At 31.3% G+C, this 72,089-nt stretch overlaps 2 protein-coding genes, 2 long non-coding RNA genes and 1 other non-coding gene across 38 annotated transcripts; 2 read left to right on the top strand and 3 right to left on the bottom strand.

Moving 5' to 3' along the window:
- Nucleotides 1-13,693: 13,693 nt before the first annotated feature.
- On the bottom strand, nucleotides 13,694-13,777 carry TRNAL-CAA. The gene has a single exon. It is a non-coding gene; the product is annotated as a tRNA-Leu (tRNA).
- Nucleotides 13,778-32,202: 18,425 nt separating this feature from the next.
- LOC114182350 lies at nucleotides 32,203-37,969 on the top strand. 13 transcript variants are annotated; one of them, XR_003604069.1, is made up of 6 exons: nucleotides 32,203-32,443; nucleotides 32,590-32,652; nucleotides 34,805-34,905; nucleotides 37,022-37,058; nucleotides 37,247-37,397; nucleotides 37,492-37,969. XR_003604069.1 is itself a non-coding variant. In XM_028069215.1 (6 exons), exons 3-6 carry the CDS (start codon nucleotides 34,848-34,850, stop codon nucleotides 37,583-37,585), a joined length of 348 nt encoding a protein of 115 aa, XP_027925016.1. In that variant the 5' UTR covers nucleotides 32,203-32,443; nucleotides 32,590-32,652; nucleotides 34,805-34,847; the 3' UTR covers nucleotides 37,586-37,969. The 13 variants fall into 13 exon arrangements, 3 of the variants coding, with proteins under 3 accessions (XP_027925016.1, XP_027925014.1, XP_027925017.1); XM_028069215.1 differs by having other exon boundaries at nucleotides 37,239-37,397; XM_028069213.1 differs by having other exon boundaries at nucleotides 37,001-37,058; nucleotides 37,239-37,397.
- A 922-nt stretch (nucleotides 37,970-38,891) lies between these two features.
- Nucleotides 38,892-43,622, top strand: LOC114182351. 3 transcript variants are annotated; one of them, XR_003604072.1, is made up of 10 exons: nucleotides 38,892-38,928; nucleotides 39,317-39,522; nucleotides 39,606-39,839; nucleotides 41,739-41,831; nucleotides 41,917-42,024; nucleotides 42,109-42,489; nucleotides 42,591-42,658; nucleotides 42,754-42,841; nucleotides 43,152-43,213; nucleotides 43,318-43,622. It is a non-coding gene; the product is annotated as an uncharacterized LOC114182351 (long non-coding RNA). The 3 variants fall into 3 exon arrangements; XR_003604071.1 differs by lacking the exon at nucleotides 38,892-38,928 and having other exon boundaries at nucleotides 39,282-39,522; XR_003604073.1 differs by lacking the exons at nucleotides 38,892-38,928; nucleotides 43,152-43,213 and having other exon boundaries at nucleotides 39,282-39,522.
- A 10,507-nt stretch (nucleotides 43,623-54,129) lies between these two features.
- Nucleotides 54,130-61,587, bottom strand: LOC114182621. 20 transcript variants are annotated; one of them, XR_003604137.1, is made up of 12 exons: nucleotides 59,879-61,584; nucleotides 58,674-58,761; nucleotides 58,050-58,138; nucleotides 57,139-57,223; nucleotides 56,775-56,972; nucleotides 56,210-56,383; nucleotides 56,015-56,105; nucleotides 55,779-55,941; nucleotides 54,956-55,066; nucleotides 54,763-54,862; nucleotides 54,353-54,507; nucleotides 54,130-54,255 (listed from the first exon to the last, which is right to left on the bottom strand). XR_003604137.1 is itself a non-coding variant. In XM_028069520.1 (8 exons), the coding sequence occupies exons 2-8, from the start codon at nucleotides 58,103-58,105 to the stop codon at nucleotides 54,438-54,440; spliced, it is 765 nt and encodes a 254-aa protein (XP_027925321.1). In that variant the 5' UTR covers nucleotides 58,106-58,138; nucleotides 58,674-61,585; the 3' UTR covers nucleotides 54,293-54,437. The 20 variants fall into 20 exon arrangements, 1 of the variants encoding a protein (XP_027925321.1); XR_003604136.1 differs by having other exon boundaries at nucleotides 57,139-58,138; nucleotides 59,206-61,584; XR_003604134.1 differs by lacking the exons at nucleotides 56,775-56,972; nucleotides 57,139-57,223 and having other exon boundaries at nucleotides 59,879-59,926; nucleotides 61,331-61,584.
- A 5,439-nt stretch (nucleotides 61,588-67,026) lies between these two features.
- Nucleotides 67,027-69,328, bottom strand: LOC114181470. Its single transcript, XR_003603822.1, has 6 exons — nucleotides 68,850-69,328; nucleotides 68,603-68,750; nucleotides 67,866-67,976; nucleotides 67,726-67,767; nucleotides 67,316-67,470; nucleotides 67,027-67,203 (listed from the first exon to the last, which is right to left on the bottom strand). It is a non-coding gene; the product is annotated as an uncharacterized LOC114181470 (long non-coding RNA).
- Nucleotides 69,329-72,089: the final 2,761 nt, after the last annotated feature.

The raw sequence follows: 72,089 nt of genomic DNA, 5'->3' as shown, positions 1-72,089 counted from the left end.
CATTAGGATATAATTTTGATGTTGTGTATGTATTAGAATTTTGGTTTAGGCCTTACTAGAAATCTAAGATATAGCCTAATTAGAATCTAGGGGATGCCTTAAAAAACCAGAATTTTAGGTTTGAGTTTGAGTTAATTTGAGGTTAAAGTTGTAGAGCACATAAATTTTTTGAAGGCAATAATTTCTTTATTCTTCATTTGGTGCATCAGAATTCATGAAGGCACTCATCCAAAGTTTATCCAAACATGACAGTTAAAGTTGGCCTGCACTTAGTATGAGGTGAATTGTGGCAAGTATTGAGTGCATGAAAGTGTTTATGTATCACGTAAGCTTGGCATTATTTTCCTTGAGAACCAATTCTTTTATATTTTAATTGCTAAAATCCACATGGTTTATTTGATAACTCTTTTTGACGTAGGATTTGGTAGTCCAACTATTGGGATGCCAAATAATTTTGTTCACTTTTTCTTATTTCCTTAAATATTACCAAGATAGATGAGTTACATGATTGCATTGTCATTTGGTCATTTATCACCATGAAGATTTCTTTTATGCCAAATACTAAGGCTCATCTCAGTTTCAATAATTTTTTTCTATATTTTTTGTTTCATCATCATACTTTTTACCAAAACTTAATTTTTTTTCCATGTAACTACTGGGAGAAGTTTGTATGTCACTGTTTAAATGTTTCAAATCTTGATCTTCTTTTATATAGTGTTTTTTTATTCCTTTCATAAAATAGTAGTACCAAACCTCATTATTCACAACATATTTCTAGGTTGGTGGTTGTATGCTAATTAATTTTCCATCATTGTAGATTTATTATGAGACAGTAGGCCTTTGATATCTTGTTTTTCAAAATTTTCTTAACTTTAGGGACACCTTATAAAGTACCCAAGCATGCTTCTGACAGGGATAAACATGTTGGTTCATCTGTAGCACAGGTAACTATACATTTGAAAATTATCTAAGATTGCCTTTTTACCCACTAATGATCAAGATGAAAGAATTATGTAACCTTTACTTTATGACAATTTTCACTTAGTTAAAAATTCTAACGAACTTTTCTGTTCTTTAAAGAGTGTCTGATTCTCATTACTTGGAAACACCGGTAGCAAAAACAATTTAACATCAGAGCTTGGAAAGACCTTGTTCATGGAAAGCTTTCTTTTAGAAAAGACTAGTTAGGCTTTCATGCAGAGAACAAAGTTCTCCCAAACACTTCAATCAAACATGGCTTTCAAAAATGACTTACTGATTGGTCTAACCATAGCAAGATTTATAAAATCACGAGATTTGTTTATTTCCTTTTCACATAGAATTTAAGCAGGTACTTGTAACAAGAGAATTGTTACCTTTAACTGTGGATACTGATTAAGAAATTAAAATACTGAAATGGTTTATACTAGACAACAATCAAGAGAAAATATACCATTGCATTCTTTTGATAAAACTCATTTTCAAATCCTCAAGAAATTCTATTGGTATTGGTTATGTAAGTGCTTTGCCCTCAGTAACCTTGGTAATTCCTTAAATGTTCTTTTGTCATATAGGTCACCTGTTTTTTGGATTTCAGGATTTCCAAGGTGTTGGAGCTCCTATATTTATCTAGACGTCTCATATTGGTGATTTGGGACTTACACTTACAAGAGCAGATCGTGTGATTGTTGTTGATCCTGCTTGAAATCCAATGTGTGTCTTGAAGGACTTCAAATTTTTTATAATTTTGTTGTATAATATACAAAAAGAAGTAGCATTATTGGTATTTTCTAATTTAGAAATTGTTATCCACTTAAGTGTTCTCTGCTATGTCGGTAAATAAATATTATTTGAACACCCTGAAGATGTTTGATAAATAGATTTTAAGTTTTTTAATTTTTTTTATTTTAAAAAAATTATGATAAATAACTGCCACTAAGGATTAAATATAATTTTTTTAAATTCACTTAGAGGCGGTTACAACTGCCACTAAATCTTTTAAACTTTTGAACTTATTGGCGGTTACAACTGCCACTAAGTATTAAATATTTTTTTTTTAAATTCACTTAAAGGTGGTTACAATCACCGCTAAATCTTTTAAATTTTTGAATTTACTGGCGGTTACAACTGCCGCTAAGTATTAAATATAATTTTTTTAAAATTTACTTAACGATGGTTAAAATCGACTTCAATATTTTTGCTGGCGGTTATTCCGGCGGTTATAATTAACCGACGTTATGATGCTTTGTGGCACCAAGTTCTGTGTCGGTTATTTAACTGACGGAAAAGAGAATAGTGACGGTCCAAACCGCCACTAAATTACATATCAAACTGACGTTAAAATTTAAAATTTTAGTAGTGGATCGCGTCAATGACAGCATTATAATTATTAGTATTATTGAAAGGTCTGTTAGCAACCTAATATTTACCTATTTGTAACTTGTGATAATAAATTTAAAATTTTAGTAGTAGATCGCGTCAATGACAGCATTATAATTATTAGTATTATTGAAAGGTCTGTTAGCAACCTAATATTTACCTATTTGTAACTTGTGATAATAATTTACAATGAGAAAAAGTTGAGATTACAAAAAAAATTAACCAAAAAGTGTTTTCAATTTTTTTATTAATAATATTGTTTTCGTATTAAATGTTTGTATTAGTATAAATATTTGAAATAAATTATAAGTATGCTCGTAAATTATTTTTAATTCACTTATTCAAGATAAATTACAATAACTTTAACCTTATTTTATTTCAGTAATAAAAATAATTCATGTATAAATATTTACATGATAAATAAATATTTAAAAAGTAATTTTGTGTAGATTCAATAAATTTCACAATAAATATATATAAGAAAAGAAAGTAATTAAAATAAATTGAGCTTTTACCAGATAAGTTAAACATGATTGTATATTTCAGTTATTTACGAAGGTAGCTGAGAAGATTTCTACAAAAACAATTGTACATGTTAGGAGTACAACTTATTCCACATTTATCAGTCAACTTTAGAAATGTTAATTTTTCTAGAGATATATAATTTTGGGAACTTAATAACATTTTATCTCTTCGTAGTAAATTATGTCGTTAACAAAAAAAAAATACCTTCATTTTTCTGTATAAATACTATTGTTTTGGTAATAAAAAGTTTTTCTTAAATTTACACTATAAACGGTGGCGGATCTTCAATCAAAATTTTGGGATGTCAAAATGTTGATTACTTTTTTTTGCTTTTTTTTTTCAAAATTGTCTTGGTCCTCTATTTTTTTCAGTCTCAATTTGATTCCGATTTTGTAAAAATTGATGTAATAATCATTTTGTTAAGCAAGGATTATTCATCAAAATTGATATTAAGATTATGTAAATTACACCAATAAAACAAACCATCTTTAATTTGATGAAAAAGATATGATTCAAAAAATTTAACGAAAAAGAACCAAATTTCATCTTTTTTTCAAAATTCATGACCAAATTTAGATTAACCAACTTGATATTTTTGAACGAAAATATAAACCAAAAGATTAATTCCAAAATTTTTAAATAAACTAGTAAAACATTGTATTTACTTTTTTTATGATAATAAAAAATAATAAAATTATAATTAATTGCTATTATTATAATTATAAAATTAAATACAAATATTTTTTATAATTTTACTATAATTAATTTTCATCAATAATGATTAAATTTTAGAAAATATTCAAATCTAAAAAATTGTTAAATTGAACAAATATTCACTTAAAAGATAATATTAATAAAATATTTATTTTTATTTTAACCCATATTTTAAAGGTAAAATTGAAAAGTAAATGTGTAAAAAAAAATGAGTTCCTTTATATAGCCACCACTGCGAAAACGAAACAGCACCAGTTCGTGTCAACCATTTGAGACGCAAGACAGCTTCATCTTCTCTGCAGTAGAGCCAGATCCACAAACACCACCGAACGCACCAACAGATCCACCATTGCAGTAGCGGAAGCATCACCTTCGCCGAAAAACACCACCGCACTTCCACGCCGGAGCAGCCCCGCTATCACGCACAGCCAAGGGAGGGAGAAGAGTGTGAGAGTGAAATAAGGAGGTGTGTTCCAGATATCGAGATACCTCATGTGCTTGAGTTCTGTCATTCGTCTCCTTTTAGTGGACATTATGGCACACAAAGAACAGGTAGGAAGGTGTTGGATTGTGGATTATATTGGCCTACTATCTTTAAAGATGCATAGAGGGTATATGAAAATTGTGAGCAGTGCCAAAGGGCAGCCAGATCCATTACAAGAAGGGATGAAATGCCTCAACAACCCATGCTATATTGTGAGGTATTTGATATTTGGGGTATTGATTTTATGGGTCCTTTTCCTCCTTCTTTTGGGTTTTCTTATAATTTGCTTGTTGTAGACTATGTCTCCAAATGGGTGGAAGCCATAGCTACAAGGACTAATGATTCTCTAGTTGTTATGAGTTTTGTCAGGTCTAACATTTTCTTTACGTTTGGGATACCACGAGCCATCATCAGTGACCAGGGGACTCATTTCTATAATAAGCTACTTGAGAACATGTTGAAGAAGTATGGGGTGACACATCGCATTGCTACACCATATCACCCCCAAACTAATGGGCATCTAGAGATCTCTAACAGGGAGATTAAAAAGATACTAGAGAAAGTAGTGAACCTAGTCGAAAGGATTGGGCCACAATATTGGATGATGCACTTTGGGCACACAGGAAAGCCTACAAAGCACCTATAGGTATGTCGCCTTTTAGGATGGTTTTTGGAAAGGCTTGTCATCTACCTGTGGAGATTGAACATCGAGCCTATTGGGTCGTGAAAGCATGCAACTTGGATTTGGAAGAAGCAGGAAATGAGCGAAAACTTCAGTTGCAAGAATTAGAGGAGATTAGGCTTGCAGCCTATGAAAACTTAAAGTTCTACAAAGAGAAAACCAAGAAGTTCCATGACCAAAAGCTTGTGGCTAGAAAGGATTCCAAGGTAGGCCAGAAGGTGTTACTATACAAATCCAAGCTTGGTCACATGAGTGGTAAGTTGCGCTCTACGTGGGAAGGACCATACATTGTTACAGAAGTATTTCCTTATTGAGCAGTGGAGATCAAGGAAGAATCCTCAGAAAGAACTTTTAAAGTTAATGGGCATCGTCTTCGGATATTCAATGAAAATCAAGATATGCTGAATAAGACGATGGATGAGATGAACTTGACTTCTCCCTCATACCTTCCACCTTGAGGAGGTAAGTACACTTCATACTTTTTCTTTGCATTTTATACATATTGAATACATTGAGCACAATGCATGAATAAAGTGTGGGGGTGTGGGGAGATTTTCCCCTTTTCTGATTTTGTTTTCTATTTGTTTTGTTTTTCCTTTAATAATTTTGTTTTCTGTTTGTTTTTATTAAAAAAAAAACAAAAAACAAAAAACAAAAAACAAAAAAAAAAGTTTTTGCTTTCAATAAAACATGTTGACATTGGATTTTTTTGGATTTGATTCACTAATTGGAACGATCATAATTCTGGGAAAATAAAAGTCATGTGCTATGAATGGATTGTTTATGTGATTTACTAATTGAGTTGATTTGAGAGTTTCTGGAATAAATCTTTTGTGAAAGAGTTTTTGACCTTGTGAGTTTTGAGCTTTATTGTAAGGATGAACTACCATGTGTCATTCCTATTTTTCTTGTGTGACTTGCTCATGTTTTGTTGGTAGTCAAATGTTTAGCTTGATTCTGTTGTTTTGCATCTTAGGTGAACATGCATGATTTGATATGACTGAGACATTTCTTGTTTTTAGCTACTTGGCCAAATAAGCTAACCATGACATTGATCCATTGGTAGCCCCTTGAGCTTAAACCTTTTTTTCTTGTTTTGAGCATATTGCTAAACCTTAAAAAGAAAAAGACCATGTTTTTCCTTACCTTAAGGAGAAAGAAGGAGCTAGTGGATTATGTTGAGATTGGTTGAGGAATAAAGTGTGGGGGTGAGTATTTCCCCCACAAAGTTATAAAAATGGAAAAAGGAAAATAATTGTTGATGATAGAGTGTTGAAATGAAAAATGATTGATGTATGAAAAAGAGCAACAAAGGATAAAAGAGAAAAAAAACAAAGAAAAAAAGTAAGGATTGTTTTTGAAACTATGCTCCATAACTCTTTCTTCCTTACTGTTTCAAAAACACACAAATCCTAAAGTTTATCTTACCTTTGCCTTGGCCTCATTATAACCTGTGAAAAGTCCTCATGATTTTTGAATGCATGTTTTTTTTGAAAGCTGTGAATATTAGAGTCTTGCTAAGCATGGAGAGTGTTTACTTGCATGGGTATTTTGAGTGAAAACACAAGCCAAAACACTCGAGTGAATTTTGGTGAGAAAATATACATTTAACTTGAGTGTTTCTCTTTCATATTTGATTATCTTGTAAACTCAAAAGAATAACTCGTGTGTGAAAAACATAATTTTATCCATTTGTATGTGCATGACAACATGATTTCTAGAAGATTGATCTGTTTCCATTTGTATTCATTTCTTTAATCCACTGAAAATATGGAATAAAAGACCTCAGAATAAAGTTTTGAAATTGTTCAATTTTGCCCATGAGTGCAGAAGGATAAGTGTTAGGGATGGCAACGGGGCGGGGCGGGGACGGGTTTCGCTATCCCATACCCATCCCCGCATAAAAAATTCATCCCCATCCCCATACCCAAACCCAACGGGTATCAAACTTTTTTCCCATCCCCATCCCCACCGGGTAACGGGTATAATCTCGTACCCATACCCGTACCCGTGTTCTAACTACTTCAATATTAATTTTTATAAAAGAAAAAAAATTACGGTAAAGAAAACATAATATTATGAAATATTCAATATTAGGAGGATTTTCTTCGATGCCAAATACCTTAAAATAAATTATAATTGTTTACATTTTATATTAGAATACCAAATAAAATTTCATGTGAACCAAAACATTTGTTAAATTTGCAAACTACAACATTGATGAACTTAGTTGATAAAATTAAAAAATATTTCAAAAAAATATAAAAGGAAAACAAATATTTAAATTAAAATATATTTTAAATGTTTGTTTACTTCAATTTTTTAAATTCTAATGAATATCTTTTTTATACACTAATAAAAGTTATAATATATCACTTGATCAAAATGACACAAAGAATAAATAATAAACATAATAATAAAAGGAAAACAAATATTCAAATTAAAATATATTTAAATGTTTGTTTACTTCAACTTTTTAAATTATAATGAATCTCTTTTTTATAAACTAATAAAAGTTATAATACATCACTTGATCAAAATGACACAAAGAACAAATAATAAACATAATAATAAAATTTTGACATAGATTTTGTATCTTTTGAACTTCAATATATGTTGGATAGTGACAAAAAAATATTCATAGCAATTACATTAAATTTTTATATTGTAGTAAATAAAAGTTATTTATACAATTAAAGTGGAAAAAATTACAGTATGATTAATAGTGAGTTATAAAATAACAAATAATTAGATAGAATATATCGAAATATTATTCTACATGATGAAAATAAACAATAAATAAAAATATTAAAAGACTAACAAATGTGTGTTTTAGAAATAATTTGAGAGACTATCGAAAGAAATCGCACAAAGGAAATCAAATGTATAATTAAGGTATGATAAAATGAAAAATACCTTACAGAACTAATTATTAAATTATGTTTGAAGTGGTTAAAATTAAATAGAAATATCATTAGTGACCAAAAAATTTGTCATTAAATTACATATAAATTAGTAATTAAATTGGTCACTAAATCAAGTACAGATTCGATCATTGAATCGGTCACTAATTTAGTCATTGATTCAGACAATAAATCAACTACTACCACCAATGACGAAAAATAGTGACTGATATGGGTTACTGACTAAATCAGTCACCATTTCATGTTTTTCTTGTAGTGAATTATCATATACTATTCCTAAATATCATTATATATATATATATATATATATATATATATATATATATAAAATTTTAACCACTTCAAACAGAATTTAAAGTGAAAAAATTACATTATGATTAATAATGAGTTATAAAATAAAAAATAATTAGATAGAATATATCGAAATATTATTCTACATGATGAAAATAAAAAAAATAAATAAAAATATTAAAAAACTAACAAATGTGTGTTTTAGAAATAATTTGAGAGACTATCGAAAAAAATCACACAAAGGAAATCAAATGTATAACTAAGGTATGATAAGACGAAAAATATCTTAGAGAATTAAGAAAACTTTTCAAATATTAACATATAATTAATGGTTGAAAAATAACGAAAATTATTTTAATGAAACAAAAGAGTTCTTCAAATTAAACAAAAATTAATAATAATAATAAGTAAAGAATTTTTTTTATATTATCTTAAATTGAGAGTATAAACATTCTCATGTGAAAGAAAAATTTATAATAAATAAAAATATTAAAAAATAATATAAATATTCAAATGTGAGCCATAATTTTTTTTTAATTAACATACATCATTTTAACATAATTACATAAAGGTTATGATAAGATAAAAAATATATTGGAGATGAGAATGAGTTTCATGACAAATGAAATAATTAAAAGAAATAAAAAATAGAAAAAAAAAATATATATATATAGGGGTTACTTGATTAATTGTGAATATTTTAATAATTTAAACGAGAATGGAGATATGGCGGGGACGGGTATTATGGCGGGTATATGTACATCCCCATACCCATCCCCATACCCAATTGAAAAAGTCGGGGATTCCCCACACCCATACCCATACCCAGTCAATGCGGGGATTCCCCGTCAAAACGGGGACGGGTTCGGGCAATACCCACAGGGACGGGTTTATTTACCATCTCTAATAAGTGTGGGTGTGTGATGAGTTCAAATTTTTGCCCTCATTTAATATTTAAATTTGGGGATTTAATTGAATTTTCTGTACTTAAAGATTGATTTAATTAGGATTTGTGATTATTGGATTTATTGAATAAGTTTGGTAAAAATGGCGTAAAAATTGATTTTAGTTGCATAAAATATTATTGGATATTCTAACGTTCGTTAATGTAGCTGAAATTTATTTTTGGTCATTAATAGTGTGGATTTGAAACAATCAAAGTTACAAAATAAGTCCAAAATCAGGAAATTCTGGAAAAGAATAAATCAAGAGCTAAATGCACCCCTAGATTTTATTTGCACACTCCTTCTAAAGTGGATCACCAAAAACCTGTTTTGCACCCCTAGTTTTCACTAAGTTGCACCCTTCCTACCACTTAAACTCCACTCAACCAGATCATGCCATGTGGCAATCCCCACCTTTTAAAATTAGCCAACCAGAACAAGCCACGTGTCATAATCCTTCACTCACCAAATTGACCAGTCAGATCTTGCCACGTCATCATCTCCTCCATCTCACACATGAAACCCTAACCCTAATTTTCCTCCTTTCCTTCCATCACCATGGCAGCCGCCACCCTAGCCGCCAAACTCGCCGCCAGCCACCACGATTCCACGCATCCAGCAGCAGCGAACCAGCGACCATCATCTCCGCACCTCGCATAATCTTCGAACATCCATGCCATCCATTGTAGCGGAAACCTCCGGCCACCACAGTTCCACCATCTTCCAACCTTGGGCCACCATGGAAGCTAGCTACACCTACGCCTCCATTGCAAATCTGTAGCAACAACAACGAACCTTCTCTCCACCACTGCTGCGGACATTCACGAATGTGAGGAGATAGAAACGCTGCAGCCCACACCATCGTCAACCTTCATCTCCAGCCATTGAATCACCATCTCCGTTCACAGCTGCAGTAGCTCCACACGCAAATGTAGCAGCAGTAACGCGAGCCACCACGACGCATCCTTCATCGCACCTAAGAGCCAGAACAGCAGCGAAAGCCATTGCCACCATTGCGAAGACGAAACAGCACCAGTTCGCGTCAACCATTGCAGACGCAAGACAACTTCATCTTCTCTGCAGCAGAGCCAGATCCGCACACACCATCGAAGGCACCAGCAGATTCTCGTGAACGCAAGCCATACTTGGAAATCGTGAACTAGCGACGCATCACCACAGATCCACCATTGTAGTAGCGGATGCATCACCTTCGCCGGAGAACACCATCGCACCACCATGCTGGAGTTGCCGCGTCGTCACGCACAGCCAAGGGAGGGAGAAGAGTGTGAGAGTGAAACCCTAATTCTCAAGAGAGAACACTCTACCACGTGTCAGGCTGTTATTGAACAGTCAAACTGGTCAACTAGTCAACATTGGTCAATTGGTCAAAGTCAGCAGTCAACTCTGCTCAAAACTGCAAAACTGGTTAAATAAGAGGGGCAAAATTGGAAATTGGACAGGAATTAAGTTGCTAATTAATTAAATAAAAATAAAAGATTTTAGCAACTGACAAATAAAGCCCAAAGTCTAGTTGAAGCCTATATAAAGAGACTTAAGGGAGCAGAAACAACTGACATCAGACACTTAGAACTCTTTGGTTTTGGCAGACACCATCATCCATCACATCTCTCATTCTCTCTTTTCTTTTATTTTCTTTCCTTCATCATATATTATCATGTATTCCATCAAAGCCATGGAGGGCTAAGCTTTAAAGGTTGATTCCACTGTAATTTCTTAACTCGATTTTGAGCTTAGATGAATTTATGTGTTTGTTATTTTGATTATTGTTGTGGTTTTTGTTTATCTATGTCCTTTGCTTCTTAATCGAATAGAAAATAATGATTTTAAATCTACATGCATGCTAATCATATGAGTTAAAAGGTTTTTAAATTAAATTGAGACTTTACTTTGATTTTATTTAGAAACTTTCATTTGATTAAATAAGTTTTTGCCAATAATTGAGACTTTACTTTGATTAGAGGTAATTACTTTAACTAAAATTAGTCAAGACTTTACTTTGATTAATTAAGTTTTCTATTCGGTGAAGAAACAAAGGAATAAACATGATTAGGCATAATAAAATTAATTGAGACTGTACTTTGATTGAATTTACTATGGACAATCTAACAATTCTCACTTTTAATTGAGACTGTACTTTGATTAAAAGTAAGGATGCCAGCAAATGAATTGAGTCTTTACATTGATTGATTTGTAAATCAAAAACAATAATTAATTTAACAATAATCTCTAGATAACCAATGAAGAATCTTATTTAGAAAAAGCAGTGGAATTGACCTATTTACTATTACTGTGTTTACAATCTTCCGTGTCATTTTCTTTGCATATCAAAACCCCTTATTTTTATAGTTGCTAGTTTTAATTGCATTTTTAAGAATCAAATATTTGAGATCAATTCCGTATTCGTTGTGAGACGACTCAGGGTTATCTTAACCCTAACTATTTTGTTCACTACTAACTTGGCAATACTGAAGTTGCTAAAGTTAAGTAGTGGTAATTTGATTGCCTAACGACAGGGATATCACTAACCTTTCTCTCTTGCATTTTCATTTTAAAGTTTCAAGAACTTGTGTTTTAATCATCTTTTTCATTTTCTTGCATGTTTTCATGACATCTATAGCATTGAGTATGTTTACATAATCATTCGGAACCTGTCTTGATCAATCTTGTGCATTGTTATTGGTTTAAAACTAGAATTTGCATTTCTGCATTTTCCCAGTATTTCAGTCGACTGTTTTCCTATTTCAATCAGTTGATTATACCAGAACATAATCTGTTTAGTAAAATCAATCGATTAACTCTGTTTTTGATCGATTGAAAGTGTACAGTTCAGTACTGTTTGCATCCTAACTTGGTGATCTAATTTATTTAATTAAAGGTGGTTTTTAGATTTCAAAGATAGCCTAAATTTTTAACTAGCCAATTCAACCCCCCATCTTCTTGGCATTTCAACCATTTCAAAACTAACATATATATATATATATATATATATATATATATATATATATGTGTGTGTGTGTGTGTGTGTGTGTGTGTGTATGTGTGTCATGATATATTAAATGTGAAGATACCAACAATATTCTAATTTGTTGAAGAGGCCAAATTAGAAATATTGAAATTTAAGTAAGTAATTGACAAAAGGTACATATAGGGTTATTGTCCCCATCTGTGAGCACAATACGTATTATTCATTGATGAAGGATTGACCCCAACCAAGGATGGAGGCACATTCTTAAGAAGACTAAGCATGTTTAGAAAGAAGTTCGCTAATCCTTCATCCCTTTCATTTGTGTTTGTTATTTTTGACTTAGTTGAATTAACTTTAGTTGACTTGTTGACCTTTGACTAGGTTTGACATGTTGACTATAGTTGACTTGACTTAAGGCAACATGCTAATCTATGTTTATTTGCTTTGTAGGTTAATTAGGAGTAAGAAAGCAATGCTAGGTGGTGCATGGTGATTGGGGAGCATAAATGATGTGGAGGAGAGAGTAAAGCAAAGACATAAAGCATAAAGTAAAAGGCACTCTTGTGTCTCAACCATTTGTGAAAGGGGTGCTCCTAGACATGTAAAAGGGTTGAACATTTTGAAGTAAAAACACTCTTGTGTCTCAACCATTTGTGAAAGTTTCCTCCCTTGGGAGTGGTTACTTTTAAGCCTTATCTTGCATAGCAAGTGGCGGCACACATCCACTCGTCTTCAACGTTGCCATGGCTTCTAGCCTAGCCTTGTAGTGGCGTGTTTCTCACATTTTTACCATTTCTTTCCTTTCCATTTTATGTTTGCTTCTTCCTTTAATTGTTCTTGGTTTTCTATGATTTATGTGCTTTCCATTTCCTTTTCATTTTGAATCAATCCATCATCTTCCTATTTTGAGCTTTGTGAAAGGAACTTTCACATCTAGATAGCTTGCTATCTTAATGTCCAATGGGGATTTCACTTAGCTTTCGTAATCAACTCACACCATATTCAATAATCTTAAAAAGGAACAACATAATCCTTCATCATTCATGTACCTTTCTCTTCTTCCCCATCAGAAGAGAAGTGAAGAGGATACCTTCAAGTACTTTACAATTAGAAATCAGATACCATCTTATTTGTTATTCCCTATGATGCACGAATACGATACATGTATTGGATACAACACATATCCGAAATGTCGATGCATTTATTTTGAAAATAATATGATACGGTAATATATGCAACTTGAAAAGTCTACAATTATTCTAAAAAAATATGATAAATATATGATTGTTATTGTGTTAATCCAAATTAAAATCATATATATCAAAGTTGTCAATATAAAAAGTTATAAATTATTGTCAACAAAAGTATTATTGTATTGATAAGGATACTTTATTAATATGCATCAGGGTAAAGTATCCTAAAGTATTGATAAGGATACGTGATTGAAATGGAAATATCGGTGCATCATAGTAATACGTATCAATTTACATGCAGACAAATATGTTTTCTCCATTGTGTTTATTTAATCCTTTGCATGCACACCATACTACATGAGAGTCAATGCATGATTGAGAATGAGGCTTCTTCTTCAACTAAGAGAAGAGTTTTAAGTAAATAATATTTTATAAATTAAAAAGAGTATAGAAAAGAAAACAAAATATTACAAGCAACAAAAGTTTAATAAACAAATAACAGAACTATATAATATTTTATAAATTAGAAAGAGTATAGAAAAGAAAACAAAATATTACAAGCAACAAAAATTTAATAAACAAATAACAAAATTGTCAAAAGTGGGATTTGAACCCACGCCCTCTTTCAAGGACCAGAACTTGAGTCTGACGCCTTAGACCACTCGGCCATCCTGACATTGCTAATTACTAGAATGACTTTCTGAAAATACATTTATACAGATTTAGTGAAGCCAGTGAGAAAGTACATGTTAATCAAAATAATTTATGAAATGACATTAAAGTCCACTTTGATTTATCCACATCTCTCTCAAAATTCTTTAAATTCTTGTAGCTTAAGTAAAACTAGCCTTGGATTTGTTTGCCTCAAAAAATTAGATTAACTATATTGAGATTTGAATATAAAAAAGGGTGAAGGTTTAATATCAAACACTATTATCTTTGAGACCAATGATGGTGCAATCAAAGTGATGCTAATGCTTAAATTCCTTCTACACTCTCTTGGGTTGGTTACATAAGGGATATGACTCCGTTTGAAGTAGAAGAAAATAGTCATTTAGCGCACCACACAGACTAATATTACAAGTTCCACCACCTTAACATTCACGTTAGGATTACAAGCTATCACGACCTAGCTTGGCAATCCTGTTGATACGTTAAAGGTTTGTAAGTCAATGAAGAAAAATATGTTGCTTTGCTACGTTTTTGGATAAGTTTAAGTCACGGGTTTGATTTTTTTGAGTAGGGTTGGACAAAATGTATTGAACTACACTGAACCATTAAAAATTGCACTGTACTAAAAAACAGTTCGTTTGAACTACACTTAACTGAAAAACAGTTCAAACAAACTAAACTGAACTATTTTTTTTCTGACAAACTGAACTGAACTGCATTGAAATGCAATGCACTATAATATGAACTGAATTGTTATGAACATATATGTTTTATGAACTGCATTATTCTTGAACTGAACTGCACTATTTTTTAACTTAACTACAATATTTTTTAATCATTTTTTAACCAAATTGCTTTGATTTTGAACCAAAATGTATTATTTTTCAATCGAATTGGACTAATTTTGAACCAAATGTACTATTTTTGAACTGAATTGTAATATTTTTGAACCAAATTGTACTAATTTTGAACCGAATTTTACTAATTTTAAACTAAATTGCACTATTTTTTGAACCGAATTGCACTGATTTTGAACCAACTGCACTATTTTTTAACCGAATTGTACTATTTTTGTACCGAATTACATTGATTTTGAACCAAACTGCTTAAGAAAATTACAAAATCCTAAAGAACATGAGCAAGATTTATATTTCAAAAATCATATTGAAGACAAACATAGTTATTCATTTCTCAACAAAACCAACATCGTATATATATCATACTTCAATACACCAAAATCAACATATTAATACCTGTTAATACAAAGGTTTATATCTTAATACATATGTTTATGTAACTAAAATTAATTATTAACTAAAACTTAGTAAAATATATTAGAAACTATTTTAATTATTTGTCCAAAGGGCAAGGAGTATAAAAGGATACATGTGTGTCCTAACGATTGCATATTGTATAGGATATAATTTGAAGGATTGAAAAAGTATCCAAAGTGTGACTTATCATGGTACAATGAGAAAATCAACAATGAAGATAAAGGTAGGTTAGAAAAGAATGGACCCGCTTTGAAAGTAGTATGGTACCTTTCAATCATGCCTAGACTTAAGCATTTGTTTGTGAATCCAAAAGACGCTAAAAACCTTCGATGGCATGTAGATTAGAGAAGATGTGACGGATTGATTCGTCATCCAGCTGATTCAATGCAATGAAAAAATATTGATCATGATTTTCCCTAATTCGATGAAGAATGTAAAAATATTCGTTTTGGTTTAGCTACCGATGGAATAAATCCATTTGGTAATTTAAGTACCAACCACAGCTACTGGCCTATTATATTATTTATTTACAACTTGTCTCCTAGACTTTGCATGAAGAGATAATATATGATGTTGTCTATGATGATATCTGGTCCAAGACAACATGGAAATGACATAAATGCTTATCTCATCCCATTAGTCGAAGACTTGAAGATGTTGTGGATGGATGGGGTTGAAACATTTGATGTTTTTGCTTCTAAGACTTTTATAATGCGTGCAATGTTATTTTGCACCATTAATGGCTTTCCAACTTACGATAATTTGTTAGGGTACAATGTCAAAGACCATAAAGCATGTCCTATATGTGAAGAAAATGCTTCAGGTCATCAATTGAAATACGGAAGGAAGAAAATATATACGCGCCATCGAAGATTTTTGCAATCAAATCATCCTTATCGAAGGTTAAAAACAACATTTAATGGACATGAAAAAAATGATGATGCATCAACTGCATTGAATGAAAAAGTTAATAAAATACATAATGTATTTGGGAAAACCCCCAAGAAATCATCTGCAACGAGCCCTTGGAAGAAAAAAAATCAATATTCTTTTATCTTCCATATTGGTCAAAGTTAGAGGTTAGACACTGCATAGATATAATGCATGTGGAGAAGAATGTGTGTGATAGATTTTCGGTTCACTATTTAACATTTAGGGAAAAACAAAAGATGGAGTAAATGCTCAGTTGGATTTGCTTGAAATGAATATCCACGAAGACTTGGCACCAAGGTAGGTTGGTAAGCGTACTTATTTGCCCCCCGCATTTTACATTGTGTCTAGACAATAAAAGATACAGTTTTGCCTTTGTCTAAAGAGTGTTAAGGTACCACAAGGACACTCTTCAAATATTAAGAGTTTAATATCAATGTAGGACTTGAAGCTTGTTGACCTGAAGTCTCACGATTGTCACATCTTAATGCAACACTTGTTAGTGGTGGCTATTCGTGGAATTTTACCCAAAAATGTTCGATAAACAATAACTCATTTGTGTTCACTTTTCTCTTTAATTTGTAGTAAAGTCATTGATCCTATAAACTTAGATGACCTTTAAAGCGAGATTGTTATCATCTTGTGTCAACTAGAGATATTTTTCCCTCCATCCTTTTTTGACGTTATGGTTCATTTTCTTGTTCATTTGGTAAGAGAAATCAAGTTATGTGGACAAGTATACCTAAGATGGATGTTTACTATTAACCGTTATATGAAGATTTTGAAAGGGTACGTGAAAAATCAATATCATGCAGAAACTTCAATGATATGATGGTATATTGCTGAAGAAAGTATCGAGTTTTGTTCAGATTACATGACAAAAGCAAATCCAATAGGAGTTCCTCCCAAATATGGTTGAACAAGTGTTCTATAAGTAACAACATCTAGGGTGTGAATGTGGTAACCAAAGATTGCGCAGAACTATTGCAAGAATATCTATACATATTAAACAACTGATGAGCTGATCCCTTACTTATCTACACCAAAGGCATTGTAAAGACAAAGCATCCGAGACAATAAGAGAAATGGCAGTTGATGGAGTATAACATAACATTCATGCTTGGGTTTAAATATGAGGTTTTGAAAGATTCACAATCTTCTAAGACTTTGATATGGGTAGAAAATGGATTGAAGTTTTGATGTTGTAAGTTGTACAAGTTATGAAATTAAGAATTGCACATTCAATACGGAGTCTTTGGATGAAAAAAACATAATGCAAAATAGTGGAGTGAGTCTTGATGTAACATCCCGACTGGATATTACGGATTTAAATAATAAAATAAAGAAATAATAAATAAACTTCATTTATTAAAATATCATTTCCCAAAAATGAGGAAAAATTTAAAACTCTCATTCATCATAGAATAAACTTTTAAACCATAGTTATAAACTTCATTACAATCATCAAAGTCTAGTGATATAAACTATCACAATTTATTTAAAATCATAAAACATAAAAACTCTGATAAAAGTTCTTCTCCAAAGACTAGCCATGCTCCGGCTCTATGCCTCACCAGATGCACCTGCAACATTATTTGCTCCCATGTATTGCATACACGATCATCGCCAAACACAAGTAGATAGGGTGAGCTTACAATTACACAAACATTTATCATTACCCATATATACACCAGATAAATCACACAAGTACACCAATGGAATTCCTATCCTTTGATTTCACATCACATGGCTACCACCATGTTACTCGTGTTCTACGTCTTCTGACAAATACCTCGAGATGTCTTGCTTCCACACCTACCAGCCACAACTGGTAGAGCACGTGTGGGAAACCATGTTACAGACCACTCTCCGTAACGCCAGGTGGAGTTCCTAATACGAATAACATTCGTAACGTCCCAAGACTACCAAACTTGTCAACTTAATACTAAGGAGGGCAATCTAACAGGACCCATCTGTACACGCCACAACGTGCACACACACTAGCAACACTCGTCAACCCGAGCCACAACTTAAGAGTTCCTCGTGTTCATCCGCCATCCCGAGCCACAACTCAAAAGTTCCTCGTGTTCATCCGCCATCCTGAGCCACAACTCAAGAGATGTCATTCTGAGCCACAACTCAAGGAATGTCACATGCTTAACCCTTATCCCCAGCCACAACTCAAGAGATACGTCCCGAGCCACAACTCAAGGAACACCAGCAAGTCGATCTTCGAGATATCATCAAAACCTTGTAGACCATGCACATCCAAAACAAGCAACACAATCTCTGCTGTAGCAGTATCACCAGGCACTGCTCACGAGTCGTCAAGAGCTACACGCTTCTAGATCGCTTAGCGGGGGACACGTGCCGCCAGGCGCCAAGTGCCTTGTAGCCCACTGTCCTGCAGTTATCGCCTGACGGATCAACCATTATCACCAAGCGCCACACCTCGTTGTTGCTCTCTAAAACTATACCTATCTCTTGGCGGTTCCAAATCTGCCGCTAGGTGCTGCACCAGTAATGCGTGGTTTACTGGTTTGGCACACTCTTAACCAAGTTCCACACTCCCCAATTCATCACCCTTAACCTTAAGCACAACTAGGTAATCTCCCAACTCACCATGGTTCATATTGCACTACTTTAGCTATTGTACCCACTACCTATAAAAATCATATCATTACTCTTTGGATTCCAACTTATATTCAGACTTATCGTAAGCTAGGACTACCAATAGCTGTATAATTCCAGCAACTTAAAATCCATACCCCTGTCATCTTGGCACTAATTGTACTTTGCCATAAGATTTTTGCCATAACTTCATTTCGTCTCAATTCCAAGCCAGTCCTCTCGTATGGATTAACCTAAAGTCAATTCCTTCCAAGTCATTTCCTAGTGACATTGTCCGGCCTAATTATTATATTCCAGCCTTTTTCTCTTATCTAACCACACTTTGCATCATTCCTCTCTAATAATCCATACATATAAAGCCACTAACTCAATCTACAAATTCCCAAATCTTCTCTCATGATCAATTTTATGCACAAATTTTCCCAACTCTATATTGCACCTCGCCACCACACAATACCTATCTGTACTGCAATGGCGCCTGGCGGCAGAACTCGTGCCACCAGGCGGTGCATACCTTTTTGGAAAAGAACCCAAAATCTCTGCACCTGCTACTCAAGGGTCAACATCATCCTCTTTTCACCAGTTCATCCAATCTTAATTCGATTAATGGCACACACTTATTAATTATCATGGAACTAATTATTTCTATTTCAATTCCCAATTACTCAAACCCTAATTTGGAATTACACCATAATCATCTCCATTCCCTCATCTTAGTCATAATTAAGACATATTTTAACGATTATTAACATCAGATGCTTAACCACCAGCTAAGATTCGTTTTTCCCCTTATAGCAACCAGTACGACGTCGGTGTTTGGGTAAACGTCAAAGGTCGAAAATATCGGACGTTAAAAGGCTTTTTAGTGTTAGTGACAGGTTCTAAATGATTATACAAACATGCTCAATGTTGCATATGTCACGAAAAACATGTAAGATCATGAAAAAGATTATTAAAGCAAAAGTTCTTTAACCTTTAAAATGAAAATGCAAGAGAGAAAGATTAGAGAAAGGAGGAGACCACGAGATTTTTGTACTGGTTTACTCAAACCTGAGCTACATCCAGTTTGTGAAGACAACCTGAGCTTGACTTTGCACTATTTCAAAAGATTTACAAAGTATCCACCCTTACACAATATGCAAAAACACCACAAAAGACTCTTGAATCACACAAGAATCACACCAGCACAACAAGAACCCTCTTGCAGACTTGGAAACCCACCAAGCACACACATAAAGCTTGAGAAAGATCAAACCTCAGTGGTAGGACAACTCAGCCTACCACAAACCACTTTCTCCAAGCTTCAAACCAAGCAAAAAGCTCCAAGAATTGATCCAAGATCAATCTTCAACTGCTGCAAACTGTATGATCATGACGGAGATAGTTTCCACAAGTTTCCAGAACAAATTCGCGCTCTAAAATGATCAACTTACCTCTCTTTCAAAAATCACAGCTTTTATAGTCAAATTGTTACGAAATTCAATAGGTTGATTTCCAAATCAATCGGTTGATTTCACTTGACTTAAGTGAAATTGGTCGATTAAAAACTAAATCAATTGATTGAATTTGTTGCAGTTTAAGACTACTACAGTCAACCGTTTAACCTATTGAAAACCCATTCAACAGACTGAAAGAAACATTTTAACCTGCTGAAAACACACACCTAAGACTAAATACATCTAATTAATGGTACAAGGTCTACAATATGAATTACAAACATCAAATACACTTTCTTAATGATGTAACAATGTGGAGAGCACACGTTCTAGCATTGATCAACATGAATATCATCAAATTTCCTTTCCTTCACCAATGTAGGCTTCATTCCAATGTTAATGGCTTCAAGATAGTTCAAAAGAGCTTTATTCAATCTTCATCAAATCTTCAAGAAGCAAATCACCTTGGCTTCTCATGTCAACAGGAGGGACAACCCAAAACCCTTTGGCAGTTCTAGAGGAGGCTCTAGCACTGGCAAGTGCTATGTATGTGATCAGACTAGACACTACGCATGTCACTATCCTAACAAGAAACTAGCTTGAGGTGCGTCAGCCAAGAAAACTGTTGGGGATTGGCCCAGAGCACCAGGGCGTGTGTTCGCCTTGACGACTACCAAGGCAACCCAGTCACGTAACCTGGTGCAGCATTCTTGTTTGTTGTCTGTTCATGGGTTGTTATGTTTTTTTATTGTGAAGGCGGTGAAGGAGGTAGAAGCTAGAGCTACTTGTTTCATGATTGTGGCTCAAAGAGAGAAGAAGAGTACAACTGAGCAGATTAGAAGCATACTAGTGGTGGATGAGTATGTAGATGTTTTTCCAGAGGAAATACCAGAACTACTGGCCAGGAGGGAGGTAGATTTCACTATTGATCTCATCCCTGGAGTTGGTCTAGTGTCCATGGCACCGTATCGGATGGCACCAGCAGAATTGGCTGAATTGAAGAAGCAGATAGAAGACCTACTTAAGAAGAAGTTCATCTGACCTAGTGTATCACCTTGGGGAGCACCTGTGCTCTTGGTAAAGAAGAAGGACGATAGTTCAAGGTTGTGTGTTGATTACTGTCAGTTGAGTAAACTAATCATGAAGAATAAGTACCCACTGTTGAGAATTGATGATCTGTTGGATCAGCTGAGGGGAGCTATAGTGTTCTCTAAAATAGACTTGAGGTCTGGATATCACCAAATCTTAGTTAAACCAGATCCATATCAGTGGTTAATGTATTACATCGATCTATAAAAAATTAAGTGTTCAACACCTAACCAACCACATCAAATAAATCCTGCAATCATTAACAATATTCTTATAATAAATAACCCATCAACCAGTTACAAAATTTTATGTTGTGAGGCGAAGAATAGTCATGTAAAGGGTTGAATTAACAAGCTGAGATGAGGGATATAGACCAGAACTTGCAACAATATACAATAGTTCTGTCAAAGAGTAGGGACATGTTACAAACAAATCACCGATGCACCACCAAATTTCATTTGTGCCAAGAGAGATTGGAAGAAATCACATTACAAAGTAACTACTGGAGCCAATAATCTTTTCCATAAAGGTAAACATTAAGGCTGTTTGTTCTGAGAAAATCATCTTAACTGTTGTTTCTTTGTAACACAGACACACAAAAATTCAGATATATACAGTTCGTTTCTTACTTTCACTTATACTATTTCTTATAAAAACAAATTTCATAAAAAAAAAAGAAAGGAAGTAAAAATACACAATATGTTCATAATTATTTGTGGAAACGGGAACTTAAAAGAACTTCTCAATTTGACATTTTTGTCAAGAGTATTTTTTTTTTTTTTTGGAAAACTAGAGCTCCATGTTTCAGAACTATAGCTACCTCAAAAGAACTTAATGCCAAGAGTATTTGCTCATGAAGCTAAAGAAAGAAAATCTAGTAAAAATAATTAAAAGAAATTTCCATATCCAAAACACACAGAGACAACATGATCAGGTGTTCGTTAAATGTGTGAACTAAGACAATCCTACTAGAGTAAGCAATGTTCTAATCTAAAAAAAATTGGTATTAACCAAAGAAGTTGCCATATATATATATATATAAAAGTTGCACTCAAAGACTTGATGTATACAAAGTGGGACTTCTAAATATTTCTCATATAATTTGTACTGTCAGCTTTTATAGAAGTCTTTTCATTTAATGTCGTCAAGAAGTGAAGTTTACAAGTAGACTTTACTTTATTGGAGAAACTCAATTAATTTTAACAGCTTTATTCCGTCATAAATATTTAAGAGTGAAATTTATTCAAACACCACCAAAATTTATAAGTGTTTATGATGAAAGCATTCATGCATAAGTTATTTCTATTATTGAAAATAAATTAAAAGTAAAGTATTACATTTGGGATGTAAGTTTAAGTATAATTTATCTTCATAATTTATTACGAGGAGATGATAACCTAAAAATAGTTTATTAACCTACTTATCAATTAATTTAAACATTTACAAAAATGCAAACAATATGTTGAAAAATAAAATGACAAAATGTAAATTTTTCATTTTCTGATGGGTGTCTATGTGCCATTCTGTGTTTAAGGTCCATAGCTTAGAAACTCTTTATCCTTTTTTATTTAATGAGTTAGGGGCAATAATAGATTACATGTATATGGTTTTCTAACTTACTGGTATTAGACCTGTGCGTACGCATGTGTCGTTTTTTTTTATCTTTTTCATAAGTTTAGATTTTAGTTATTTTTATATTATATATATATATATATATATATATATATATATATATATATATATATAATATGATAGATTGATTGTGTGGTTAAGAAAAAATAATATAGGTAGTATTAAATGAAAACATAAAGCTAATATTAAGGTAAAAGATGTAATTACTTAAGAATATTTAAAATGTATCACTTTGCAATTCATTTGAAACCATATCTAACTAGTTAAAGGAAGAATAAGATCACTAAGAATAGTAATTACATAAAAAAAAAAACGTATGTTTCTCTTGTTTCTATCAAAAATAAACTTCTAGCTTTATAATCCACTACAACAACATACAACAAGTTCATTTTCTTTTTCACATTTTAGCATTATCATCAACTTCATACTCTTGCTACAAGTGAATGTAGATCATGATAATGAAGTTCCCTTTTGTACAAGAACACAAACATCAGTTAAAAGCATGGGAGAAACCTTGTGATTTTTGAGTCTTTTAGCCCCGAAACAATAGTACAAAACAAACATTGTTATTGCTCTCACCTGTGGACCATCAATTATAGAATAGAAAACTACAATACCACTAACAAAAACAAATGTTTGGACGCATAGCCACACAAACAATTGAGTAGCTGTGACGTAATCGACAAATGTAAAGAACTAAAATGTAACATCCAAAGATAGCATTAAAAACTGCATATCAAGGTTATTAGAAAATATCACATTATAAATCTGTCTTAAATGATATCTAAGGATCCAATTTCAAATTCATAATACTTCTTAATTGATAGATAAAATGCTTGTTAAGGTGATAACTTTTCTCTAACATATTCAACAGACTCAAGCTAGCTTTGGTAACTATTTACCATCATGTTTATCGTCAAAATACAAAGAATGCAAGCTTTCCAATGCCATGTACAACATAAAAAACTACAAAAGCAATCCACTTACTCACCTTGAGTGAATATACTTATCAACTTCTTCCTTCTTCTCAGGACCATAGACAAACCATTTTTCTTCAAATGAAGAAGCAGTTTCATCTTGCATTTTCACATATCCATATTGCTTTCTTTTAGAAAAATTCCTAGAGTCCAAATCACAATGGTATCATCATTTCAAATGGATTTTGAGAGTTACCTTGCAAAAGAAAAATGCTTTCAAATGTCGCATAACTGAATGTTATTGGTATTATGTGAAAACATTAGACATCATAACATAATGATTAATTCACAAATATCATATCATACCTTTTGGAACTGCACCTTTTAACTTCAACACCTCATCATGAGCTTGAACCACTTCACTTTTTAGCTTTGCAAGTATAACATTATGCTTCTCCATTTGAAGTGGAGTCACCTTTAAGAACATTTCCAACCACTTTAAAACAAGATTACGAATACAAAGGGAAAAGAAAAAGATTGATAAAGCGGTGAAGCAATAAAACAAACGCAAAATACAAAGAAAGCTAATTTTCTCATATACGTGACACACTTACTTAGTGCATGCCAAACACTTCATCCCAAAGAAAATTCAGCAAAGTGAGCTTCCTAGAAAAATCTGAGTTGTGATATCCACTTGCGCCTTCTTCAAGCCAATTCAAAGGAAAATCCTTCATTATATGATCATATTCAACTATTAAATCTTTCAGAGTTTTCAGCCATGAATTACTTCCCTTGCTAGCAATCAAGGATAGAGACCTAAACCAAAGTCATACAACATAATTATCATTGTCTCAATCATTTTCTGAATCATTAAGTATTAGGGTATTCGTGAGATTCCTTGACATTACGATATAAGAGACATCACTACAAAAAAAAAAATTGCAATTAACGGGGGTTATTTAGCAAAGGTTAATATAACCTTAGCAATGGATTAACTTAACTGAGGTTTTTAAAATTTTCGTTAAATTCCAAAGGTTTAGTGTTAAAACTCTATAAAATAGTGTAGGTTTTCAAAACTTTCGTTAAATTACAAAGGTTTAACTTTAAACCTCTAAAAAATAGTATAGGTTTTAAAACCTCCCTTAAATTACAAAGGTTTAATGTTAAACCTTTAAAAAGTAGTATAGGTTTTTAACACCTTTGCTAAATTACAAAGATTTAGTTTTAAACCTCTAGAAAATAGTCTAGGTTTCTTTCAAACTCCAAGTTCAAACTCCATAAAATGTATACAATTATTACTTATAATATTTTTTGCCAATTTATTTCTATGAAAATATATGTAATGTTCCTTAAAAATTATTAAAAAAAATACATGTAGATTATTTTCTTTTAGAAAAAGCCTCCTACAATTAATTCACGTGAATTTTCTTATATAAAATTATTCTAAAGTAATTATACTTATTATGATTTATTTTTTAACAATTAAATTAAGTATTATTCACTACAAAAAAATATTTTTTATTGACGATTTGTAGCGGTTAAATAAACCGCTAAAAATATTTTTATTTATGATATTTTTCTTTAACCGTCACAATCCATCAATTATATTATTTTAAACTTAATTAGTGAGTGTTTTATTTTTCAAAGCTTTTTTTTCATCGTAATCTTCCTCACTCGTCGATCACCACTTCTCCTATCGCCAGCGAGATCAAGATCTTCACCACAACGGCGACACCACTCACCGCGCAGTCTCCCTCACCACTACATCTCCTAGTTCAGTCTCCTCACTGCTCATTCATGTGTTTCCGTGTTTTGTCTCTCTGGTAAGTGGTGCCTCTCACTTCATCATCTCATTCTAGGTTTTTTTTCCTCCATTTGCGATGCCTACTCTGTTCGCGGTTGTCAATTCTTGTATGATCACAGGTAGTATATTTCATTCTCTCACCTATGTAATTTAGGGTTAAGTTTATGTTGTTGTTAATTTCTTTGAATTTTGGAATAATACGAGAAAGGAAAGGTAAAATTTGCCTTCGTTGATGAAACAAAGGTGTACTATTCAATTCACATGAGCTTCAACATTCGTAACAACAACGAAGAAGAATGTGAGGCAACGAATAATGAGAAAAAACTCCAAGAGATGTAGGTAATTCTGATTTAGATTTCTAATTTGTTTCATTTTCTTAAGGAGCTACCTGTAATGATTCAAGTTACATACTTATGAAGTCAGTTAGAGTGTTGTTCACATTAATGGAAGTGATATCACATTTTTCTTTTCCCTCTGGAGTGAAATAAAAAGGTAAAGGTTTGCCCTGTTTTTCTTTTACAATTCACAAAAAATATGAATAAATTATCTGTGAGAAAAAGTAAGATTATGTACCATAGAGTAATAAGAATTGTAACAATTGAATTGTTATTTTTATCTCTTGTAATGGAAAATGGTTGAAGAACAATTTAAATAAGATTTGGTGTTACAATTGTATGATGCCTGAGGATCCTTACCTGCTTCATCTTATTCTAATGCTAGTGTTACAAGATTTGGTGTGGATCACGGTAGATGTGGACAAAGTCTAGTTCTACAGTGATGTTACCAGAGGTTGTTTCAACCACACCTAGGAAGGGTTTTTTTTTTTGCCCCCTTTTTGGTTAACATTATACGCCTTGTAAACCTAACTTTCACATTTAGCTTGTGTCTCTTTTAGATGTTCATGTTTCCAATTACCAACTCTTAAATGCCATTTAATTGTATTTTGAAGAATGCAACCAGAGGTAATATAAATATTATGTTAGATTTTACTAAATCTACTGTAACATTCATATTTACACCTTTCCAATGTTCTAAATTATTTTTTTGAAACACTTGTATTGAAATACAAATAACATCATTTGTATTGTAATGTATGCTTATTTTTTTCTCAATTTGTAACACAGACCATCTGAGGTGCAGAATGAATCACCTATTCTAAGTTGTGCTTTTTGCATTATGTTAGAATATGGTTTGAAGAGACACAAAATGTACTCTGAATCTAAAGTTGTTTAAAGATAATGTTGGATTGATTATTTACATAGTAAGATATTTTTTTGTTTTTGTTTTCAAGTAATAGGGCAAGTTCTTGGTAAAAGAGGTCTAATACCAGCTTGAAGAATATTTGAATGTAACAATGTTTTATTTGAATTTGCTATGATATCCTGTGCTTGTTTTGAAACAAACTTGCATTGAGTTTTTTCCAGAGAACTCAACAAGCCACCAAAACTATGATTAATCTTCATTTCTAACTATTACGGTGTTTCTAAAGTCTTAAAAAATCACACCATGATGAAAGAAGTCACAGACCCCCTCAAGTGTGAATCATGGATGTGGACATGTGAATCCTTGAAAGCTTGATGTTACTCTTTGTAGTTTACATTATAATGTAGTTATTATCTTAACACATCATGAGTGGATTTTTCATTTTTTTTATTTGAAGCTTGAAGTTTTTTCATTAGTCTTATAATTCATTTGTCCAATAAATTATAATTCATCTTATAATTATGTTCTTTCATATCAGTAATTTCACCTTCTCTTCATTACTCTATTATTTCAATGGTTTCTATAATTTATAGTGTTTCACATGCTACTTTGCAGTATTCTACGTCAAGAAATTGACTATATACATGAAGGTAAGAATGTAGATTGGCTCTGACGAGATTTTAGAAACATAAAGTGGATTCGATTACTTGTAAGTTTGAATACCTCATCTCATTATGCTACTAGTATGTGTTCATCCCTCATGTGATTTAAATTAAGTTCACTAAAGTCTTAATCATGTCATTACATTTTCATTGAGAAGCAAAGTAATTTTTATAAATGTTGGTTAATGAAATTCATTCTATGAACCTGACAGATTTCCAATTTAAGTCTAGCAGCCTTTTAAACTTGTTAAGGGAATCCCATGATGCATGTCTCAAAATGTTTCAATAGTAACAATATAAAAAGTAGGAGAAATTAGAGTTTTAGTTCTCTTTTAACAATATAACAGGAAGCATGTTTATGGATCTGTGGGAGTCATAGTAACTTAATGAGGAATAATAGGTTGTTCTGAGTAACTTTATTAAATGTGCCCTGTCAACCCTTTTATTCAACCACATCATGTAGATGACAAAATAAAGTTTTACATTTTCTTAGTACCATGTTAAAATTGAAGTTTATTTTCTCTAATAGTTTGTGAGGTTAGACGAGTTTATCAAACTCAATACAAGATTTTGAGAAACTCTAGACAAGTTTAGATACTCTATCATTTTGGTATTGTATTGTATTTTAGCATTCTAAACATGAGCAGGTTGAGACATTCACAAAAACTGGACAAGGGGAAAAGGTTGGTGATGCTGAACAACAGAGTATTAAATTTGAAAATTTAAATAGAAGCGCCAGTAACTAAAATTTACCAGAAGGTTCTACTATTTTCATAGGTAGGTTTTCTCACTTTTTATTTGATTTTCATTTTTAGTTGTGGTTTAATTGTATTTCTTTTTTGTGTAACTCTCTCGCAGACATATTCTAATCCTTTACACAACAATCCTTATTGTAATTTTATAGGTTAACTTTTTTGGTATCTTTTAACAATGTAAAAGTTAGTGAAAGGGGGAAGTAATGTTGTAATCTGTAGAAAGAATTGTAGTCATGTGGTGGTGAGAGTTGGAAAAGAAGGTGATGTTATATATTTTATTTGTGTCTAATCTAAACTTGGTGAAGATATTCCACCACCACCTTGTGTTAAAAGCATATCTAAGATTTCTATAAAGGGAGGAAAAGTGATTTGATGAGGAATGAAACCAAGATCAAAAGAGAGGATTCAGTTTGTTTGCTTCATCTTTTAAATAAGAAAGAGATTTGATAAAAAAAACATGATGAAGGAAAAGAACAAGATAACATGGGCTTGCTTGTAGGTTTTCCCATTGAAAAAATAAAGTCATGTTTGTCCCTTGAAAATTTTGGGGTGCCCCAAAAAAATGAAGGGAAATGAATACTTTAATGTGAAGTTTATAATTGGGCACAAAGATGTAGCATATTTTAATAGGGGACAACCCGGTTAGGATATTTGTGATGTGAGTAACTTTCTTGGTATTCTATTTTGTTAGGAATATTGTAGTTTAATTATTTTTATTTAGAGCGCAGAAAGAGGTGTGGGGTATATACATTGAATTTGGATCATTTATTGTTTTCTGGATACTTCTGCTTTTTGGCATCAATAGTTTTTGTTTGTCCCTTGTTTGTATCAATTAGAATATGGTAAAATGATTAGAATTTCATACGAATATTTCTACATAGAGAAATATAAAAACATAAATTTAAAACATTTAGTAATGTTTTAGTTCATTCTTTGAAAATGAAATAAGATTTTAAAAGTGATATATATCGGTATCTCATTATAAGTCAATTGACCCATCTTTCAAAATAGATGAAACTCTTGTAGTTGCTCCTTATAATCTCAAACCATCCAAGCCTGAATTTGAATGACAGAAGTTATTCAAGGAACACCATTTCCCTCAAAATTGTTATTTATTATCCACTATAAAATTGTTTTGATCCTTATTCTCCTTTGATCATGGGTGGAAAAATCAATACATTTTTCTATTCTTATATCATTAATTACATTTTTTCTTTATTAAATTTATTTTTGTTCTCATTAACAAACTATTCTTAATGGATTTGGATAAGTCTTGGATTGATTTGCCTCGAAATACACAACAATACATGGATGGATTGAATAAATTTTTGGACTTTGCATTTGCTAATAAGAGCGTTGAGGGTAAGATAATTTGTCCATGTTCGAAAATGCTAATGGGGAATTTGTGAATGATGGAGCAAGAGAGATTGGAGTAAGTATAAGTTGTCTAAAGACAAATACTGAATCAAATTGAATGTTACCTTCATTGATAACATTTTGTATTATTTGTAGGAAAAAATTAAAGCATGAGACAAATACATCTTCCCTTTCACAAGATATATCAATTGAAGATCCACTAGCTCATGTTCTAGGAAGTAAAGAACATTGTGGTCGTGTCCGAGGAATGGGATTGGGACCTTGCCCTTCTCGTGTGTTTGGATATACTAGGAATTTTCATTTTGGTACATTTTCATCTTGTCCTTCTTATTTAGAATTGCAAAATCAGGTTATTGATTTGGATTGTCATGTGTAACAATATGTTGTTGTTTGCTTTGGATTGTCATGCCAAGGTTGTAAATGTTGTTGTGTTGAATATTATTGGACACTATTAATGTTGTTGTTGTGTTGCTTTGGATTGTTTTCTATAAGTAGGAGTAAGAAATGTAGTATATTTTTTGTTCATAGATTGAGTGTTTTATAATGTTTATGTGTTTTTTACAATTTTAATAATAGATTGTGTTCTAATATAGGTCATTGCATTAAAGTCACAATTGGATGAACAAAATAAACGAAATGAAGAACGTGACAAAAGACTTGATGCAATCATGAACTTCTTTTCTCAAAATTATCAAGGTCAATTGCCTTTTGAGTTGACTATGTTCAATCCTGCACCGGTAATGTTTAAGACTACATAACTTCTTTTATTTTTCAGAGTTTACATTTGTAATTATGATTCACATTTATATTATAGGTTTCTAATCAAGGAAGTGTGCCAACTAATACAACAAGTTCTGGACATGAGGAAAATCATATGTGATAGTTGAAGAATATAATATAATGTGGAAGTTAATTGAATCATTTTATGTTTTGAGAACCAATGCAGTACTTCATGATAGTTTTTGCTGACTAATATTGTACTTGAATTTGAATTCGTATATTTGTTATACTTTGATATAAATTTAGTCATCTATAAATAATTTGTCAATTTGATGAGTTTATATCTATTTAGGTATAATTTCATTAAATATAGATTAAAAAAATATAATAAATGTAAATAATTATGATTGAAAAAATATATATGAATACATAAATGATAAATGAGTAAAAAAAATATAATAATAATAATTTAAAAATCTATGGTACTTTGTGGAGGTTTTGAAACCTATAGTATTTACGGAGGTTTTGAAGCCCAGGGTATTTTAGGGGGTTTTGAAACCCATGGTATTTTATGGGGGTTCTGAAACCTATGTTATTTTATGGAGGTTCTAAAACCCATAGTATTTTATGGAGGTTTCAAAATCCACGATAAGGTTTCAAAATTCATGATAATTAACCGGGGGTTTTAAACCCACAGAACTTAACTGAGGTTTTAAAACCTATGTTAAATACAAGAGGATAAAAAACCTTCGTTATTGATTGGTGCTTCCTGGGGTTCCTAAAAACCCCGGCTAACACATTTTCCAAGAATGGTTTAGTGGGGGAAATCGAAACCCTGGATAGAGAACTTAGTAAAAGTTTTAACCCTGGGTAATGTAAAAATAAACCTCCGTTAAAAATATTTTTTCTTGTAGTGCATGACTCCTTCCTACAAACATAACTTCTATGAGAATGAATCCATGGATAGAATACTCAAAAAACAAATAGAAAAAACTGAAAAAGAAATTGTTAAATTTTGATATGCTTGAAGATATTATAAACAGAATTATATTTTGTTAAAAGTCTTCATAAAATACCTAAAGAAAAAGATGAAAAAGAAGGATACCTCTGAAAAGTTGCTTGAACCAACAGAGCCGTGATAAAATTTCGTTCCAGTGAAAAGAGGTTGCAGTAGCAACAACATACTGAATATAACTTGAGATGAAGTGAACCATTCCTTCCTTCACAGTTCCTTCCACTACAAAAATTATTAGATTTAGTAACATTTTTCTATTACATCTATCTTAAATGTTATCTTATGAATAATTATAGTAATACTTTTTAGAAAATGATATCATAAGTAATTAAAAATGTTACTATAAATATTGTTACTATGATATTGTAACATTTTTAAATAAATGTTACTATAAATAAATAAATAATTTTCATTTTTTACCTTAATTGTAAAATTTTAAAATGATAACAATAAATTTATAATTAATTAATTTTATTATAATATTGAAATATTTAATATTTTAAAGTAATATTTTAATTTATTTAATAATAAATTTAAAAACCTTTTCAGATATTTAAATTCTATGTGGTTTCAGATCAATTTTAAATTAATATTTTAATTCATTTAAAGATAAATTTAAAATAATAGCTTTTACATCTCTATAGTATCATCACATGATTTATTAGTTTTAACAACATTTTTTTGTTACATTTCTTAAAAATGTTATCCTATGTACACCAAGTCATACTTTTTAAAAAACGTTACAAGTAACACTTTTAAATAAATATTACGATAAGTAATTAAGTTTTCACTTTTTTAAATTGTAACTTTATAAAATATTTTAAAATAATAACAATAAATTTATTAAATAATAAATTTTATTATAACATTAAAATAGTTAAAATTAATTTAAAAATTAACATTTTAGAGTAATATTTTAATTTATTTAAAAAATATTAAATTAACATATGACCAGTTCATTGTGTTTGAATCCCTGACAAGTAGTTATCAAAGAGTAACAATACATCCTAAGCCCTAACAATCCAAACTCTCGTATCTTTCTTTTCAAACCCTCCTTAGTGTTACCAAAACATCTCCTTAGTGTTGCTCGAAACATCCTTCAAAACATCCTCAACGATTTTTCTTCAAACTGTCCTTGGTAGTGCTCGAGTCATCTTCAACGATCTGGTCGTTGCTCGTCTTTCGCAACCTGCTTGAAGGCATTGACTTCCATTCCCATCTTCTGGTATTCAAAATCTTTTTCCCATACACCTCTTTTCATTTCGCAAAACCTAATGCATCTTCCAAATTTCTCATATTCTTTTCCTCTTATTTCAATATATCTATTTATTATTAACAAATTGTTGATTCACTATTTTAATTTCGCATAAGCACAAATCGATGAAGCATCACAAAAAGGAGGGATTTCTTTGCATTCTTGAAGATATTGTAAAGGTTAGTAAATCTCTACAATTGGTGAAGCGTTTTATGACTTTCTTTGTTGGTGGTTCAGACGTTGAGATATGCCATTGTGAGTACAGAACTATAGATTGCTATTTTGTTGCTTCCCTTTGAGCTTGTGCTTGTAGTCAATAGCATGAATTGGTCACCCTTATAGTTACAACCTTCAACAACTTGAAATTGTTAACCAGAGGTTGAACCATCATTCTTATACAGCATTAATAATATGATTTTCTTGAAATTTTTGTTTGAGGGATTGTCTGCTAAATCTTTTTATGTATAATTTTATTGTTTAGGAGTGTACATGCTTATGAATCATAGATTTGTTCCACCTTGTATTTTAGAACAATGGGTATATTACCATTGATATATACTTTTTTGTGCTTCGATTGCTTTCATTCTGGCGCATGTCAATAGTTAAATATGAAGACACTTTTTATACTTTGTTTGAGAGAAAAATTGTTTGATGCAAATTGGTTGAGAAGAACTATACACTTCAGTTCATGTCTTATGACCGTCAATAATTCCTCAAGGCTTCTTTGCATTTGGCGAATACCCACAAGGTCTAGTTAGAATTTCCATTCCTATACCCATCGACTTGGACCTACATAACGATGATGCTAATTTGGAATTAAATGTGGTTTAAGCTGACAGTATAGTGTTTCAGTTTCTTTTTTAAACTAATCCTCTGTGCAAGCAATACTGATAGTATTGGGTTTTTACGCTGCACACTAGAATGCATGATTTTGATGTTGTTTATAGAGTTTTCATATTTTCATTTGACTGTAGATTGCTATGTATCGTCAGTTTTTATAGTCATTTCATTTTTCTCTTTCAAATATGTTCTTGTGAAACAATTTTATTAGAACATGTGATTGATGTTTGTGAATCAATTGTGTGCATGTACAGTTCTATAGTGTATTCGGTCATCTTATAGGGAAGAGGAATGTAAATATCTGTTACGTTGGAGTTCAATGAAAATACGTACACGCTTTCAAAGTTCAGACAATTTCAAGAAGAGTGAAATTTGCTTTGTTAGTTTTGAAATATTATCTATTTAATACAATATTGTTAGTTTGGTCATGTATTCCTTTTGTTAGTTGGATTTTATTGATGCTGGATCAATGGATCAATGCTTACAGAACTTGGCATAAATGTATATCATGATTCCTTTTATGGGGTCTAAAATATGTGTATGAATCAGTGATCTCATGATTATTACTTATTTAAGCACAATTTCTTTCTGAAAATTCATGAAGTGAAGTTGGTTGCCTAAATTCTTTCTCTCTTTTTTTTCTGAGAGGTGCTAACAATACACTTTTCATCGTTGATCATATTTTTAAAAAATTATGAGTGAAATTCTTTAAAACAAAAATACAAATTGCAAAAATTTGTAATTCAGTAAATTTGTGAAATAGACAAGTTGTGTTTCAAGTATGTAATTTGTTGAATTGCATCAAATTAGATTGAAGATCAGAGAATAGATAATGTTCATTAGTGTATATGATATAGAGAGAGTCAAATCCATCAGGCTTGCTCTAACACTGCTAGACCCATGCATTGTTTTGCTGGAGACACAACCAAACAATGTTATTTCCCTATCTAATGAGACAAAAAAAGAGGTAAGCACAGTCGAATATGTTATTAACAATTTTATCATTTCAATTGATAGTTATACAGATATCTTTGTACCTACAATGGAATAGGATGGCAGACAGAGGCAGATCAATATATTTTAACCAAACTTTGTTGTTCTACGAGATTTCCATTTTTCGTATTGTAGTGCCACTCCTTTGTCTGCATCCAGCTGATTAGGAACTTAATTGATTCCCACACATCTTATACATTCCCACGATCTTGGTTTGCCTTGAATATTTTTTTAGAGGATCTCTTTATCTTTCATCAAGTTGAAAAGAATCTTTATCTGGTTCTTCAGTCTTTATGATGTTGTGACTAGTAACATGTATGATTTAAGTAATTAGTTTTTGTCAAAAATTATTGCAATTCACAGCGCTTATGTGTTCATTTCTTGGATTTTATTGCTTCATGGCATTTAAACTTGGACCACAAATATGATTTTTTGAGTGATATATTTTTTGGACCATAAAGTTGAAAAAGTTATCTAATTCAATTATGTCTTTTACAGCAATTATCTTAACAGTAGCTGAAACAATTATCAAGGAAAATTAATGAGAAAACCAAAGTCATGGACAAGAGTTGGATGTGTCAACCAAGATCTTCTAGCAGGTACTTAGATGGTTTAAACAAAATTCTCAACTTTGCATTTAGTAATGCAGCACAAGGTGATCAAATTTTATGTCCGTGCAAGAATTGTAATAATTGTTGTTGGAGTAACCGAGCAGAAGTGTATGAACACTTAATTTGTGATGGATTTGATAAAAGATATGATAACTGCATTTTTCATGGGGAAGGTGGATCTTCGAAAGTGGATAAAGGAAAGGCTAATATGCATGATAATTTGGATGAACTTCTAGAGGATACTTTCATGATGCCTGAGTGTGATTTTGATGACATCTTGGATGAAGATGAAGAGTTTGATGTAGAAATGGTGAGGATTTACAATTTAGTAGGAGATTCTCGTCAAAAAGCATACCCGGGTTGTAAAAAATTCTCAAAACTATCAATCATTTTTCGTTTACTCCATATTAAAAACCTTTATGGGTGGAGCGATGTATCATTTAGTGCGCTACTACTATTGCTCAAAGAATTTCTTCCTAAAAACTCTTCTTTGTCAGTAACATTCCAAGATTGCAAATAGTTAATCAAAGAGTTAGGTTGTAGTTATGAAAAAATCCATGCTTGTCCTAATGACTGTATCCTATTTTGGAAAGAGCATGAGAATGAAAATGCATGCCCCAACTGTGGCGCTTCTAAATATAAAGAGAGAGAGTGTCTAAATCTTAAGAAGAAAGTTTCTTGCAAAGTGTTGAGGTATTTTCCTCTTAAACCGAGGATCAAGAAGTTATATATGTCATCAAAAATTGTTGATTCAATGAAATGGCATGAGAAGGGTCGTCCTAATGATGGAAAATTAAGGCATCCTGCAGATTCACTTGCTTGGAAAACTTTTGATTCACTACATCCTGATTTTGCATTGGATCCACGAAATGTGAGGCTTGGGTTAGCAAGTGATGGATTTAATCCATATAAGACAATGAGTAGAAAATATAGTATTTGGCCAGTTGTTTTTAATGTCATACAACCTACCTCCATGGGCTTGCATGAAGCAACCTTATTTGATGTTATCTTTACTTATTTCAGGTCCTTCTTCCCCTAGTTGATGTCTATTTAAAACCTCTAGTTGATGAGATAAAGGAGTTATGGGAGAAAGGATTTGAAACCTATGATGCCTCTAGTAAGCAATATTTTATTGTTCGAACTGCATTACTTTGGACTCTAAGTGATTTCCCTGCCTATGTTATGCTATCAGGTTGGCGTACTAGTGGAAAGTTGGCGTGCCTTGTGCGTAACTATGATACATGGTCCAAGTACTTGTCGAAAAGTAAAAAGATGTGCTACATGGGTCATCGTAGATTTTTGGACTCTAATCATAAATGGCGGAAAAATAAGAAATGTTTTGATGGCTATGAAGAATTTAAAGTTGCTTCAGTTCCATTATTAGGTTCTACTTTATTGGAAAAAATTGGCGAAAGATAGAATTTATTTGGAAACCCTCAAAAGAGGAAAATAAATAATGTTGATCTATGGACAAAAAAAAGTATATTATTTGAGTTGGCATATTGGGATACTAATTTGCACCGTCACAATCTCGATGTAATGCACATCGAAAATAACATTTGTGAAAATGTAATTGTAACACTATTGAATGTAGATGGGAAATCAAAGGATCATATCAAAGCTTGCCTTGACTTGGTAAAGATGGGTATAAGGCAGGACATTCACCCAATAGAAATAGAACCAAATAAATATTAGTTACCACCTACACGATTTACTTTTTCATCAAAAGAAAAGGATATCTTTTGTGGCATTTTGAAAGGAGTGAAGCTTCCAGAAAATTATGGGTCTAATATTTCTAATTGTGTTCAACTTGAGCAGCAAAAACTTTTTGGGCTTAAAAGTCATGATTTTCATATTCTGATGCAAGACTTACTTAAAATAGCAGTACGAAGAGTTTTACCAAAAGAAGTCACAAGAGTTTTAATTAAGTTAAGCTCATTCTTCAAGATTTTATGCTCCAAAGTTATCAATGTTGAATTATTTGAATGTTTGGATGTTGAAATTGCATTGATTCTTTGCGAATTGGAAAGAATTTTCCCTCCATCTTTTTTTGTTATAATGGTTCATCTATCAATACATTTAGCATACAAAGCTAGAATTGCAGGACCCGTGCATTATCGTTGGATGTATCCAATTGAGAGGTAATTTGATTTATATTTTTGTCCTTTTGTAGGTTTCTTTTTAATTCGTACTTAAGTTTTATACTTGTATGCTTATAAGTTTCTTCTTAATTTAAAGAACTATGTGCGTAATAGACATTATCCAGAGGGTTCTATTGTAGAAGGGTATATAGCATATGAATGTTTGACATTTTGTTCAAGGTACTTAGATGACGATATCCAAACAAAATTCAATGAACCAGCAAGGAGTTTAGATGGCCCTATAGGAGATAGAGTCATGACAAGTTTGGATCCTCTTACATGGGAGCAAGCTCATCGATATGTGTTATTCAATTCTGAAGCTATCAAACCATTTCTCAAGTAAGAAGATATGCATACTCAAGAATACATATTATTACTACACTTTATTATAGTTTACTTAACATATATAGCATATTCAATTTTTTTTATGTAGGCAACATGAAGAATTTGTTTTCAGTCACAATCGTCAAGGTTCAACAAGAAAATGGAATAAGGCTGAAGATCAATGTCTTACTTTTCATGAATGATTTGAAGATCGAGTAAGGAATTTAGATGTTAATGAAGATGTTAAATGGTTGTCTAAAGGGCCAAATACAGTTGCAAGAAGATTTTATGCATATGCAATAAATGGCTACAAGTTTGTCATTGAAAGTCGTGAAAGAAGCAAGAAAGATGAAAATCCGTTGGTAGAAAATGTTACCTACTAGGGAGTTTTGAAAGATACAATTGAATTGGATTACTATGGACATTTCAAGTTTGTGTTGTTCAAATGTCATTAGTTTCAAATTAAACAAGATGGTTTTAGATTGGTACTCATAAATTTTCATAGGTTGATCTATGAATGATCCTTTTGTATTTGCATCTCAAGTAAAGCAAGTGTATTATACAAAAGACCCAAATGATGATTGCCATGTTGTTACTAACACCACCCCTAGAGATTTGTTTGATATATATGGTGATCTAGAGAATGAAGATGTGGGAAAGCACTTGGATGATCAATTAAGAAGTCTAATGTTTGATCAATTTACGGTTAATGAAAATGAAAATATTTGGTCTAGGGATGATGTACCTGGAACAACCGTTGATGCAAGTTTAACAGATGATGAAGAAACAAGAGAAGAACCTAGACAAGAGTCACTTGATGATTGAGTTCACTATTTAAATTGCTTATGTTTTTTATAAAGGATTATCTTGTTCCTTTTTAAGATTATTGAATATGGTGTGAGTTGATTAAGAAAGCTAAGTGATATCCCCACTGGACATTAAGATAGCATGCTATCTAGATGTCAAGGTTTCTTTCACAAAGCTCAAGAGAAGAAGATGATGGATTGATTCAAAACAAAAAGGAAATGGGAGGCACATAAACCGTAGAAAACCAAGAACAATTAAAGGAAGAAGAAAACATAAAATGGAAAGGAAAGAAATGGTAAAAATGTGAGAAGCACGCCACTACAAGGCTAGGCTAGAAGCCATGGCAACCTTGAAGATGAGTGGATGTGTGCCGCCACTTGCTATGCAAGATAAGGCTTAAAAGTATTCACTCCCAAGGGAGGAAACTCTCACAAATGGTTGAGACACAAGAGTGTTTTTAATTCAAAATTTTCAACCCTTTTACATGTCTAGGAGCACCCCTTATATAGAAGAGTTTAGGGGCCTCTAAGCAAATAAAAGATACCTACGGATGTCTCTACAAAAACCTAACCCTAGCTTCTAGAAACTAGGTCAAATAAGGTTACAAAAATGAGAGACAAAAGAGCTAACTATGGTGTGTGCAAGGCTAATTTCGTTCTAGCACAAAAGGAGACAAAGAATATGTCTCATATGTCTCCAAAAAGTGGCCAAAATGTGCAAAAAACAAAGGAGACCAAAGGTACATAGGTACACTTGTTTTATGCCTTTTATTTTATGCTTTATGTCTTTGCTTTACTCTCTCATCCACATCATTTATGCTCCCCAATCATCATGCACCACCCAGCATTGCTTTCTTACTCCTAATTAACCTACAAAGCAAATAAACATAGATTAGCATGTTGGCTTAAGTAAAGTCAACTATAGTCAACAAGTCAAACCTAGTCTAAGGTCAACAAGTCAACTAAAGTTGATTCAACTAAGTCAACTTAGGGAATCAAAAATAGCAAACACAAATGAAAGGGATGAAGGATTAGTGAACTTACTTTCTAAACATTCTTAGTCTTCTTAAGCATGTGCCTCCATCCTTGGTTGGGGTCAATCTTTCATCAGTTTTTATTTTTTTACAGTGGTACAATAAGGGCAAGAGGTAAAGTTTCATGGACTGCCAGCTCAATGGAAGATACCCTTAATTATCAAGAAGTTCAAACATACACCAAGAAGCATAAGGCTTTATGGCCAAGTGAATAAATGGCTGAAATTCTTAATGAGCTAGAGGAGACAGCATCAATTCCTTGCCTAACACCCTTTGCACCCTATTTGATTAACGATGATAGTAAGTGTAAAGTACTTGATAATATATATTCTTTAGAAAAAAATACAAAAGCAAGATTATTCTTTTGTCATTTATTAAAACAGGTCATGTTATCAAGAACAAAAGGGGTTGAACAAAGTGTCTTAAGACTCATGGTTTGAGTCATGAAGATCGCATCAAGTTACACAAAATATTCTTGGCCAACATATTGGTCAATATAGGGCTGCCTTGAGCTCTTATTTGGGAACATTGGCTAGGAATGCACACATGGCTCCTTTGACATAACAACTTGGAGAGAGTTGAAAGATAATTGGAAGGATATGTGGCAAATAGTCAAGGTATCATTTTTTTTCTTATCATTGATATATGCTTTCTATTTATTTTTGAATTGATTTTGGACCAAGATTGAACATTAAATGTCAATATATTAGTGTTAAGAGCTACACAAATTTGTCACTATTTTTGGATCAATTTCAAGATAAGATAACATTATTTATTTTTTATGATGAAGACAAAGCAACTCATACTTGCTTTGTTTGTTTGAAGATGCAAATACGAGTAATTCTTTTATTTTATAAAGTTTAACACATCTTGTTTTGTATGTATTGTGTGTATTTTGATTCTTGCTAAAGTTTCCCCTCACCTCTATAGTATGCTCTTCTTCAAGATTATGGTAACTTCATTCCTCTCTGTATATCAAACAAGATAAAGTGCCTTCTCATATTATCTTTACATTTAGGCCCTTTTGTGTAGAAACTGTATGAGTTAGGTTCCTTACATTACAAATGTATTTTAGTTCTGTTTTGATACTCTGCAGATAAGTGATTAAATGAGTCTTCAATCTAATGAAGTAAAACTGCTACAAAATATAATTTGTGTATAGAAGTTTCACAAATTTTCTGATGGTTGTTAAATTACTACAAATCATCACTCTAGCCATAAATTTGTGGTTTTACTTAATGGAGTTAAATGCTTATAACAGCAAAAATTAAAGTAATACATACATAAAAATTGTGAAAGGTCAAGTAAATCTTTGAAAAGTCATTTAATTTATAATCAAACTCATTAGAAGTTATGATAATGCCACATCATTCTTTACAGCATTTTTTTCTTTCGTAACTGTATATTGAAAATATTTTTAAAATATTTAAATCTTCAATCGGTGATATTTATGATATTATTTTTTTTATAAATTGACAACATATAATATTTGGATATCACCATAGTGACATCTTTATATTTAGATATTGTAGTAGTGACAATAGCTGAAGTCATTTCTCATTGGGTAAGATTTGTGCCACTTAGATTTAAATCTGCCTTTGTATTGAAATTTCATGATTTTTGAATTACATGTGACAATCGACAAGCCAACATGATTTCAAAATCTTTATTAATTGTTGGGTGCATGGCAATGTATTTCGTTAATTTCCTTGAAAAATGAATGTTTCTCTACTAGTGATGAGTATGTTTCTCGTAAGATACTTTGTTTACTTGTTTTTTAGTATGAGTATTGTCTGTTTAATGAATGTAAAATGGCATCTACCTTTAAATTTTAGAAAACCTTACTACAAGCAATGTCTGGAATACTTCTTCATTTTGGTTAATGATGGGACGATGGTGTAACCATGTTGAAATGTTAATTAGACGAAATCAATTCTTGTGACTTTGTGGGATAGTCAAAACAAGGTTTGGACTTTGGACTTCGGACTTTTTAAATGTTGTTTATTTTCATTTGGAGTGACTTTATGATTTTATTTTGAACACACAAGTTATTTCTGAATTGATATTAATGTTAATTCAAATATATTTTGGTGTAGTCAAAGTTTGATATAGAAGAATGTGGTAAAAAGTAGGTCTTGCAAAGTATTGGTTCAAGGTGGAGGACCCACAAATGTCGCTTGAAAAAGAAGTTCTTTAAGCCAAACATGAAGGAGGAGTGCAATTTAAAGAATCGACCATCCATTATTCCACTTGAATAGTGGAAAATACTTCTTAAGTTTTGAAAATCTAACATGGCTAAAGTAATAGTAATTTATAGTTTATTTTTAGCTATGTTATTTCCTCCTTATGCGATAGAGGTGCTATTTTTTTCTGTTTGTTTGTATTGGATGTTAATTTTCATATTAATTAGATGTTGAATTGTACATATTTGATCTTTTTTCTACCTTTTGGCTGGGTTACTTTCTTACTTTGTGATTAAATTTTTCCTTTGCTAATGTAGTGTTTTTATTTTAAAGGAACGTAGTGAGAAGAATAAAATTAACAAAGCAAAGTATACATTTTTCCATACCATTGGATCAAAAACTTCTGTAGAAATTCGTGAAGAAGAGGTAAGAAAACTAGTTAAGGACAATTTTCCTTGTGCTTTTGTTGGAAAATTGGTTGAACTAATCTTACATATTTTAATTTTAATAGAGGATGAAGAATGTTGATATTAAAGAGACCTCCCGTGTAGAAATGTTCCTTTTGACACATAAGCCAAAGGATGGAAATAAGACAAAGGATGGAACAAGTAGAATTGTTGTATGAACATCTCTATCATTTATACTTAATTTTGTTTGACACTTAAAATTCTTTCAAATTAAGTAGATGTGCTTTGATTTTCAGTCAGAGCTTGAGAAGGCCATTACTTTACACCCTGAAGTAGAGGAAAGCACAACTCAGGATGATTTATTTTCCCAAGTCTTGGGTAAAGAGAGACCTGACTTTGTACGCATATATGGAAAAGGGGTTGCACCTACAGATTTATGGGGAACTAAGTCTACAATTGAAATCCAGAAAATAATAGATGAAGTAAAGAGGAATGCTAGAGTAGAGATGCAAGAGGAGATGCAAGTAAAATTATAAGAACAAGTGGAAGCCATCAAAACTGAAATGTTTACTGGTTTTAAAACATTTTTGGCTCAGTTGTAGACATGCTTTCCAACAGTAGCAATTCCAGAATTTTCTAGCATGTGGAATCCAAATATAAATGAAAGAGATATGAATGTATGGTTTTATTCAACATCATTTTAGATCATTGTTTGTTCGCTTATTGTAAATATATGCATCCTTGTAAATTTGTTTCATTTTTTTCTCTTCAAATTTAGGACAAAATTAACTCTCATAGGAAGAAAAAGCGGAAGGAGGAAAAAGCTCAAAGGAAGCATGTTGAAAGGTAAATTCATCACATCTAACATCAATTAGTTGAATTTTTAGTTTGTTAATGAATTTTTAAAATTGATGTTAATTATCATTTTATAAATTTTATAGTAAATCAAAAGAATCTAAAGCAAAGAAGGCCAAAGTTTTAAAAGATTTAAATGTGCCCGAGCATTCTCCCACTATGTCTCCCAATATGGTAATTTTTTATTTGTTTCTTTACATATGATAGTAATACTTGTTTCTGCATGTTTTCCCCTTCCCTTATTATTCATTTCTTAGTTAATTATTTTCCTTTGCATGTATTGTTCATACTTAGACATGATTCATATATATTTAATCATTTTCCCTTCTTGTATTGTTCAGTTTTTAGTGTATTTTTCTGTTGAGATTGAGATTGAATATATTGCTTGATGTGTGTTAGGGGTTAAGTCATGAATATTTAAACAGACAAATTTTTGTGTTGATTTTAGTTTATGTGTTGAATTCACATGGTAATCCTTTAAAAGGTATTCACAAACTAGTGGATCCAAGCCTTGAAGAAAGTTATCCAATTGAATCAGTTATGAAGGTTAAAGCATTGTTTTTCTTTCAATAATAATTTAATACAAAACATTCAATTTGATTTTCAAGATGATATAAGCCTATTTATTCTTAATTATGTTTTTTTTACAGACATTGAATGAGTTGAAAACAAAGACACCACAAAAGGGAAATTTTAGTGGTGCTAAGCTCAAGAAAAGTGGGAAAAAATAAGAACTTTGTCATGGTTGTATACATTGCTTGTATTTGCAATTGGTTAAGAACATATTTTCTTATTGTTGCAGACTTTTTTTCTTATTGTCACATACTTTATTGTTAATGCCTAACAAGTGATGATGCTACTGCAATTAGGTACTTGTTTGTAGCATTTTATATAGCATTTTATGGGACAATTTATAGAGTCGATATTTGATTTGAGTGGATACAGTATTCAGAAACTATGGTTGTATTCAAATGAAAGAATTAGAATATTTTTATGCTTGCATTTCTCCTTTGGACTATTATGAAGCCTTTTCTCTTGCCCAATTCACGTCAGGGGCTAGAATGCATAGTGTCAATAAGAAGCCTAAATTGAATTTTACCTAAATATTGTCGTAGGATTGTTTCAATTAAAAAAAAAGTGTATTATCCTTATTTCTAGATAGATAAATTAGTAACAATTTTAAAATGTTACAAGAAGACAATTCATTCTTAATTGTTGTAAAATAAGATAATTGATAACATTCATCTAAATGTTACAAAATATATAAGTAACATTTTCATTAAATGTTTAAAAATTTATTGGTAACATTTTTCAAAAGTTACAAAAAAATTAAATTGGCAATATTTTTCAGATGTTAATAAAAATGCTAATTGGTAACATTTTTAGAAATGATACTAATAATACATAAAAATGTTACTAAAATATTTTGGTAGCATGCATTATATATAACATGTGTATAAATGTTACCTTTGCAAATAGTAACACAATTTTTTAGACTTTAACAACATTTTTTAAATGTTATCGAAAGTAATATATGTAATAGTGTTCACAGTAGGAAAGAAAATAAAAGTGAAGTGCAGCAATAAAATAAATTATAGAAATGTTTGGAAGGTTCTAAGAGGTAAATTGATATAGCGATAGATGTCATCATATCAAAACTAAACATTGTCGCAGACTTCAGCAAATTTCTCCGATAAAAGCAGAAAGGAAAGAAATAATGGGACATGAAAGAGAAAAAAGAAAGAAAAAGAAACATACTTTGTGTTTTCATTTTTTTATTATTATTTTCTTTTCTATATTTCATAATTGTAAATTAAGTCTAATATATGTTAAATTCTAACCAGTTAAATTTTCATAAATAATTAACAAAAATTCTTTTTCTTCTTTCTTAACAAAGAAAATGCATCTCTTCCCTTAATTTTTATGACTTCAGTTTTATTATAAACCTAAAACTAATTCTTTTCGTAGGTCGGATAGTTACTCAATTATATTCAGTACATAATCTTGGTCCAGAAAATGTTTATTTTATTCTTAAATATTTCTTGCTGAACTAATAATGTGTGGTAATATTAATTGTGGGAAAACTTCAATGAAAAAAAAAAAATATATATATATATATATATATATATATATCTACAATATTTATATATATATACAATATTTATATATAAACTAATAAATTAATAAATAACATTTATTTTATATAATAAAATATAGCGATATATATATATATATATATATATATATATTATTAATGTCATGTCCAAAATATGTATATAATTAAAAAATATATATTAAAGCAAATTAATTACATATATAGTAATTTTTTTCTCCACGAAAACCTAACTTCATCTCCATATATAATGAATTTTTGAACACAAGATATTTGTTCTGAGAAAACTTCTTTTCTGTTTTATTTCTACATAACAAGCCCAAAATTGCATGTTCTGTGTGTTTGCATAAGTTACTAATGTGTCATATGTTTCTTAGTTAATTTTATTTAGTTTTTATTTATATAATTATCCGGATAAAGTAATGCCTATAATTAAGTCTCATAACTTGTTAATAAATATATTTATCGGAGATATAATTCTTGAAAATCTAGTAGACTAGTATCTAATATAAATTCATTCAAACTTATCTTTTTTTAATATATATACATTATTATGGTACAAACATTGTAAAAGATAAACTTGTTAATTAAAGAAAATTTTGTGAACTTATATGCAAAATTTTATTATTTAAATATCAACCTTCCAAAGTTTGTTGTATGAAAATATTTGTTACGTATTTATTTTATTTTTAATACGTTATTAGGCTTAAAGAAATTTTTAGTCTCAAATATATGACTTTTTCCGGATTTTAATATATTTTTTTTATAAAGATACCTATTAAAGTAAAAAAAAAGGTGTATGTTTTAATTTTTTATATTATAATATTTTACTGTTTGAAGAAGTTTATGAATAATAATATTTTATTTTATTTTTTTATATAATTAATTAATTTAATTTAAAATTGTATATTTGGGTGCTAAATTAAATATAATTCTATCTAATGTTTTGATATTTTTTTAAATGTCATGTAACAGATATATTCTAATATAGTTAAAAAATATATTCTAACATTTTTTTTTCTGATATGACACTAATTTAAGATTTTTTTCTTATTTCATATTATTTTATTTTTATTTTTAAACATTATTTTATAGCTTTTTAATTTTATTTTCTAAGATTATATTTGAAACAAGAAATTTTATGAAACTAATAGATTTATTTTTTCTCAAAAGAAAAGAAAAACATTAATTTTTGTAATTTAATATTTTTTTCTATTATTCGTAATTTTTTATTTTTTTATTTTCAAAGTTAATTTTATTTAATTTTTATGTTATTATTCAAACTTAATCAAATATTAACATTATGGATAATTTAATATTAAATGTTTAAAATTACTAATTTAAAAATAGACTATTTATTTAGTAATATTCTTCTTAAAGAAAAGGAGGAGTAAATTTGATGCATACAATTAACTAGCCGAATAATCTTCGTCAAATTTTATTTCTATCTTTTTATAAAAAGAACATATGCTAAACAAATAATCTATTACTAGAAATATTCATTTAAATAAGTTAATTAGAGTTATCAAAATTGGTTGGAACCTTCGTGCCAACTCGGTCCACTAAGATTTCAGTTGGGTTGAAATTCTTTTACAAACTTTGATACAGGTTGATTTTTGACCCAGTCCATCTAATACCCGACTCACCCGAGTTGAACCCCTGGTAAACTGGGTTGGCTCACTAACCCACAAATAAAGAGTCACACAAGTATTTTTTTTGTTAAGTTGGGTTTTGTATTTAGGTCATCTAAAGTTGTTTTTTTGAACACATAGATAACTTGTATTTTTGTGATTTTGGTTTGTATTTGGATTGTATTAAAGTTTATTTAAATTTTAATTTTAATTATAACTTAGTTTTGACTGAAATAAAAATAAATAAATAATAGTACTTTTTTTAATTAAGCGAGCCCATGAGTCAACCTGTTTAATCCACTAACTCATGTGGATCGGAATGGGTTGGCTCACTAAATGATCAACCCATGGTGGGTCGAGTCGAGTTGGGCTGAGTTACCCATTTTGACAGTTCTACACTTAATATCAAATTCATCCCTTCAATATTACATTAGTTTCAACATTTTTTCTACACACGATTTCTTGTCTAACTTAGGTCATTTCAAATATCAAATTAGGGATGGCAAAATGCACTGGTCCGACCAATTTTAACCCAATCCAATTTAGACCCTATGAAAATGGACCAGGTTGGGTCAACCCGTTTAGAGGAAGTGGGCTGAGGTAGCCAATCTAACCTGCCAATGGGCGAGCTCACGGGTTATTCCTCTAATTTTGATATTTTTTTTAACTATTACAATTGACAACGATGGTTGGACAAGTTGCATCTAATGTGGTGATAGATTTTCAATACAGTGATTGGAAAATGAGACAACATACGTCACTACAAGAAAAAATCTTATTACCAACGGGCTTTTCCTGACAGATTTTCTTCCATCGGTAATGATAACTTTCTGACGAATTTACCGACTGATCATACTCTTGATTTTACCGACGGCTTAAATTAGGGATGACAATTAGGGCCTGGCCCGCAGAAAAAATGTGGGGCGGACTAGGGTAGTGAGCCCGCAGGCCCGCATAGGCCCGCAGCCCGCGCGGGCTAGCCCACACGGGCCGGCCCGCATAAAATTAAAAAAAAAAACTTGCACTTGTGTATATTAATTACTTCTTTTATGGACTCTTGCATTAACGTTTCAAATTCTTGTATAACTAGAAAAGACAAGTACTATGTAATTTTTAATGTGCTAAAATTTAAAGAATACATTGTGTATGTCATAGTATGAATATGATGAAAATGTTGAATTATCAATTTATCATCTAATTTCCCAAAGTCTTTACTTAATTTTGTGAACTTCTTAAAGTTTCCCAATTTTTAAAATTGAAAGTTTTATCATAAAAAAATTAAAAAAAACGGCCCGGCCCGCGGGCTCGGGCTAAGAAGTATGCAGGGCGGGCCAGTGTTTTCAGCCCGCATAAAGTATGTGGGGCGGGGCGGGCCAGCTCGCGTTGTGCGAGCCTTATGCAGGCCGGGCCAGCCCGCATTGCCACCCTTAGCTTAAATCCGTCGGTAAAGGCGTGAATGATATTGGTGACTTACTTTATCGACGAAATTATCGATAAATTTTGGTTTTGAATGTGCCGACGAAATTATCCATTGATAAAGTAGGTTTACCGACGGAATTATCTGTCGGTAAAGTAGGTTTATCGACGGATTAACCGACAAATCTTGGTCATCGGTAATGTTGTCAATTAAATCAGAATTTCAATTGACATTCCCTCCCCCAATTTCACTTTCGTTTGCTTTCTCTACCATTTTCCCTTTTCTCTCTGCCACAATCGTTCATCTAAGCCCTAATTTTTTTCTCCATTTTCCCTTTCATTTGCCCCAATTTCACTCTGCCCTGCCAATTCTCATCTAAGCATTGCCAATCCGCTACCCTACCACTCTGTTCGCCAGTGAGCCACCATAAGAAAGTAGAAGGCACGTGTACCCTCCAGCTCGTGGAAGAGGAGTTTCATTTCTCCATGGCCAGTTACTTCCCCTCGAGCTCGCCACAACCACCATCTCTCTCGCTAGGATCAAACAGGTGCGTTTTGGGTGAGTGTTGTTTTCACGGGATGTTCAATCCAATTGGACGTGTTTTAATTGAGAATCAGTGTTCAATTTGTTGAATTTGTTTAATTTTGTTTCCAATTGGTTTGAATTTAAAGCTAGAGTTGAAGAATTATTTTTTTGTGAAGTTGGTTGACGGTTGTTGCTGCACCGGTCTGGGTCCAGAGACAAAGTGGTGGAGTAAAGGTTGATAGTGCAAGGTGAACGCATATCGGAGGAGAAATAACCAAGTAAGGGGCAATATGGGTAGTATGTACTTTGATGCTAGAGAATGGGTCATGTAGTATTGAATTGATGTAGTTTGTTTCTTGTTTGTTCTTTTGTGATTGATGTGCATTTCACGATTCTAGGCTACCATTTTTTTTTTCATTGCCATGTGCATTTGTTAAGTGCAATCCAATGGTTCTTTTTGCCTTCAACACTTCACATGATATCTCTTTTAAAGGTCTCCAACATGTATAACTTGCATTTGAGCTTCAAGACAAAAAGTCAACTATGCAGTCAAACTTAAACTCTTCAATGATTCTTTTCTGCAGTAGTTTGATTAGCTGCAGAAAATTCCCCTAATTCTCCTTCAATAATTTATGCACAAGTGTATTTAATTGTCTTCAGAGGTTTCCAACAACTTGTGCATGGTTTTGAACCTCCAAAGTGAAAGTCAACACTAAGGTCAAATGTTTAAATTTAAGAGTAGGAACATTTTCATGAGTGTATCACATAAAGAAGAATTTCAATTATAGCACAAGTCTAAACAAGGTAAAATGTAAAAAAGTGATCAACACTAACTCTTTATGAAAACCTATTCAAACTATGTATGCATGGCTAAATTACCACAAGTATAAAGACTCTTTCAACCTAAAATGCGGTAATGTAGGTAGATGCAAACCACAAAACCAGAACTATACCTATTCAATCTTTAACAACAATTTAAAACAAATTCTATCCTTAAAACATGCCACGAATGTTTTCTAGGTACTAGGTTGTCATAATTTTAAGCCTAAATACAAAATCAGAAACTTTGACAAAATGCCTCAATGAAGAGTATGGTTTCACCAAGTGCTTGATGAAATGCTTGAATAAAATAACATAAGAATTATGTCATGCAAATGACCTAAAATTTGCTTAATATATGATAAACTTGACTAAGTGAATTTTGAAACTAAATTAAAAACTTAAAAATCACAAAACCACCTCTTAAACCTAACTTGGTACAAACTAGTTAATGGTTTAGGAGGAGGCATGCGTGAATCACTAATACCCTGCCCTCCACCAACCCTTACTACCTATCGAAATTGGTAACTATAGCTACTAACAATTTATAATCACTAAAATTGATTATTTACTACTAGAAATTCTCGTATTACATGAGATTTTTCTTGCAAATTTATTAAAAAATTTGCAAGAAAAGACTTTTTTTTGTCATTTCTTCTAAGAATTTTAATTGGTAGGTAATTCCCTCGTGGGAAATCATTTTCTATAAAGTTATAAAATTTACAAGTATTTCCTACAAAGTTTGTTACGAGAAGTGTTTTATACAAAATATTTTGAAAGAAAATTGGTAGCAATTTCTTGCAAATTTTTTTTCACAACAAAATTTGTAAGTATTTCTTGCGAAAAAATTTTCAAAACAAAATTGGCAAAAAATATGAGTTTTTTTTAGTAATATTAATTAGGAGTTTTTTTTAGTGAACAAGCACATTCAAATTAATTGTTTCTTCATTAGTTAAAAAAAATACAGTTTTCAATAAAAAAAAATGCCACTAAAAAGCTGAATACAATTGACAATAGCCATTCTACGAATCCTAAGTGAAGCAAGAGTGACCAAATTGCCGAGTTTGTGTTAGTTTTGTTATAATTTTCGTAGACTTTTTCCTTAAAGTACAAATTTAAGTATATTATATACATATTATGTATTTAGAAAATTTTGTAAGTATATATGTATAAGGGTTAGAGTACTCTAAATACTCTATAATATATTTATACATATTTTTGCTGATAAAAATAAAAAACAGTGACCAAATTGCAAAGTTGGAATGAGTGAAAGAGTAAACAAATATTCCTAAATTTTGTTTCTTCTTTTGTACTTTGTGTCTTCTTCACTAAATTTCTTCACAGAGTGTAAGATTACGTGGTAAGAGATTTGGTGATAAGTTTCATCATATATAATCAAACTAACATTACTTTGAATTAGTAATTGTTTAAACTTTAAAATTAAAAAAAATACAAAAAAGAAATTTGATGTTTCAATACATTCAATAATTTTATATTGTTTGAAAGTCGAGATAAAAACAATTTAAATATATTTTAATCCTTCGACCCTCCAATACACTGTTTTTTAATGACAAAATTTAACGAAAATTCAAACTCCAATACTCTGAAAGGAGTGATGGAGCATAACAGTCTCTTAACGGATAACGAATTATATTCTTAAAGAAAATAAATATTGATACTCAAATTTGTCTTTCATATAAAATTGTAACCGATATTCTATTATTGATTGGCGATTAGTTTCGAGAGATATTCAAGCTAACAAATATATGTAATATTATTTTTAACTTTAAAATTAAATAAAAAATAGATACGAAAAGTTAAAATTGATGTTGCGGTAATAATCTACATTATTTTAGAAGTTGATATCAAAGACAACTTAAATATATATTCCCCTTTTAATCTTAAACCGTGACAAAGGTATAAGTTTAAAATACTAGAATATATGTTTTGCAATACAAATTGTCCCCTTTTAATCTTAAACCGTGACAAAGGTATAAGTTTGAAATACTAGAATATATGTTTTGCCATACAAATTGACTCAATGAATTGAACTATTAAATTATTTATTATAATAATTTTTATAAATAACTTCACATATTACTAATAATGAATTATATACTTTAAGAAAACATAATATCGTTAATAATTGCATGCATGTGATTCCTTGTGTGCATAAAAAATACAAAAAAAATTCAGATTTAAAAACTTAGCATTAATGATACATATTTACTATAATTACATGTAGTCTGAATCTGTATTTACTTTCAGCCTATGGTCCCACTTGAGATCAATGGTTGAGAAAAGAGGCAAAGAACCAACGTATAAAATTCACCTTAGATATCAACAGAACACAGTGATTTGATTCCTATGGTCCCATTGTAATTCTGCTCATTGGTTCAGAAAAAAAGGCAAAGAAAACCCGTTTTCAACAAAAACAAAGATTCATTGAAAACTTAAAACTAAACCTGCTCCGTTATTGTGAATACATATCGAAACAAACAGAGCAGTAAATTGCTTCATTTAATGATTCAGAAAGATTGCAGTTTTCAATGAAAAAAAGATGCTATATATTGAAAGGCTGAAAACCGTTGCCAATAGCCATTATGCACAAATGCAATCCAGACTGAAGCAACAGTCACCAAATTTTGTTTCTTCTTTTGCGCTTTCATATAAAATTGTAACAAATCTTCTATTATTTTTTGGTGATAATTTTTTTTGTGATAAGTTTTCAAGAGATATAATCAAAAAATTCAGATTAAAAAACTTAGCAATAATGCAATATTTACTATCATTACATGTCTGAATCTGTAATTGCTTTCGGCCTATGGTCCCAGTTGAACTTATTGGTTCAGAAAAGAGGCAAAAAAAAACGATTTTCAACGAAAACAAGATTCATTGAAAACCTGAAACCTGCTGCGTCATTCTGCATGAATATGGATTCCAGGTACATGACGAAATTGCTAAGTTGGAATCACTGCACAAAAACCTCTGATCGGAGACGTTGCAGAGAAATTGTTAAGTTTTTATGATATGAACAGAGCACGATGCATTGCTTTCTATGGTCCCAGTTGAGCTCATTGGTTCAGATAAGAGACAAAGAAAAACTACTTTCAACAAAACAAGATTCATTGAAACGCTAAATCTGCTGCGTCGAAGAAGACAATGGTTATTGCATAGTCGCCTATGGTCCCATCGTAATTAAGTTCATTGGTTCAGAGAAGAGGCAAAGAAAAAACTTTTTCATCAAAAACAAAGATTCATTGAAAACGAAGACAGTGGTTCGCTGATCCTTTGTTTCTTCTTCTGAAAAACAAAATGCTGAATTTTTTATATCTTAACATATGTGATGACAAACCATTTCAAGAATATTGAAAACACATTCATTTCTATAATAAAAAAATATGTTATTTGACTAAATATAGTTCAAATATTGGTAGAACACTGAACAAAACGTTTTATGTCGTAAAAATATTGGGTACTCCAAATATAAATTAATCATATATAGTGGATCTTAAATTTATTAAAACCTATAAAATATATTAAAAATGCAGTGAAGCATATAATAATTTCTAAAAGAGAAGAGAGAAATGTTTTATTAAATTTGCATATTTTTGAACTCACATATCAAGTAAAAACGTTGAAAATGGTATATTCATGAGATACTTCTTTGTAGAGTGAATCTCCATCATTTGAGAGTGATATCTAGGAATGTCAACGGACTGGTAGGATAAGATAGTAGTTCTCCATACTCTATTATCCGTCTCATGTTCATACCTATATATGTCGGGTATCCGTTATGTGGGTACTCGTCTATTTTTGTATATTCACGGGTACTCGCGAGTATTTACAAAATTATTTAAAAATCAAATATTTAATCATAAATTCAAATAAAATAAAATAAAATACATGTAAAATGACGTTCAACACACTAGAAATTCTTTGATTAGTGCTTCAATCAACAAGTCCCCTTTCTCCGATTGATTCCTTAAAAATAAGCAAATAAAAAATCACTAACAATTTATATTGTAGTTTATTTTTGATTGAAATATTAAAGAAATTATTAACTTCATCACTTACAGGAACATTATTTGATTCCCCTACAATTGATTCACCAACATTAGAGACATTTTTCACTTATTCTTCGCGCAAAAGAATTCGGTGTAAAAACAATTTATAAAGTGAGTATACATAAATTTGTGTCCACTGCTATTAAAATAATAAAACTCATACGTTAGTGGTTTTGGATGCATACAAAACTCATGAAATACAGGTATCCACGAGTATAGATACTATGATAGCCGTACCCGCACCATTAACATGTGAGTATAAAAAATACTCGTACCCACGGGTATCTATTTTTAATATTCATTTTTTACCCGTTGTAAGTTTTATTGGCGGATACTCACGAATACAGATTTTTTTGGCATCCCTAATAATACCAAATACTCATATTTTATATTTTATAATTAATTTACTATTTAATTTTTAATACATTTAAAAAAATCAGAAAACATGGTAATTAACTAAATAAAAAACTAACTATCCATGTAAACAAAAATTTAATTTAAACTATTCGTTGTATGATAAAATAAAATAAAGGCTACCATTCAAAAATATTCTTTGAAACTGCAGAATATTATGAACTTTCAAAATCTGAAACAAACATTGTTTTTTTTTTACCAGGAACATTTTTAGTTAAAAAGTAGATTTACATACTTTTATGTTCTTAATATGTGTATCATTTCTACCCTTTTAGTTCCATTAATGTTTTTTTCAACGGTGCCTTCTAAATTAAATATTTTATTTTTACATTTTTTTACCTATGCATAATTATTCGTGTATTTATTAATTTTTTTTAATTATGTGTGATGATACGTAGAAAAGTCAATAAAAAAGAAAAATAATCATAAAATTCTTATTAAATAAAATTCTACATTGCTAACACTCGATCAAGACAAAAAGACAAAAGATCTAAAATTCTTTATTAAATTGAAACTATTGAAAATATACAGAATAAAAAAAAGACATTTCATTTTGTGTTCCACTAAAAGGGTCACCACCAGAGAAAGATTTCCACTAAAACCTAAAAAGCAAAAAAATGTATATCATGTTAATAATAATGTTAGCAACATATTATTATTATTAGATAAATTTAAAAAAGTTCTTAGAAAATATAATACCAATACTCCATCACTGAAAGAAGAGCCGTATGAAATAAGTATTTTGGCCAATATATATCCTCTTAACAATAATAACATGATTCACTCAAAAGTCCTGCGAACTTGATTCGCTCACAAGCAGGTGAGAATCCTTGCGGCTATTAAGTCTTTTAGTCCTGCAATTCAATAGTTGTGGCTCAGTCAATAAAATGTAACATCCGAATAGGACATTAAAAATTATATATCGAAGTTCTTAGAAAATATCACATTATCATTACATTATAAATCTTTAAGTATCTTAAATGACTTCTTAGAATCCAAATTAATATTTTCTCTCAACATTTTCAACACATGAAGCCTGATCGTGTTCATTGACAAAATATAAAGGATGCAAACTTTGAAATATAATGTAAATTAAGAAAAGAATTCACCTTAAAGAAATATATTTATCAACCTCGTCCTTCTCTGCAGGACTATAAACAGACCAACTTTCTTCGGGTGAAGTTGCAGTTTCATCTTCTATTTTGATATCTGCATGTTGCTTTCGTTTAGAAAACTTGCTAAAGCCCAAGTCAAAATGTATCATCGATCAGAAAAATTGAGCTCATGAATTTTGAGAATTACCTTGCAACAGAATAACAGGTTCATCATTGTCATGTTGCAAGTTCCAAAATATCATCCCATTATTGTCCACAAACTCTGGATTGATTCTCGTGGCATCACATCCTAATTTCTCTTTATATTAGAAAAACAAATGTCAACCCTTACAATAAATACCATAAACTTTAAAGCTAGTAAGATATAAAGTAACAATATGTACCCAAACTTTCCAATTTTGCCTCGTTAAGAGCATTAAATTATTTACCAAACAAAATTACATACACATACTCTATTTTCTGTTTTTACCACATTAAGAACATTTGTTTTTCTATCAAACCAAGACCTAGCTAGATGTTTAGAAAATACAAAAATTGATGAATTTAAACTAAGAAATTAAACATCTTACGGGATGTTGTAAGCGAATGCTATTGTGCAAGAAAAGAAACAAGATATTATAAAAACATTGAAGAGTATATAATGCAAACGAAATTATAGCAAAACATAATACTAAACCTATGTACCAACAGTTGTTTGCCATAATACATATTAGTTCTTTTTCGTCCTAGTGTGATCATAAAACAAAACCAACCTTTTATTTTGCTTTCAGATCTTGTGCTAATAATTATTTGTTTACAACTTGGAAAACTTTGAACCACGAAATTTTGTACCACATGAAAATATTTTGACTAAAAACTGAAAGTGGAGAAATTTAGGATAACATGAATGATGCATAATTCATAATCAATTAATCATGACATACCTTTTTTATTCGTCTAAAAACTGAAAGTGGAGAAATTTAGGATAACATGAATGATGCATAATTCATAATCAATTAATCATGACATACCTTTTTTATTTGTGCTCTTTAACCTGAACATGTCAGCCTGTGCTTCATCAACCTCAGTTCTTAGTTTTATAAGAGCATCATGGTCGTCCATTGTAAAGGGGGACACAGTTGAAGGAACAACTTTTGCCTTCTCATTCCGCAACTTCTGTTCAAGACACTTTACCTGTACATATCATGCACACAAAATTATTATGAACACACCGTAAAAAAAACCATAACACCTTGTTTTTTATTACCTTTTCCTTAGTTGCAGCAATCTTAAGTTTTGCTTCTTTCACTCCCTTTGCATATCTTGAATTTTCATCTTTAATATATCTCCTTAGTTTTCTGGACATATTAAGCAAGTTTTCAACCACTTTAAATGTGAAAATAATTAAACAAAAGAATACATAAAAAAATATATATTTTCTAACTGGACTTGAAATACTCACTCGGTATTCAAAGTCTCGTCACAAAGAAGAATCATCAGTTTAAATTTCTTTGACAAATCCAATTTAGAGTATCCAGTGATGCCTTCCTGAAGCCAATCTAGAGGAAAATCATCTAATATGAGATGTGATTCCATAATTAATTTCTCCAAATCCTTAGTAGGAAAGGACGGAGACCTACAACAAAATCATCCATATGGAAACATTAATTCAAGTATCTAAAAAAAATTAATTACTGAAAAAACCCCAAACAAGAATTTAGGATCAAAGACAAGAGTCTACTGTGAAATTCAATTAGCAAGGAGTTATGTCCTTTACTAACCAATTCTTTTAATATGGCTTCCGGTTCTCCTTCCTTGAGATCAAGAGCCTGATTAAAATTATGCATGGCTGCGACACTATAACTTTAAAGCAAGAATTACGCTGGAACAATAATACCATTTTTTCTAGAGTATATAATTTAATGTAACAGAAGGGAATATCATTCATGGTGAAAACATTCAATTAAATGACCAACTGCAAAATCATCTAAAAAAGATCAGGAAAAATTGTTAACATGAAACCATACCTTCCCAAAAACTCGAAAAAATTGTAAAAGTTGCAACGCATCCCCAACATCTTTGGATGGTAACTCGATGCCAAATATTTGTTTTAATTCCATGCCAGGGGGCAAAAGAAGTTCCTCCTCAATTGTTGGGAACCTTTGTACTTCTCCTTGGCACATGGCACCAACATTATCACCACCATTGTTACAAACTTCAAGCTCCTGCAAGAAATTACAAAAACGAACACGAATCACCAACCAGGTCATCTCATAAAAAGTTCATCATTAACTTATCATGAGTTTGCACAGTAAAACAAGAGATCGCTTTCAACCAAATCTGTCAACCACAGGAGATTTTGAAAGAGGAACAGACAGAAAAAAAGCATACCTCTTCAAAAGTAGCTTCAGATGGATTTAATGCTTTTGAAGCCTTCTTAACTGCCAGCATTGTCAACTGACATATAACCACATTCCTTGGCATTTTTATAGAGAGGACCAGGGAACATAACGTGGTTAAAACAGCTCATAATACAGAGAGGGATGATAGTGTGTGCACAACGGAAGAGATGAACCAGCAACATATATTTATGAATCCTAGTCTACTAATTTACTAATTATTTGTTTAAATTAAAATTAGATAAATTACACTATTTCTTTTTCCTAATCCCCAGATCATAAAATAAGTAATGAAAAACATAGTTAGTTAGCTATGATGAGACATGTGTAAAAGTACTCCCAATTGGTTAGCTAATGCAAAATTGACAAGCACACTTGTACAAGAATCAATTGTAGGACAGGAGTACTTCTATTGGTATTTCTCATCACTTAAGCAGGACAGATAAAATGATGTCTCCGAACTGAAGAATATAACACAGACTACTTTAGAAGAATGCTTAAATTCCATTATCAACAAGTGCATGTAGTGGCAATCTAATTGTTTAACTAATGCTGCCAGAGCGGATGAAGATTGTTGATAGTATCTGTAGTATGAAAATGGATTCACATGCATTCCCCTACTAGTTTAAGTTTATGTTATGGTTGATTAATGACAAATATATCATTATGTGTTAGAAGGATTCATTTTTGCCCATGTTCAGAACCAAATCACCCCAAATTTAAGTTCGAAATTGGTTGAAGTACTTTGTTATGTTTCATTTCACACAAAAGCAGAGAACAGAGAAAAAGAAATGTTACTTTTATGTTTCATGTAATTCCTAAAAGTATGAAAATGGAGTAATAATATACAAAAAATAAAATAAAAAGCACCTAATTGACTATTCACTAATTCAAATAACATACAGGGTCATATAAGAATATTTGTTTCCATGTCTCATCCAAATGCTGCTCATCTCCATATCATATCAATATCTGGTAAAATCACTCTTCACCTGTAAAAGCACAGGACAACACATGATAGATTTAATGTTCAAAGCCACCTAGGTTGGACAGACAAGCAGTGAGTATAATTGAGTGCTTTAGAGGCAAAACTTGAACTAATGTTAATAGAAAACAAAACAAATTGAAAAGTATGGATTGACTTTATATTGAATGCATAAAATGACCATTCATAGGAATGAACTATTTGCTTGGCAGACGTACACCTATTTGTCGTCTACAATTTTGGCATCATCCATGGACACTACACAAAATGAACTCTGTACTATATAAGGTTTGTTTAACCAATATATTAGTTCAGAATAAAAAAGATAATGTAGCAGAAACAATTAACAAATAAGTTTAATCTTGTTAAAATCCTGCAACTAAGTTGATATTTCATATCGGTTTGACTCTTGCATAGCAGCCAATTCAACTACTAATCTTTTTAGACTATACATCCACCAAATGACCATTTTAGATAACACATTACGAGTAATTTAAATTGAAACCAACAATGACAGTAAGAATTAATCACCATGAGATTACCTGTTTAAGAATTGGAGTTGCACATGTCTCCCTCAAGCTTTGAGCATCTGAATATATATGTGAAGCATGCTGGCATGAGTTTTGAATACTGCAAAAAAGATAGAGTATTAACAATACAGAGAGTACTTGACCCACAGGACCATTCAATCAACACATCAATGCACAAAGAGAAACATGAAACAACTGTTAAGACTAAAACAATCTAGTCTCAGACCGTTTAAACATAGTATGTGACATTTACATTACGTTGTGGTAATAACATTCGAGATTAAGTTTTGAAACCACATATCCTCTTGTTTGAACGTATGCTTTGGAGCTTGCTAAATCAATTAAAAAAGTTGATGACTTTATATTATCTAACCTTCTATAATACAAAAACAGCATGTAATCTAGGGTATATAATTTGTTTTTATCAATGAAGTATTATCCAGAATAAGATAAATATTTTTACTTGCTTTAATAAAAGTTTGTAAACGGCAATAATATAACACGTAAAAGGAAAAACATTACACGTTATCCCTAAGACACGTACCTTTAATTTCCTTTTTGATGTGTGCAGCACATATCAACAAACCAGAGATACACATAAGCAGTCTAACAAGAAAGAATAAAATCTATTTGGAGAATAGATTTTACAAGAATATGAAAGATTACAAGAAGATCTGCTTCAACTTTCTAACAATCAAATATTTGTTTCAGTACCCATTATCAGATGTCTTACCATGAACACATTCTTGAAGCCTAAAAAATACAAACAACATCAAAACAACAAAAACACATTCTTATAACTAATACTTGGTGTCAAAGAAAGCCAAAAGAAGCTTAGTGTCAGAGAATACTTGGTCTTCTTAGTCTCCAGGAGAGATTAGGAGGATTTGTCAGGAGTGAGTGACATTATGTCCTCACATAAGTCAAAAGTCATAAAAGGAGATTTCGCTGCTCTTCTATTATACTTGTAAACAGTATATGTGGATAAAATTTTTACACTTCAGTTTTGTGAAAATCATTTTATCAAAAGTCTTTTAAGAGCATGAACTTTCTTACATTACTGTCAACCCTCCCCTTCTAGTGTTGACCTATTTTTCAGTAAGAACATAACATTAGGAAAGGGCCCAAACATGGCTCTGTTGCACAATCTTGTCATGATGATTATCTATTCAGTAAATTTTGTTGCAAGATGGAAGTCATATATTAACATAACTCACCATTTGGATCCACGGAGAAGATTAAAGTATGCAGCAAAAAAACTGTAGCTGTACGGAACAAAAAGATCAGTGTTTAATGTATTACATCTCGATCTATAAAAAATTAAGAGTCCAACACCTAATTAACCACATCAAATAAATCCTGCAATCCTTAATAATATTCTAAAAATAAATAACCCATCAACCAGTTACAAAAATTTATTCTGTGAAGCCAAGGACAATCATGTAAAGGGATGAATTAACAAACAAGCTGAGATGAGAGATATAGACCAGAACTTATATAATAGTTCCCTCAAAGAGTAGGGAGAGGTTACAAACAAATCAACAATGCACCACAATATTTCATTTGAGCCAAGAGAGATTGGAAGAAATCACATTTACAACTTTGTAAATCTACTTACTTCACAGGAAGCATAGTAATTTTCAAAGTATCTACTGAAGCCAATAACCTTTTCCATAAAGGTACACATTAAGGCTGTTTGTTCTGAGAAAATCATCTTTATTGTTATTTCTCCCAGACAAAAAATTCAGATATATACAGTTCGTTTCTTACTTTCACCTACACTGTTTCTTATACAAACAGATGTCATAAAAAAAAAAAAAAGTAAAAATACACAATACTTTCATAATTATTTGTGGAAACAGGAACTTAAAAAACTTTCTCAGATTTGACATATCCAAAACACAGACAACACGGTCAGGTGTTCCATTGGCTTCCCTTAAATGTGTGAACTCTTTTAACCCACTGCTTCCTTTGAATCAGACTTTCAACCTATCAAAGGTAGGCAAACAATATGGAACTTTACAACATTCATCTCCACAGAGAGATGTCTCGGTAAACTTGGCATCCTACTAGAGTAAGCAATATTCCATTCTAAAACAAATTGCTATTTACCAAAGAAGTTTTCCCAACATATATATAAGTTGCACTCAAAGACTTGATGTATACCAAGTGGGACTTCTAAATGTTTCTCATATAATTTGCACTGTTAGCTTTTATAGAAGTCTTTTCATTTAATGTTGTCAAGAAGTGAAGTTACAAGTAGACTTTAGTATATTGGAGAAACTCAATTAATTTTAACAGTTTTCTTCCATTATAAGTATTTAAGACTGAAATTTATTCAAACACCACCAAAGTATTTATAAGTGTTTATGATGAAAGCATTCATGCATAAGTTATTTCTATTATTGAAAATAAATTAAAAAGAGAGTGTTGCAAACACCACCAAAGTATTTATAAGTGTTTATGTGCAAGCATGTTCAAAATGAGGGGGAAAACTACAATTTCCTACAAATTTTATGAAGTATTCTGAGTTGAGAAAGACAACCATGATCTTATAAACTATTACCGGGACTGAGTTAATCAAAACCCTAACAATAAATTACTTCTTTCAGACTCATCCTAGGGCATGGTCTGATCCGGTACATATGTTGAGAAAAGAGGAACAAAACCTGGTTTCCAAAGAGAGAAAAAAAAATGCCACTTGAACCAAGCTGAACCGATTTTCCCCACCGTTTGCCACAAATATGAACCCCAGATAGATGGACAAGCAGTGACCGAGTTCAGCGCCGAGTCCGGAGCAAGTTGAATGGTGAAAAAAAGAAAAAAAACCGGTGACCGAAGAAGACAGTGGCTCCATCGGATACTGCAGTGTTGCTCTGTTTACAGTTTCAGCTTTCCTTGTTTCTTATTTTAAAGAATCGTTATCATACATAATTTTATCATTATTCTTGTAACAAGTTTCAATAAATATATTGAAAGTACCATATTTAATACGAATGAAATATATATTTAATTTTTTTAAAGAATAAAAGTCATACTTTACGTTTTGTTGTCCTCCATCCATCTTTTATTCTTTATCGGTCTTTCATGACTGTATTTAATTATATTATAAATATAAAATATAAGAGAACTTTATAATAAAGGTACATATGAAATTATATTCAATTTTTGTATTAAAAATTATAATATATCGTGATAATTTTCTTATTTTCTGTTTCTTTTGTTTCATGACTGTGTTTCTAATACTTAAAAAAAAAATAGTATCTTAGATAAATGTTGATTATATTTTATAATTTAAAAAAAATGTATCCAAAACCTTAAAAACATTAAACCCTTAGAGAAATAAAATCTAATTTAAATTCATTTATGGTATAGAAAAAATTCAAAATCAAGATTTTGATACTTCTTAAAACTACAAAATATTAAAAATACATTTGAATAATTTCTTTTCACAATATGATTATATTTTGTTAGTATTCAACATTTATTTTCATATGTACTTTTTAAATCAAGTACTTTTTATTTTACTCATCACTAATAGTGTGCATATTAATTTTTTTTTTAATCACGTGTGATGACATAATATATTAATATTTTAATGCGTGATGCTAGATTTTCCAATATTTCAAAGTAGGATTTGAAATCGCAGAAGAATTCATGTTAAAACAAAGGTTAAAATAATTTCTTTAGTCTTTTAATTCTTATAAAAAATTTAATTAAATCTTTAGTTTTTATTTAATTCAGATTAGTCTTCTATTTTATAAAATATTAAAGGTGGTCTTTATATTAGATTCATATTAGATTTTTATTAAAATTAATATATCTAATCATTTCACTTAAAAAGTCTAAATAGTCAAGTTCATTTTATTTTCAAATAATTTATATACAAATTATAAAGAAAATGAAAATTTAACGTTAATCTAACAAAAAAAACCTAATCGAATATTTTAAGAGAATAAAAAACAAAATTAAATCAAATAAAGATAAAATATTTAATTAATTTTTCATAATAATTAAAGAACCAGACTAAAATTTTAACCTAAAACAAATTAGGACATATGGAACTGACTAACAAACATATAAGTTGTAATAGTAAAACTAGGGTTTAATTATGCCTTTGATCTCCATTTTGGATTCAAAATCTCAAAATGGTATCAAATTTTTAAAACTCTCAAATTGATCTCTTTTTTCTTAAAACGTCTCACGTTTGTCCTTTCCGTTAAATCAAGGTTGATGCCGTTAGAGGGAGTGTCACATGTCAGTTCCTCGATTTTTTGAATTTTTTTATTATTTTTATTTTTTTAAAAAAGACAAAAAATTCCCAAGTATCAAGCAGGGACAGATTTTAATGGGGGCAGGGAAGTGCCCTGGCCCCCCAATTTTTTTTTTTAATTTATAATATATAAATATATATATATATATATATATATAATTTATTAAATTGTAGGTAGTATATTTTAAATATTGATAAAAATTAAATTGTGTATTTTTCCATTTATTTTATAAAGTACAAAATTTAGTGTTAATAGATAATAAAACAAAATTAAATATAATAAAGAATAAAAATATTTAGGCTTAATTTTTTTGTTCCTTTTTTGTCAAAAAATGATCATACAATAATGTTAATTATACCAACAAAGTAAACCATATATTAAGAGTTTCTATTTTAATAAAAAAAGTCATTGATCTGTTTTAAAAAATTTAATGAAATTTATCGTAAAAGATCAAATTGTATCAATTCTTCAATAATTGGGACCAAATTAAAACAAAAAAACTGGAGGATCAATTTAACATTTTTAAACCAAAACATGAATCAAAAGAGTAATTAAACCAAATATTTTTAAGATAATTTTTATTTTTTTTCTTATTATCTTTTTAGTTCTTCACAAATTATAATAATTTCTCACTCTAATATTGTAATCATTTCTTACTCTCATATGTTTTCTTTCTGATCTTGAAGAAAAAAACAAACATTGTTTTTTTTTTTACCAGGAACATTTTTTAGTTAAAAAGTAGATTTACATACTTTAATGTTCTTAATATGTGTATCATTTCTACCCTTTTAGTTCCATTAATGTTTTTTTCAACGGTGCCTTCTAAATTAAATATTTTATTTTTACATTTTTTTACCTATGCATAATTATTCGTGTATTTATTAATTTTTTTTAATTATGTGTGATGATACGTAGAAAAGTCAATAAAAAAGAAAAATAATCATAAAATTCTTATTAAATAAAATTCTACATTACTAACAATCGATCAAGACAAAGATCTAAAATTCTTTATTAAATTGAAACTTTTGGAAATATACAGAATAAGAAAAAGACATTTCATTTTGTGTTCCACTAAAAGGGCCACCACCAGAGAAAAATTTCTACCGAAACCTAAAAAACAAAAAATGTATATCATGTTAATAATAATGTTAGCAACATAATAATAATAATATTATTATTATTAGATAAATTTAAAAAAGTTCTTAGAAAATATAATACCAATACTCCATCACTGAAAGAAGAGCCGTATGAAATATATATTTTGGCCAATATATATTTTGTTGAATTTAGAGCTATCACCTGTCATGTGTCTAGAGCAGCCACTATCCAGATACCACATAGCCTCCTTAACTTCAGCATTGTCCTGCAAAACAGATTATTTTGATGAAGCAGGTACCCAAACAAACTTGGGTCCTCTTGTGTTAGACTGTGTTGCAGTTCTCTTAGGCACCCATTTGAATTTCCCTCTAGGAACCCCACTGTTTTTAAAGTAGCAGGACGTGGAGAAATGACCAGGTTCAGAACAATAGGTGCAGATAATGGAGGATGGTTTGCTGATGTTGAGAAAGTTTCTGCACGATAATCGATTAGGGTTGCCACTATAACCAATTCCCTCTTTATTCAGCACACTCCTTTGGGATCCTAAAACAGCATCTAGGTTGGATCTTCCTAGAGTGAATTTTGATAGTGTTTTCATTAAGTACTCTATCTTCTCTAGTTGTCCTGGACAGTTCCTACATCTAGACCTGGAGTGGTTTTCAGATTGTTCTAATTTTTCCAAGCAAGTTGTTAGATTCTCATTTTCCTCTTCTAACTGCTTTATTCTACCCTCCAGCCACTTAATCTCTCCTTTACGTCTGCTATTTGACTTTTGTAGTTTTGTAGCTTCCTTATGCAGTTCATTAAAGGCATCAAGCAGTTCATAATAGTCATTTTCCTCATGGTCAGATGTGAAATTACTTACACTGTTTTTGGATGATTCTGCTTTAATGGATGTTTCAGCTTTAGCCATCAGACACAGATTATTCTCCTCTTCAGTGCTGTCATCTGAATCACTGGATGTGCTGGAGTCATTTTCCTCCCATGCAATGTAGGCTCTCTTTTTCTTCATGTGCTTCTCTGCCTCATTTTTCTCATCCAGTTTCTGCTTCATCTTCAGCACTGGACAATCAGCTTTGATGTGTCCTGTCTTACCACATTCATAGCAGGTTTGAGTTCCAGATCTGGTCTGCCTCTTGTTTCCTGCAAAACTGTTGTTGGTCTTGTTCTTATACTTCAAAAATTTTGAAAACTTTTTCACCATTAAGCTCAAAGCTTCACTGTCAGAGTTTCCATCATTGGAGTCATCTGCAGAATCTGCCTTTTTCTGTTTTACTGCAGATTTCACTGCACTCTTCAAGGCTATAGTGTGCCTCTTTTCTCCATCCTCTTCTTCCTTGAGTCTTCCAAGCTCTAATTCATGTTCCCTCAATTTTCCAAAGAGAGTGGCTATGCTCATGCTAGTGAGGTCTCTAGATTCAGAAATTGCTGTCACTTTGGGCTGCCATGTCCTATTTAAACTCTTCAAGATTTTGATATTTAGTTCCTCTTTGTCAAAAGTCTTGCCAAGAGCTAGAAGATGATTTACTATATGTGTAAATCTTTTCTGCACATCACAGATGCTTTCTCCAGTCTTCATTCTGAACATTTCATACTCTTGAATGAGAGTATTCTTCCTTGCCCTTTTGACTTCACTTGTGCCCTCATGGGTTACTTCCAAGACATCCCACATTTCTTTGGCTGATTCACACACAGATACCCTGTAAAATTCATCCAAAGTTAGTGCAGAAGATATAATATTTTTGGCTCTAACATCATAGTGTGCCCTCTTATTCTCATCAGCGGTCCATTGTGAGAATTCTTTAGGAAAAGTCTCTCCATCCACTATTTTAATTGGTTTAAAAGGTCCATTTACCACTGCATCCCATACCCCTTTGTCTACTGACTCAAGAAAGATTTTCATTCGAATTTTCCAGAAGGGATAGTTTTCCCTAGCAAACAGAGGGGGGCTGTTGATGGATGCCCCTTCAGCAAAGGTTTGAGATGTATTAGACATAACAGGATCTTTCTAATCGATTAGCGTGCGATTAACCAGCTCTGGTGCCAATTGTTAAAAATCAGATCTGTCTAATACTCCTAACCACAAAGGGATCTGAATTGATTAATGTGTTTTTACTAATTTGAGATGAATCTTGGAAAGATCTTTAGGTTTTAAAGCTCAATTAATCAATTACACAGTTTTGGGTTAATGGACTGTTTAAATCAATCAAGAAGAATTAAAAGAGAGAAGAGGAATCAAAACACACAATTTATACTGGTTCGATTCAAGGCGAATCTACATCCAGTCTTCTCCTAAGTAATACACTTAGGAGGATTCCACTAAACAGAAAGGTTCCAAGAATTACAAGCACACCTATGTAATTCTAACCCCAAAACCCAAGAACTTGATTCAACAATCAAGAACTTCCCCTAGGAGCAATGCATCCACACAATTGCACCTAGGTCCACACTTCAAACACTGAAGCTACTGTAATCAGAAATACAGAAAACAAAACAAGAAACGAAAACACCTAAGTTGTGCAGATTTGACTTGATGCTCCTTGAATCAAGCAAGATCCATCATAGTAGAATCAACCATCAATTCTTCTTGGATCTGTGCTTGAGTTATTGTAGAATCTTCTGAAGCTTTTCTGTCTCTCAGTTGGCTCTGTCTCAGATGAAGACTGCGTGATCTCCCTAAATTTTCAGACCCAAAACAGATTCCAAAACAACTTTTATACAAAGATTTTTGCTGTCACTAATTCAATTAGCAATTATTTTTAACACAAACATTATTTTTTTTTACCAGGAACATTTTTAGTTAAAAAGTAGATTTACATACTTTTATGTTCTTAATATGTGTATCATTTTTACCCTTTTAGTTCCATTAATGTTTTTTTCAACGTTCCCTTCTAAATTAAATATTTTATTTTTACATTTTTTTACCTATGCATGATTATTTGTGTATTTATTAATTTCTTTTAATGATGTGTGATGATACTAGAAAAGTCAATAAAAAAGAAAAGTAATCATAAAATTCTTATTAAATAAAAGTCTACATTACTAATAATCGATCAAGATAAAAGATCTAAAATTCTTTATTAAATTGGAAATATACAGAATAAAAAAAAGACATTTCATTTTGTGTTCCACTAAAAGGGCCATCACCAGAGAAAGATTTCTACCAAAACCTACAAAAACAAAAAATGTATAACATGTTAATAATAATGTTAGCAACATAATAATAATAATATTATTATTATTATTAGATAAATTTAAAAAAGTTCTTAGAAAATATAATACCAATACTCCATCACTGAAAGAAGAGCCGTATGAAATAAGTATTTTGGCCAATATATATCCTCTTAACAATAATAACATTATTCACTCAAAAGTCCTGCGAACTTGATTCGCTCACAAGCAGGTGAGAATCCTTGCGGCTATTAAGTCTTGTAGTCCTGCAATTCAATAGTTGTGGCTCAGTCAATAAAATGTAACATCCGAATAGGACATTAAAAATTATATATCGAAGTTCTTAGAAAGTGTCACATTATCATTACATTATAAATCTTTAAGTATCTTAAATGACTTCTTAGAATCCAAATTAATATTTTCTCTCAACATTTTCAACACATGAAGCCTGATCGTGTTCATTGACAAAATATAAAGGATGCAAACTTTGAAATATAATGTAAATTAAGAAAAGAATTCACCTTGAAGAAATATATTTATCAACCTCATCCTTCTCTGCAGGACTATAAACAGACCAACTTTCGTTTAGAAAACTTGCTAAAGCCCAAGTCAAAATGTATCATCGATCAGAAAAATTGAGCTCATGAATTTTGAGAATTACCTTACAACAGAATAACAGGTTCATCATTGTCATGTTGCAAGTTCTAAAATATCATCCCATTATTGTCCACAAACTCTGGATTGATTCTCGTGGCATCGCATCCTAATTTCTCTTTATATTAGAAAAACAAATGTCAACCCTTACAATAAATACCATAAACTTTAAAGCTAGTAAGATATAAAGTAACAATATGTAACCAAACTTTCCAAATTTGGCCTCGTTAAGAGCATTAAATTATTTACCAAACAAAATTACATACACATACTCTATTTTCTGTTTTTACCACATTAAGAACATTTGTTTCTCTATCAAACCAAGACCTAGCTAGATGTTTAGAAAATACAAAAATTGATGAATTTAAACTAAGAAATTAAACATCTTACGGGATGTTGTAAGCGAATGCTATTGTGCAAGAAAAGAAACAAGATATTATAAAAGCATTGAAGAGTATATAATGCAAACGAAATTATAGCAAAACATAATACTAAACCTATGTACCAACAGTTGTTTGCCATAATACATATTAGTTCTTTTTCGTCCTAGTGTGATCATAAAACAAAACCAACCTTTTATTTTGCTTTCAGATCTTGTGCTAATAATTATTTGTTTACAACTTGGAAAACTTTGAACCAAGAAATTTTGTACCACATGAAAATATTTTGACTAAAAACTGAAAGTGGAGAAATTTAGGATAACATGAATGATGCATAATTCATAATCAATTAATCATGAGATACCTTTTTTATTTGTCCTCTTTAACATGACCGTGTCAGCGTGTGCTTCATCAACCTCAGTTCTTCATTTTATAAGAGCATCATGGTCCTCCATTGTAAAGGGGACACAGTTGAAGGAACAACTTTTGCCTTCTAATTCCGCAACTTCACACTTTACATGTACATATTAAGCACACAGAATTATTATGAACACAATGTCACGGCAATGGTAATCCATATAAAAAAACCATAACACCTTATTTTCTATTACCTTTTTCTTAGTTGCAGCAATCTTAAGTTTTGCTTCTTTCACTCCTTTTGCATATGTTAAATATATCTCCTGAGTTTCCTGGACATATTAAGCAAGTTTCCAACCACTTTAAATGATATTAAGACAACAAATCACCACAGCAAAATCCTCATCAAACAAAACATATACAGATATCTCAGCTGACAATTTGGAACATTTCCCATTTACAAAAATCAATATTAGTCATAGTTTTTAGAATATTAGTCATATTTTTGTGATTTCTTTGTATACTCGTTGCAAAAAAGTGGATCTTTGGATGGTGTTGCAAATTAAAAAAGGCTTTGCCATAAACATGCCCAAAAACAAGGCCTTGAGCTCCTCTGTGCCCTTCCACTGTTCCCACATCTTTGATATGCTGCATATCACACTTTTATGAAAGAAGGATAGAATAATTTTGAAAAATAAAAGCATCTAAAAAGAAAACCTAAAATTTATAATGCTGACTGACCTGATCAAGAGGCACTTGTTGCAGAACTTAATTGGACAATATTTTCCATTCTTGAGGTTCTTGCATGTTGCAGTAAAATTTTCCTTTTTTTGCCGGCACTACAGTGGAAACCCAACAAAACAAAAATGTTATCATCCAAATGCACCACAAAATCAAGAAACAAACCGAACAACAAAGAGTAATTGGATAATCATCAGACTCCAACGAGCAAAATGAAAAATTGGACATCACAAAAATAAAGAAAAAAAATGAATAAAGTACTTGATGACAAGATTTTCCAGTTCCCTTTGGAGAACTGGCCGCAGCATCCTCGGAGTTCTTATTCTGAGTAGAAGATAATCTCGCGTCCACTTGGAGTAGGAGAAAGGAATTCCCTCGTTGAATGCTGAGTTGAAGGGAGCAGCAAAAAGGAAAGAAGGCTGGTGATACGAGCACAGTAACCCTTGAATTCCAGGCACCTTGTGGCTTTTAAGTCTTTTAGCCCTGCAACAATTGTAGAAAAGAAACATTTTTATTGCTTGCACCTGTGCAGCATCCATTATTGAACAGAAAACTACAATAACTAAAATGTAACATCCAAACAGAGCATTAAAATTAAAAACTGTATACATGGCGAAACCATACCTTTCCAAACACTCCCCAAAACTCTAAGAGTTGCACCGCATTCCCTACATGTTTGGACGAAACCATATTCCTTGACATTACGATATAAGAAACGAGTACTGTATTCATCACAGGAAAACCATCATTAAAGAAAACTGTTGGTATTTTAAGGTTGTGAAAGGGATAGTTGAAGGGATAGAGAAAATGTGTAGATAGTAGAGTGTGAAAGTTGTAGTTGGAAGGAGTATGTAGTTGTAGTAGTGAGAGTGGTGTTTTAGATGTGATCTTAGTTCTTGGCATTCATCAAATGATTGAGTACATGGGTATTTATAGACCTATAGAGTATTCTAGAAAGTGCTAGCCACAACTTGTGTGGAATGTTCTAGATTTTTGCCTATGTAGAATGTTCTTGATATTTTTCTTCATATCTTAGGCTTTTCTACTTTGTTCTAGAACTTTCATTACATTTCAATACTTTTGTCTTATGATTTTCTAGATTCTTCTAGAATTTGCATTACACTTTAATACTCCTCCTTGATGCAAATTCGGTAACTCCAAGCATAGCGCGTAGTAGTTCAAATCTTGGTCTTGGTAAGGCCTTTGTGAAGATATCTGCAATTTGATCTTCTGTCGGGCAGTACTCAAGTCGTATCTTCATATTTGTTTCCGCTTCTCTGATGAAGTGGTATTTAATTGCTATATGTTTTGTTCTGCTGTGATGCACAAGATTCTTTGTCATTGCAATGGTTGATTTATTGTCACAATTAATTGTAGTAGGGCCACTTTGTTTTTCTCCCATATCTTTGAGTATTCTTCGAAGCCATATAGCCTGACTTGTTGCTTCAGCGGCTGCCACATATTCTGCTTCAGCGGTTGATTGTGCAACTGTGGCTTGCTTCTTTGACGCCCAAGAGAATATCCCCGATCCAAGTGAGAAAGCATAGCCTGAGGTGCTCTTCATGTCGTCCACTGACCCTGCCCAATCACTATCAGTATAACCAAGCAATGTTGGATTGCCTGTGGATTTGTACCATATACCGTACTCTTTGGTTCCTTGTAGATATCTTAAAATTCTTTTGCCTACGCCAAGATGTATTTGGCTTGGGTTTTGCATGAATCTTGATAAGAGACTTGTAGCGAACATGATATCTGGTCGTGTAGCCGTCAGATAAAGTAGACTTCCAACTAAACTTCTGTATCGAGATGCATCGGCTTCTGGTGCTCCATCCACCTTTTGTAGTTTCTCATTTGTCACTAGTGGTGTGCTTACAGGTTTGCACCCGTACATCTTAAATTTCTTCAGCAAATCTTGTGTATATTTCTTTTGTGAGATGAATATTCCATCTCCTCTTTGACTTACCTCTATGCCGAGGAAATAACTCATCAAGCCAAGATCAGTCATCTCAAAGGTCTTCATCATATCTTTTTTAAACTCCATCAACATCTTTGTGTTGGTTCCAGTATAAATAAGATCATCTACATATAGAGAGAGTAAAAGAGTATGCTGACCTTGTGTCTTGATGTATAGTGTAGGCTCACTCTTGCTCCTCCTGAATCCTTGATTGGTGAAATATTGATCGATTCTGCTGTACCATGCACGAGGAGCTTGTTTCAGGCCATATAAAGCTTTCTTCAATCTCAACACTTTAGCTTCTTGGCCTTTAACCACAAATCCTGGTGGTTGCTCTATATAGATCTCTTCTTCAAGAACACCATTGAGGAATGCAGACTTGACGTCTAATTGGTAGATGCTCCATCCTTTTTGTGCTGCAAGGGCTATTAGAGTTCTTATTGTGTCTAGTCGAGCAACTGGAGCAAATGTCTCATTGTAGTCTACTCCAGGTTGTTGTGAATAACCCTTAGCTACCAACCTTGCCTTGTGTTTGTGTATGGTACCATCAGGGTTTAACTTTGTCTTGAAGACCCACTTAACTCCGATGATATCTTTATCTTTTGGACAATCTGCTAGCTCCCAAGTGTTGTTTTTCTCTATTGTCTTTATCTCTTCTTTCATTGCCTTGACCCATTCTTCTTGTTTTGCGGCCTCTTCAAAGGTTCCAGGCTCTAGTGTAGCCAAGTTGCAAGATTCATAGATGTCTGTTAGAGATCTGATTCGTCTCGGAGTGGATTCAGACGATGATTCTTCTTGA

This window comes from Vigna unguiculata, chromosome 4 (assembly GCF_004118075.2).
Source record: "Vigna unguiculata cultivar IT97K-499-35 chromosome 4, ASM411807v1, whole genome shotgun sequence".
In the NCBI taxonomy this organism is placed as follows: domain Eukaryota; kingdom Viridiplantae; phylum Streptophyta; class Magnoliopsida; order Fabales; family Fabaceae; genus Vigna; species Vigna unguiculata.
Note: the sequence above shows the minus strand (reverse complement) of the source record. Positions and strands in the feature narration are given on the sequence as shown.

What these genes read in the sequence shown, in the direction of transcription:
- LOC114182350 (XM_028069213.1), top strand. Translation starts at nt 34,848, where the DNA reads ATGAGAAAACCAAAGTCATGGACAAGAGTTGGATGTGTCAACCAAGAT. An exon ending in CAACCAAGATCTTCTAGCAG is followed by an intron (nt 34,906 to 37,000) that starts GTACTTAGATGG and finishes CAATACATTTAG; the next exon opens with CATACAAAGCTAGAATTGCA. An exon ending in GCTATCAAACCATTTCTCAA is followed by an intron (nt 37,398 to 37,491) that starts GTAAGAAGATAT and finishes TTTTTTATGTAG; the next exon opens with GCAACATGAAGAATTTGTTT.
- LOC114182621 (XM_028069520.1), bottom strand. Translation starts at nt 58,105, where the DNA reads ATGGAGATGAGCAGCATTTGGATGAGACATGGAAACAAATATTCTTAT. An exon ending in GACGAGACTTTGAATACCGA is followed by an intron (nt 56,106 to 56,209) that starts GTGAGTATTTCA and finishes TAATATGTCCAG; the next exon opens with AAAACTAAGGAGATATATTA. An exon ending in GATAAATATATTTCTTTAAG is followed by an intron (nt 54,508 to 54,762) that starts GTGAATTCTTTT and finishes ATTGAATTGCAG; the next exon opens with GACTAAAAGACTTAATAGCC.